The sequence below is a fragment of the Castor canadensis genome, chromosome 1 (genome assembly GCF_047511655.1).
Source record: "Castor canadensis chromosome 1, mCasCan1.hap1v2, whole genome shotgun sequence".
Lineage (NCBI taxonomy): Eukaryota > Metazoa > Chordata > Mammalia > Rodentia > Castoridae > Castor > Castor canadensis.
Window position 1 is genome coordinate 91,184,469 of NC_133386.1, and position 72,089 is coordinate 91,256,557.

General features: G+C 37.6%; 1 protein-coding gene across 1 annotated transcript; it reads right to left on the reverse strand.

Moving 5' to 3' along the window:
- Nucleotides 1-11,618: 11,618 nt before the first annotated feature.
- On the reverse strand, nt 11,619-42,259 carry Hmgn3 (high mobility group nucleosomal binding domain 3). Its single transcript, XM_020183860.2, has 6 exons — nt 41,960-42,259; nt 24,497-24,547; nt 17,773-17,802; nt 15,140-15,190; nt 14,119-14,232; nt 11,619-13,593 (listed from the first exon to the last, which is right to left on the reverse strand). Exons 1-6 carry the CDS (start codon nt 42,188-42,190, stop codon nt 13,555-13,557), a joined length of 516 nt encoding a protein of 171 aa, XP_020039449.2. The 5' UTR covers nt 42,191-42,259; the 3' UTR covers nt 11,619-13,554.
- Between the last annotated feature and the right edge of the window lie 29,830 nt (nt 42,260-72,089).

Genomic DNA, 72,089 nt, shown 5'->3' on the forward strand with positions numbered 1-72,089 from the left:
GTCCATCACTGTGTTCTGACTTCCCACTTCCTCAATGGAAATGAGACAACATCTCTCTCAAAAACATCTGTGAGGATCACATGAAATGTCGTGGATGTGAAAGCTCACTTGTAAAAGCTCACTTCTAAAAACTCGTATGAAAATACTTTGGTTTCAGTATATTTTGTGCACATGATAGGAGAGTTTATATTCCTTATTTGAAGCCAATGGATATTTGTGATTAAAAATTATTTTATGATATAGGTTGCATATCCCTTATCTGGAATGCTTGGGACCAGAAGTGTTTCAGATTTCAGGTTTGTTTTTTTTAATTCAGATTTTGGAACATAATATGGCATCTTGGGTACAGGACCCAGGTTAAGCATTCATTTATGCTTTTATATGCACCTTATACACATAGCCTGAAGGTGACTGTCCATAGTATTTTTAATAATTTTGTGCATCAAACAGTTCCACAGTGTGGAATTTTCCATGTGAGGCATTGTGTTGCACTCAAAAGGTTTTGGATTCTAACGCATTCTGGAGTTCAGATTTTGGGATTAGGGATGGAGAAACTGTATATATACATATTATACTATACAATTATTAAAAGTGACCATGATTTAAAAAAAAATCAAGTCCCAGAGAGAGAAAAACACATATTTGATAATTATGGAAATAAAATACCACAGAAAATAACCTGAAAATGTATGACTTTGAGGAGGCAGAGGCCTTAGGGGCAAGGGTATTGCAGGCAATTGTTATGTAATACTTGACTTTTAAAACATTTGACTTAAAAAAGTAAATGCAAATTAAAAAGTGAAAGTGGAGAAACTTAGCAAGTTTATTTGTGACCTCAAATCCTCTTTCAATCATGTCCCCCCAAAAAAGCACAGTCCTTCATTGCCTTGGGGCCTGACTTCACACCTAAACTCCTATCTGACTTCAGGTTGAGAAGTGCCTATGTTTCTAGAGCAATCGTTCTTAATGGGGGAGCAGTACTCTGTCCTCAAAAGGTGTTAGGGTCTTCTGTGGTGTTGTTACTAGTTGCTACAATGAAGAGTGGCATGGAGGGTCTGGGTTGATTACTGGTGTTTCCAGGGCAGGAACCACAGATACTGGACCTTCATTCAGTAACGGGCAGACACACACAAATATGGAATTGTCCTTTCGTTTTCATGAGTGTCTCACTGGACATCATGTAAGTGTTAAACAAAAAAAATCCTATTTATAGTATCTAAGCCTAGAACCTAAGTTAGTTTTAAAATGTACATGTTGAACATTCTGAAATTTTTTGTATTTAGTTTGGAACTTTAACACTTAATATACTTAATATGTACCATTAAAAAAAAAATCACATCTCCAACAGCAATGCCACTTGTAGTGCTTGAGTCTCCAGTACAACAGGAGTCACCACATCAGTGACTCCACGCATAAGTATAAATATACTTGTTCCTTATTTCAGAGTTTCAAGTGTAAGGGGTTATATTGATAGTCCACTAAATATATCTTATTTTCTTAAACCCAAATTAATTTCGTGCATCTAGCTATGCTATTATGTCTTCTTGTGAAGTCATGACCAAGCATTTAACAAACATAGCTATAAATTAATTTTTCTTTTAAGTTGGTACCACTTTGACATTTAAAGCAGTATGTTGAGTTTTTGAAATTGTGCCTGAAGGTAGAGTATATTATCCAAGAATTAAATTCCAAGATAGTAGTGAAGATGTTAATAAATATTTGTTATATAGGTAGATAGGTCTGTTAAGGTTGAGGACAGCTGTTGTAGAAGGCCTGGGCATTCCTCTTTGTAGTTCTTTATATTCCTCTTGTGATCATTTAATATCATTTTCAGTTTCAGTTATTTTCTGCCTCCCTTTTGAGCTGGAAAAGAGCTACTCAAAACTATCTTAAAATTTCTTCCCTTTTTTTAAGCCCAAGAAGTGTTAATGATGTAATATTTTATGCCCACCAGGTTCGGCATTTAAAAGCCTTTTTTGCGTGTATATATATATATATATATATATATATATATATATATATATATATAATTTCTCATGGCTCGAGTTTCAAAATCCATGTTTCCTGTGGAACCAGCCAGAGGATGGCAAGCAGCTTTTCTGCAGTCTTGTCATTGCAGTCTTTCTTGAGTGTCCCTAGTGGCTGCAGGACTGGCTCTGCTTTATGTATGATCTGCGAGGTTCCGTGTGCCTGCATCCTGGAGCTGGGTCCTGCATTCTGCTCCTCACCAAGCTAATTAGGCTAGTTAAGGGGCTATAAAGGCAGAAATCTGTTGGGAGTTTAGTCTCATTCTTTTTTTTGTTTTTTTTTTAGGAACTTGCAAGGAAGCTCCTGTCAGCTTTTGGAACGCGAACAGAATCTCAAAACCTTGGCATGAGAAACAGCTGAAGGTGCCAACCTTCCAGGCCAAAGATGCTAGTCACAAAGAGTCCCAATTCAACTTTTTCCCTTGAGGCAAACTTCAAAGTATGCAGGAATCAAAAACGCATATAACGAAAATAAACCGAGGATAACAACTTAGCTAGGACCTGCAGGAAACATTTCTCTCACTTTACCTCCAATCTGTCTGCCTCCAGAAGGGCCACAGTACTTAATTACCTGTAAGGAAGGCAGAACAGATTTTCTGATGCTCACTTGGTATTCCACGTGTACTCACTTTATTATATGTTTTTACTATTTTTATTTTACAGATACAGAAATATGTAAACACTGTTCCCTATTTTCCTTTACTGGATTTTTCTTCTTTGTGTTGTTTTGTGTCTTTATATAAGGTTTTAAGACAATATCTAACTATGCTTTAGAACCAAATTTTCTTTAATGATCAAAAAAAATCATGAAACAACCATTGCAGAGATCAGAACAAAAGCATAGTCTCAAAAAATGTATGGAATTGTGGCTTTTTCCCCCCTAAGTGAAATATGAGCAATGTAAAGACTTTCATAGAGGGGCATAAACTAAAGCTTTCTGGAGATTCATTTGGCCATTAGGCTCAATTTAGCAGAATAAAGCAGCAGTAAGGTTTTTAACCTCTTGGATTTCTCTCATTTTCATGTGCTCTTGGCATTGCCTAATTTTTTCGCCACTGGTGAATTGCTTACCTCCAGGCCTTCTGGGGATGGCAAGAGAAGAATGACATCCTCACAACCTGTGTGAGGCCACTGTTCACACATCAATACACATATTCAAAGAACAAACGTTCAACCATGGTGACTACTGTAGTGGGCCATTCACACTTTTTGCTTGCACCTATATAGTACCATTTTTCTGCAAGCTTTTGTGATGATTTGATTAAAATTTAATGCCTATTCAGCTAGTTGGTTTAAAAACCAGCAAAGTGCTTGCAAAGTCTTGAAACTTGCAGTCAGTTAAAATGAGAACTTTCTGGAGCATTTTGGATTTCTCAAAAGAAGACAGACGGGGTGATTATTAGCTAGATCTTACCTCATATTATTTCTTTAGGGTATTGAAATTTTTACCACCACTATTTTGGAATTCTGAAGCCCATGTCATTTAGATTTGGATTATTGTCAACTATCAATTAGTGGAGAGAAGTGTGGGGCTGCTTTCCCCTTTTAAGCATTTTTCCATGCCACTGCAATTTTACAGCTAGCTTGCCATTAACTGGCATGGTCAGAGAATGTGAAGGTCTGGTTACTTGGATAAAGGAAGGGTTAATGAGGAAGCCATTCTCTCAGAACTCTTGGACTTCTTTGTAAAATTAATTAGTCTCCTTAATGGCCTTAGAAAACAAAGTAGTCAGTAGTAAATGTCACTGAATCTGTTTCAGAGAACAAGATATTGCTAGGCTTCAGTGTCCTCATTCTAAAAGGGTACAGAACTGTAGTTAGAGAACCAGAAGGACAGGAATGAACCTATATTGCTCTGTGGACCTATCTATTATGGAATTCTTTTCTCTTATTTTCCCGATAGAAGTTTGGTTCCTTATCAACAAGATACACAGACTCTTAAGCAGCCTGTCAGGGTTTAAATTCTACTTTTACAATTTACTCACTGTATCATCATACAAGTTAGTCCTCTGTTACTAAGTTTCCTCATCTGTACAATATGTAAAATAGTAGAACTTCTCACAACTCATTAATACTCATGCTGTAAGTATTAAGATCACACTAAAGAGAATGTCTAACTTGGAGAATTAGCCAAACAGTAAACTCTGAAGGTACAATTCCCAAGACTGTTATCTTTTACTGCTTCTCAAAGTTCAAGGAGTTTCCAAACCCACTCCCAATTTTAATAATTCACTAGAAGGGTTCACAGAACTCACCTAAAGCCATTACACCATAGTTACCATTTATTAAAGTGGAAGCACATAAATTAGAACTAGCCAAAGGAAGAGACACAAAGAAGGGTCCAGGAGTATTAAAATCTAGAAGCTTCTGTTGTCATCAGGATCTTCTACTCTCCAGGTGTCACTATGTAGTTCCAAACTGGAATGTTCACCGGAGCTTACATGTGTAAGGTTTTTATTCAGATTTTAGTACACAGGCATGATCCGTTGATTGATTGTCCATGTAGTTGAACTCAGTTCATTCATAATCTCCCTCCTCACTCCTGAGGTTACACTGATATCACATGGCTCACAGGTGACCACGAGTCTCTGTGCAAGCATAAACTACCAGGTATGGACCTGGTATAGTCCTCTCTTTGGATCAAGCCAAATTCTTTATTATAGAGTTAGTACTCTCATAATATTTATGATTATTATTAGTCATCTTTCTTCTATAAGAAGATCGAAGAAAAACATTTCTTCACTTTTTTATTATGAAAATGTACAAATGTACAGAAAAGAATATTGAAGAAACATCTGCATACCCACTGCTGGACCCAACATTACCCACATTTATTTTATCTATTCAGATGAATATGTGTATACATCTGTGTGAATATATAACATATGCTATATACATGTGACATTTCTGCTAAATGATTTGCAGCTATTCCAACCATTCATCCCTAAAAATTTCTGTATGCATTTCTAAAGAATAACCAAAATACCATTTAGTATTCATACAAACTTAGAAGCTAACAATAATTCCCTAACATGTAATATCTAGGCCATGTTCTAATTAAAGAGCTCTCTTTATGAGTCAATTGAAGGATCTGGTTAGTTGCCATATTCCTTTTTGCTAGAAACCATGTTTATCTACCTTGTCTCTCCCTCATGGAAGACTCTTGGATGGCTTTTCTCTCTCTCTCTCTCTTTTTCTTTTTTGATGGCACTGGGGTTTGAGCTCAGGGCCTCACATTTGTTAGGCAGGTGCTCTTACTGCTTGAGCCACTCTGCCAGCCCTTTTTTGTGATGGGTATTTTTGAGTTAGGGTCTTGAGAGCTATTTGCTCAGGGATAGCTTCAAACTGTTATCCTCCTGATTGAGTAGCTAGGATTACAGGCATGAGCAACAGATACCTGGCATAGGATGGCTTCTTGTTTTTTGCTGAATCAAGTCCAGACACTGGTAGCCACTATTTGAGGCTTCTCCAATGTGGGTCTCATATACGTAGTCTCTACCTTCCCACATACATTTACTTAACATTTGTGAGTGATTACTATTTGCCAGGCATGGTACTGAGTGCTTTATGTTCACAATCTCAGTTCCCACTGCTTCCCACATGAACCTTCCACTCCAGTCACAGGGTCTCCATATCTGTCTGCATAAACTGTACATACTAATTTTCAGAGGAGCCATTCTGGTACAGCCCTCAGAGATCTGTTGGCTCAGTAGTTTTTGAATTGTACCCTGGCGATTCAGCCATGAGCTCTGCTACCTCCAGAGTGAGGTGATGGTCAAGAGGGTGGATAATAGTCACTCTCTGAAGCTCCCCTAATACTACCATTGGCATTCTGTTGCTTTAAGTTGTTTTAAAAGTCACTAATCAAATTAAGTGTGATTACAAAAGAAACGGAAACACAAACTTGTGAATGGATTTGCTCAGGGAGCCAATGCTTGGTTTGGGAAGAACCTACCCAGGGATATGTGAGTTCCCATACTCCCTGAGAGCCTTTGGAAAGGTAAGTTGTCTAAGAACTAGCTCCTCTGCTTCCTGGTCCATTGATAGCTCCTTAAAGGACCAGGAGCATCTACACTTTCTCCACAACTAAATCTCCTTCCAATTGTTTAAGGTAATTCCATTTTCTTGTCTCCAAGAGCCTTTTTAGCCTAAATTACAAACATTTAACACTTACTTTTGTGCCCTGAGAAATCTTTTATCCTCTTTTTTTGTATTTTAGCTTTGCTTCCCTTCAAAGTCAACGATACTTTGAAAGTTGGGAGGACAACTTGGATTTTTAATTTAGTCCATGTAAATATTTCAATAAGCATTCATCAAGTAATTACTGCGTACTAGGCACCAGCTATGTGCTTAGGAGAACATAGGGATGAATATTTAACTCCCTGCTTCCACTCAAGGCTCAAATTCCACTTGTGGAAAAAGGTAAGGTAACAATGTTCTGTACTATGGATGGAATAGGCACAAAGTATAAGCCAAGAAAGGTGCTGTGATAATGTAACAGAAAGGGAACTCACTGTGACACAGTGATCCATAAGGTTTTCCTTTGTTTTGTTAATCAGAAACAGTTGCTTGTTAAACACAGCTCATGGTGAGGAAAGCAGTTTTTAAAAGTATTATTAATTACCAATTTCTCACATTGAATTCAATCAGAGTGAAAGCGTATTTTAAAATTACCATATTCTGAATTAGTTCTTACTATTAGAAGATCTCACAAATCTCTAGAAGATCTCAAAAATTTCTCAGAAAAAAAATAGCAATCATTTTAGAATTCAAAGGAGACTCAGTGCTAAGAACAAAGCTATACCACATCATCACTAAGGTTAATCCAAGATTTGTTATTTAAACTCTGAGGCCACCTTCCTCCCACTCTCCACTCCCCTCAAAACTCTATTTTACCTGTTAGGTCATTCAAATTCCACTGGTCATTTGTGTGACAAACCAGAACCTTCCAGTCCAAAAAGACATCAGCCACAAGAAGAACTCATGGCTAATTATTTCTTGCAAGTACAACTAAACCTTAGTTATGCCAAACTCAAATTGTCATTTTTGGGAGGCCCTCTATGGCAACCAGAAGAACGATACTTTTTCTATTTAGTAAATTAACTTATTTAGTTTCTTGTAGGTATGTTTATGGCTAACATCTGTTACAGTCACTGAGATATAATCCTCAAAATAAAATCCATTAGAGGAATAGCATTAAGGTTCACTTTGGAAGAGGTTAGGATTCTGTATTGGTTTTTGTAAGTGTACATTTATTTGTGTTATTGTGTAATTAATATTGGCTTCCCCACTAGATAATGCTCCATAGAGCAAGGAAACTGACCTTCTCACAGTGTATCCTTAGTGCCTTGAAAAATGCCTGATATTTAGATGTTCAATATATTTTTGATGAATAGATGAACACAGAGATTGGGCCAAACCTGGAGTACAGAACTTATATATATATATATATATATATATGTATATATAATCAGGATAAACTCACAGAAGATACAGTAATAAATAACAAAATTTGAAAAGGGGGAAATTATAGTTTGAGTTATATGAAATTGCTGTTTTGCAGGTCCAAAAGGGAAGAGAAAATAGGTATTTCCTATTTTCAACCTAATATGATTGTTTTGAAAATTTCTGGCCCCATTTCCCAACTGTCTGAATTTGAGAGGCACCATATTTTGTAGAGATCTATGTTTTGGGACCACAAGCCGTGAGGATGGGTGAGAGAAACAAGGTGTTTCAAATAGGATGTGCAAGGCGTCCTCAGATTCTAACCGCTGCTGGGTTTGAATCAAATTGATTCATATGTCCCTAATCTAGCAGAAATGAGATCAGTAATTGGAAGTAATAGGGACATCCTACTTGACTCACCAATAAAAAGCACCTTCTAACCTTCAGAGCTGTTTTGTGATAATTTCTTAAACACTGACTTGAGCAACTCTATGCTTGGTCTTACCGTAGTGGGAATCAAAGCCACATGAGAGGGAGAAGACGAGCTCAGAAAGGGTTTTTCTCAGCTTCAGAGCTTATGACTTGGCTTCAAGGATCCCTTGAGACCCACTAATTGAAGTCCTGGTTTATTTATCTCTAAGGGAACATTCTCTGGTCAATTATTAGGTACTTTATGATCTAGTAAGAAAGGTATTAGAGATCATGGTGGAATTTTTCCAGAAAAGTGGAGAGCTAGATCAAAAGTAAATATTTGAGCTCATAGGCTGAGCATGTATTGTCATGAGAATATACCACAACCAACAGGGAGATGTTCTTAGGGTAATGTTCTTGATGTTAGGAAGGGTTCAGCTAAATACAAACTAAATGAGATCAAGGTGATTTAATGATTGTGTGAATTTGAAGGAATACCGGCTAGAACTGTAGTTTAATGCTTGGGCTACATCATCCAATTAGCTGAATTTAGAGATGGAGGTAGCTGTGGTAACAATGCTAACTAAGCCCGGCTCTTCTCTATCCACCAAAGACCATATTCAGATCAACAAGCATTTACTCGGTTTCCTCTGTGTGAGGCTCTAGAGGCACAAGGGAGAATGAGACAATGTTGCCTGCCGTCAAGGAGCTAGCATCTCACCTGCTCATTTTAATTAATAGTATTAATACTTCCTGGACACCCACTTTGAGCTGTATAACACTTAACACCCTTTGCAGAAAGTACTAAATTTAAGGATAGAAATACTAAGGTGTACAGGGACTTAGTGAACTATTCATGGTCATATAATCAGTGAGTAACAAAGATAAACTGAACCCAGGCAGTGTGGCTTCAGAGTTCAGCAGCTTAACTATTATGTCACATAGCCTTTTAAGAGAAGCACAGTTCTTCCTTTCACACTGTACAAGGGAGACCCACTGATCCAAAGCTGTCTGTGACAAACATATGTGATACATAATCATCAGAGCAAGCCTACACAGCCATTTCTGCTCCTCTAATTCCAGGTCAACTGACATGTATGGAAAACCTACTGTACTTTCCACCCTGCACTAGCTGGTTTCACAGTGACTGTCTCATTCAAACCTAACAGCTTTGTGGAGCAGGTATTATCTCTGTTTTAGAGATGAGAAAATTGAAGGGTAGAAGTTAAATGACCTATCTAGATCTACACAATTATTGAGAGATAGTGCTCAAATTTTAAACCCAAGTTCCCTGATGCCATCCTGTGCTTTCAGTAGCCTGTCATTTTTATGAAGAGTATAAGTCAATAGTTGTTAATATACTTTAAACTGTGCAAACACCATCAATTCCATTAATATTTCCAAGCCCCAAAGACATCCTGTACCTGTTAGCAGTCACTCCCCATTCCTTTCCCCCTGGCTCCCAGCTTCTAGTCTACTTTGTGTTTCTGTGGATTTGCATGTTCAGGATATTTCATATGATTGAAACAATTATGCCTTTTTTGTGCATAGCTTCTTTTACTTGGCATATTGTTTTTAAGGTTCATCTGTGTGGTAGCATGTATCAATATTTTATTTCTTTGTGTGGCTGACAATTACTCCATTGTATGGATTCACGTTTTGTTAATCTACTCCTTAACTGACAGATATGTAGCTCCCACTTGGGAGCTATTATGAAAAATGCTACTGTGAATACACATATACAAGTTTTTGTGTTAATCTGTGTTCTTCAGCTTTCTTGAGTATATGCCTAGGAATGGGAATGCTGGGTGACAATGTTTAACTTTTTGAGGAGCTGCCAAATTGTTTTCCAAAAAGGCTGCATGCACCATTTTACATTCCCAACAATGAATGAAGGCTAAGATTTCTCTATATCCTCCAACACTTGTTATATTCTTTTTATAATTGCCATCCCAGTGGGTGTAAACTGACCTAATTATGGTTTTGAACTGCATTTCCCTAATGACTAATGATGCTGACCACCTCTTCATGTGTTTACTGGCTATTATTGTTTTTGAGAAATGTTTGTTCACTGTCTTTTCAGTTATTCTGGAATCTAGAGTCATGTGACTTGAGAGTATTTTCTCCCATCCTGTAGGTTGTCTTCACCTTTTTTTTTTGGTGGTACTGGGATTTGAACTCAGGGCCTCACACTTGCTAGGAAGGTGCTCTACCATGTGAACCACTCCACCAGCCCAATGTCTTCACCTTCTTAAAAGCTTTTAATCTTACTGTCATCCAAGTTATCTTTTATTTGGCTTCTTGTGCTTTTAGTGCCATACCAAAGAAATCATTGCCCAATTCAACATCAGGAAGCTTTACACATAGGTATTACTTTTAAATTTGACTTTCAAAGACTTCTCCCACAAGGGTGAGATACACAATGCAGTTTTAAGTGATACAGAGCCTCTATCTGATATTGGAAAACTGGGTTTATTTTTACTGGGGGACAGGAACATGTTATTAAAATAATTAAAGAATTCACAAATTTTCTTCCAAATTGGTAATTTATATACAGGTAGTAAAATAAATTGTGGCTATTGTTATCTTAATCATTATAATTATTCTGAGATTTAAAAATCAATATTCTAAGTAAATAGAAAATAAAAGTTTAGAATTCACATTTAAGATAATAGCAAAGAAATATATTAACATGTGATAGCTAAGAGTTGAGATGGCTTCCCTAAGACTGACTAGTTGGAAACCTAAGGGATAGCACTTGTACCTCTAGTCAAGAGAAAAGTCCCCTAAAATCTGGGGACAAAAAGAAACCATTTGGAATGATTTTTGAGTCGACTGTGCTGTGTGTAGTTGAGTTGCACTACTTGTATAATGGTAAGTGGTCATGTACATGCTTACAATTCTTCCTGGAGACTGCCCAAGGATTCTAGTAGAGAACAGGTGGGCTTCAGAGCCATATAGCCCTGAAATTCCTAATTACAAGTTCTGTGGTAAGGTAATATGAACCAGAAGTCATGATACATTGGTCTAATAGTAAATAAACCATCTCATAAAATCTCAAACGTACATTTACGTCAGTTTGAAACAAGAAATGAAATGAAGTTTACAGGGCTACTATGATTTTCCAGTGGGTTAGCAGACAAATGTCTTTTCTAACATGTATAAACCTACCTAAGGGGTAGTAGTGTACAATGAGGGTGGAATTCCTATATCTTCCATGTGGTTGCAGGCATGTGTCCTTACCTTTGGCACTGTATTCATCAGGTCTTCTTCAGACTCTAGGGAGCTAATCTGAGATCCCGGCTCTACAGTATTCACATGTGTTGTCAATGTGACCAACAATCATTCCCATACACATAAACGGGCATATACCAATAACTCTTAGTCATTGTCTGTTTGAAATAAAAGTAATGGTGTCAAAGGTCATTATGATTCCTCAATAGAAAAAGACAAAATCAGAATTTGCAAAAGAAACTCAAATGACCATTAAACATCAGAAAAGTTCAAGAATCCTAGTAATGAAATAAATTTTAAAACAAGTGAAGCCTATTTTGCATTTATTAAATTGGCCAAAAAGAGAGAATTGGCAAAGCTGGAGGAGATGGCATTCATATGCTACTGATGGGAATGAAATTGGCACTTTTATTTTTGGCATAGTCAAAATGTCAGGTGTACATTCCCTTTGAGTTAGACATTCCATTTCTAGGAAATTACTTAGTTGAGCAGAAACATTAATAAAGCTTTGTGAAGAAGCATGTTTATTGTAGTTTCATTAGCAGCACTAAAATATTAGAAATACAGAAATTTCAATCTTCAACTATACTTCATTGTCAGAATAAATTCAAACATACTATGAGTCCTTAAAAATTTTGTGTATGTATGTGCACATGCATAGATATGTACTTACATATATAGAGAGAAAATGTTGTGCAGTAATTACCTCTAAGATATAGAAGTAGGAGAAAGATTTTGAATTCTTGCTTTTATATTGTAATTTGTCTGATAACTTAAAAATCACCTATATCACTTTTGCAGTTTCTTAAAAAAGTAAATTTATGGAGATTATAGTCCACTCAATTGGAAACTAGACAGTAATGTACTTTATTGTATATTAACAGCATATGGAACACATTTTTGTAAAGTGTTCACAGGATACCAGATATTTTTCTCTGACGTGAAAGTGGTTTTCAACATACCCAAAACTCATAAATAAAGGTACAGTTCATAATCAGAAGTCAAGGGAACTAGAGATGAGATTATAATGGATGTCATGTGGTTCATATCTGTAATAGGCTAATGGCAGAGTTGGGACAGTGACATAGATTAAATTGTTAGCACCCAAATAAGGGACATTGTTTTGTTGACAACCACAAAATGAAAACATCCAGGACCCAGAGGAACAACAGCCTCTTCTACAGGAGTCTGAGCAGTTCAGGCACTATGATCCATTTCAAAAGACCTGACTCTTCACCTAAGCAGAATGTTGAGAATTCAGCTTTCCTGGGGCGTTCAGTTACCAGACTTCTGGGGAATACAACAACAAACTGTATTTATAGAATTCCTCTGTTCCCAGAATTGCTATGTCCTTTCATAGACAGAAGGGCATTATTTAAAACTCAAAAGGTTCAAGCATGGATTTTCCCCTTCCAGTATTCATGCACTACTCACACTCCCATTTCGTAGCCTACAAAGGAGGACTAATAATATCTTTGCCAACTCCTTCTCAGGCTGGCACAAGGCTGCAGTGTGGCCACGTGGGGGGAAGAGCTTCCAAAGCTGTGAAGTCCTCAGTGGACAGGAAGGCACATTAGAACAAATGTGACTTAGTGCTATTTTGAAAGTGGGAGATTTTCAAAGATTAGCCCATGTTTATGGTTTTTTACTTGCTCTGGTTTAGTAGAACTTTATTTTTCAAGGACTTTAAAAACATTTGTAAAACATTGTATGCATATATGAATAAAAGAAATAAAAAAATAAAAATTTGTATTTTGATAAGTTATATTATTATATAAAGTAATCACTGCCAGCCACTTTTGTTATGAAGTGACTTAGATGTAATTCTTCCACACTAGTAGTCATAGATGTTTTATTAAAACATTAATAACATTAAAGGTCAGAAAATTAAGAAACAATTGTTTGACTAATGAATAGATTGTTGAAATTCTTTATATCATCTGCAATAAGATGAAACACTCCCTAAATGTAGCAAAGATACTAAGAGACAGGTATTTTGCAGACAAGAAAACCTTTTACTTTAAACCACAAATAGTCAGCAGGTGGCCACAACTATCCATATTTCATTAAAATCACATAAAACCTAGGTACAAAAGCACCACTGATTATTGCTCTAGAAAAGCTGCATGAAAAATTCAAATATCCACAATAAAAACAGCACAGTATACACAGGACTCAATTTTTAAAGCAGGTGTATGGAATGCTGAATCAATTTTACACACAGCTTCCAATATTAAATTGATATTTATTTTACTTGAGGATGACAGAAACTTCCAAAAAGCATGAATATGAGAAGGTAAAATGTCCATCTTTATATATATTGTATGCCAACTAGCAGAGTCCTAAAAAATTAGCATTTACAAAATACTTGGTAAAAATAGCTTTTAAAAGTTGTCCCAAGAGGTACATAAAATCAACCCCAAGTTTTCATGGCAATTCATTCTCCCTTGTTATCTACAGATTCAGTTTTCTGTGCCTGTGGGAAAAAAAGAAAAAAGAAAGATTTAGTTGCCATTAAAATGACTATAACCAAAGAAATGCCCACCCACCAACAAACACACTTTTGAACAATTTTTTGAACTCTACTGTACAGCCTACTTCAACTCTGGGTGGAAAACATACAAGGCAGGAATACACTATGCCAACACTCTGCCATGTTTACTGCTTTCTGTTTTTCCAACCACAGAAGCCTTACCTGCAAGCTCCCACTGCTCATAATAAAAAACACCACACAACTATCTGATGCTAGTCACTGCAAACATGCAGAATTTTCTACTGTACCCTTAACTTTCACTGTTTCAAGCTGCCCCTTTACTGACAGTGTGCTGGGTGGGGCACTTCTGGAGGCTGAGACATTAACAGTTGAGCGAGAGATGCGGATCTGCAATAACATTACAGGCGATAGAAAGAGACATTATGAACAGGCTACCAGGGGCTGAAGGATCCAGCAATTTCTTTTAAGACACTGATTCAATCAGTGGGAGGTATTTACAGCAAGTACCTCTTCAGCTTTAGTTTCACCATTTTCAGATGGTGCAGTACCTTCCTTTCCAGCTTCCTGCTTTTCCTCCTTCTTCCCTTTAGCACCTCTGCTAATCTTTGTCCCAGGTTCTTTCTAATAGAAGATCAAAGCACAGGGAAACAGAACATGTTAAACAGAGCAGTGTAAGCTACAATCAAGCAGCTTCCATCCAAACGCAAGGTGAACTATAACGATGACCACTATGGTGGAGATAAAGGGAACCCAGTTTTGCTGGGTTTCAACTGAGTTATACTGAATCTCTATAAAAATGTAACAGGCTGCTCCGAATGTCCACTTGACTGCCCTTGCTGTGTGGACTGCCTCTCTACTAGGGTGAGAAGTGGCCTGCCACAGAGAGGGCAACAGCAGGGCTTGGTGAAAGAAGAAACAAAAGTGGGGGGGAAGCAGGCCATGGGCAGCACTCTAGGAGCAAACATATGGCTTGAATGCAAGCAAGCATTTCAGTTCATCTAAAGCACTTGAAAATGACCGCCCAGGTAGAAATATTCCTAATCCTAAAACCAAGCCACAGAAGTGAGTTCTGCTGCTGAACTCACGTGCTACACACAATGCCCAACAATTCACAAGGGACCATGCTCTGAAGGGCTGAGCGCAGAAAAGCCACTTGGGGTAACTAAGGTACGTCAGCTTCCGCACCTACAAACTGGGATATTGGTAGTACCTCACTAGGGTTGATGTGAGGGTCACTCACAGAGAGCACAATGTGAACTGCATGTTCTCAGGCAGCTGCCAGCCCTACTTTCCACGCAGGTCTTCCCAGAGTAGCCCGCTCTGGTTTCCTGCACCTCATTGACCAGATGGAAAACACATTCCCGCTAACGCGTAATACTGTGCTTTATGTCTTTAAGACAGCCCCTAATAGTGGTGAGGGTTTTCTGATCAGTACACATGGCCTCTCCTGGGGTGATTTTTGGTTATGGAATCATAATTTACTTATGGTTTTAAAAGCCAGAGGTGAGAGGAGAGGAGCACCTCTTACCTTAGCAGATGTTTTTCTTGGTTTAGGCTCAGGTTTCGGTGGAGCAGGTTTCTGCAGAGATCAGTTAAATTATACAAACACTGCAAACAATAGTCATTGGCACCAAAAAGAACACAAAAGGACTATAAAAGACGACATCCGCTTTGACTATGGCTTTGTTCATTTTGAAGACTATCTCTTCCTATTTTTAGCAGTAGGCAATAGCATAAAGACCTTAGCATTTCATAACTGTTTTCATCCTGGGTTCCCAAGTGAATGGCAGGTGAGATCCAAAAGCCGACTCATTAGTCCCTGGTCCAGAATAGCTCCCCGGGAATAGGTTTAAGCTTCTATCTCTGATACCTCTGTACTTCCTTTTATCACAGCACAGCAGCAAGAAGAATGACTCAGACCCTTGGGCCAAATGACTCAGTGAATTCAGTTGCACTGGTCTTCCCAACAGTCCAGAAATCACAGTGCAGTCACAGTAAAGCCCGTCCGGCCAGGAAGACTGCTGCTTGTGAAGTAGTTCAAAACCACAGCCAAATCCTTCCCCCTCTGCTGTACACTTCAAGTTCTGTAAGCCAAGAGTTTTTCTACTTTCATCTTCTACAATGTCAGCTTAAGGTAAGAATCTATCCCACCCAGACACTGGGCTAGTTTGTCTCTAGAACTTTTTATTAAGAACACAATTATAGTGACAATATGTCTACTACTGGCTCCTAAAGTTTAACATTTGTCACAGATGTTAGCCAAAGAACCCTCTAGGAAATTATTTTTCTCCTGTTTTGTGTGGTCCTCCCCCGCTCCAGTGAGCAATGTTCAAAGCTCTGTGATCGTGATCCTCCCTTGACCCTGGCCAGCTTCCCAGGTGCCTGGGACCAGGTGGTACATAGGGGAATGACCAGTTTAAACAATGGTTCACTGAAGATATTTTAGGGCAAATATTCTCTCATCGAGCTAAGGAAAAAAATAAGTATGCATTTCTCCTGGCATTAGAAGAGTGTTTTTTAAATAGAAAACACTGCCCAGGGTCTCCCCTGTAGAGAAAAATGCATGTTCCTTCCCAATTTCTCTAATAGGTTCAAGGTTCATAGTGAATCTGGTCCTTTTCACCAAGGACATAAGGGAAAATGGGGACAGTTCAATTCCAGAAGATCGACTGTCAGAAATGACCTTTCAAATCAAGAAAGAATTGAGCTTGAAAAGGAATGTTTTTATTAATGTTATTAGCACCCTAAATTGGCAGTGCATTCCCCAAATACAACAGATTACATGACTACCAAATTTTCGTGATTTAAAAAAAAAATTGTGAAAAACTCTACTGTTTTAAGTAGCAGGGGAGAGGAGGAAAGCAGGTTAAGAAAGAGTAATCACGGGAGGGAATTTTACTGAAGTCCATTATGTATGTAAATATCACAATGGAACCCCTTAGTACAATTAGTTTACACTAATAAAAAGTTAAATAAAAAAATCTTGTCTCAAAGCAGAAAAATATTTTTCCAAGTTTTGACATATTAATGTATCAGTGTTTTCTCAATCTTTAGCAAATATCCTTTTATATTTTTTTTTGTGAGACAGATCTTTCACCTTGACCCAATATGCAGTATTTTGTGGGAACACGAAAGGAGGTTTTACAGTTTGTAATCCTGTTGGCCTTAGCCAAGGCTGTGCTGGTATCACAGGGAATGACCTGAACGGGGCTTATGGTGCTAGTTCCTGGCACTGGGGAAGAGCTTCTGTTAAATTTTTGTTTTCCTCTGACTTACAAGGGCTGTTCCCTTAACTGGATGAAGTTCACAACAGCTCTTAAGTTTTCCAGGTAACTGATATCGCCTCCTTACTGGACTCATGAGAAGCTTGTGAGTGGCCCTAACACCCACTTCTATGCACAGGCAGGGGCTGAGGACGAAATCTACACTTGTAGCTGCTGTAGTAACTACTCTTTGATCAAGATGTCAATGCCTTTCCCCCAAGCTTCTCAGTGGGCAACTTGGGGTGCAGGAATTTTAACCCAAATCCTCTTACTCAGGCTGATCGAGGCCTCCTGCATCAGAAGGGCAGCAAGGAGGAGCACAAGAGCAAGCAAGGAGCACACACAGGTGGTGAGGAAAGCCTACAGCACAACTGTGTCTGAGGCTTGGTCACACCTTCCCCTCCCAGCTTTCATTCTAATGTCGCCTCCTCCCTGAGCTGGGCCTATGAAGAAAGACTCCAAGTGACCAAGGAAAATTAGTTCCTTTACACAAGATGTTCCAGGTCTGAAATGGGCCTAAAAGTGTATGGATTTAGACAAGTTTAGAACATTCTGACACTGGAATAAAATGTTCTAAAGTATGAACTGTGGACAGAGAATCAGCATTCGGTCCTGAAATTTGCTTCTTCTACTTCTTTCGTTTCAGATCTGCCAGTAAACATCACAGGCTTTATATTCTTGGTGGTGGGTCAGGCCACTGTTTTTCACTGACACATCTGATCAAGTGAATTGCTTGGCAACAGGGATAAGATTTGCTAGAAATTGTGACCCCGGGTGATTTTCAAGAAGAAAACGAACTCAAGGGAAATGCCACCTTAATCTTCCTTTTGCTGCTGTGCTTTGGGCAAAGGGAACATGTATTTGTAAAAAGTAACACCAAAGGGGTTCTCACACTTACTGCAGACAATCTGGCAGACCGTCTTGTGGGCTACAAAAGGAATAGAAAAAAATTATGTTTTTTTGTAATTATACACAACTAGGTTTATTTAAAAATCATCCTTGATATATTTTATTTTGTCGAAAGAATACATAATGATGACTCCCATAACTTTCTTCAGGTTAGCATAGTGAAACACATCTCAAGTCCCCTGGATACTCCAAAGAAGGTGTTTCTAAAGACATGTAAACACATTGTTCAAGTGAGTGCACTCTCCCAATTAAGAGTGCAGAGAGTAAGAAAAGGAAAAGATAAGGAATTCTGGCTCCATCCTAAACCATAATCTCTTCTTTTTGTGATAAACTTGACAGCAGGAGCTCAAGTGCCTTAAAATGGAACTAAAGCATGTAAGTTAATAAAAGAGACTTATATAATTGCATAGAAACCAAAATAGCAGGAGTTCCCCATCTTTCAGCTATGTTGGAAAAAGAGAATGACTACAAATCTTACGTAGCTAACAAAAAAGACTTTTTCCTAGCCACTAGACCACCAGGGAGAACTTAGACATCTTTTTATTTGTAATAAAATAAATACTTATCTACTAAAAGCATGCACGTTCAACAATTTAACTAGAGTAAAAACGCTTACTAACCTTTTAATTGCAATTTTAGACAATTAAGATTAGAAACTGATAATGAATTTAGAGGTTAATATTTCTTAGGAAATCTTTTCTTCAAGCATGGTACAAGTTAGTAGCATATGAGACTGTAAAGAAAAAATTCAAATAACAGAACTGTCCTAGGCACTTCAGCAACAGCACACAGAACTTGTATTTTATTTACTATGCAGCAGAAGCTGCTTTCCCCAGGGATTTTACATTCCAAAACTACAACCGCCTTTCTTTACAAGTGTTCCAGAAATAAACACTCCATACTTTTTGCCTGTTTTATTAAATGCTCTGTCTCCAGTAGAGTAGTGCACTGCCTAACACACAGCAGCACATTCTCAAGAATATTTGCTGAATAAATGAATTCAAGTTTCCTCCCAATTCTTACTCCTTTATGCAGACTTTGCCTCATTATGATAGCTTAAATGTTTCAAATAACTTTTCTTAAGAAGGGGTCAGCAAAAGTAGTCACTGGGACCTGTGTCATAATTGTGAGGAATTGTGGAAATTCTTGAAGCCGTGTTTAGGTCATTCTAGGTCAGTAGGTCGGGCCAAACTGGAAGAAATATTTCTTGCCATCTCCATTTCTAAGAATTTTCTTGCTGAAAATGGCCAGAGAAGCTAAACTCATCTTTCTTTAAACTACAGAAAGAAATGAAGGGCCAGAGCCTCCATGAATAATTTTAACCTTAGGGTCCCGAGGAAAGATCACAGCTAGACTTAGGGCCAGCTAGCAAAATGTGCTGAGAATAGGAGACTGTGCCAGTTATGTAGCTGGCTGGAATACATTCATTGCACAGAGTAGAAGGATGTGCTGGTTGGCACACAGCTTGAGTCACAGCCGGTGGGTAAGTAGGGAAGGAGGGTGTGTACCAAATTCTCTACCCTCTTGCTATGATTATCACAGGTGCATTCATGACAATGTACCCACCACAAGTTCCCAGACATCAGGATTCAAATCCTGCAATGTGTTTTCCAGGATGGTCAACTAACCAACTGGATTTTACTGAAAGAAAAGGGAACATTATCACTTACATCTAGCAACAAGCAGGCATCCCGTGCTTCTACAACATGCTTTCTGAGTGTGGAGGAGTCAAGGAGCAGTTGCCAATTACCACACAGAGCTCAGTTTTGAAGTTTTTTGTGTGGTCTCAAGAACTACCCACATCATCTTGTAAGTACAGCAGGCAGAAAGACAACCTTTACAAGTAAAAATGGCAGCCTCGGTGCTAGAGAGAAGGGAATGACCTCATGTGAATACCTCCCTGCTTGGTTACCAGAGTATGTGCACCATGTTGCCTTTATTTCACTGTTCACCCTACCTATCTCCCATCTGTATCCCCTACTTTACAGGACCATCTTTCTCTTCAATTTTGGAAGCTCCAGTGCCTAGCAGGGACTTTCAATAAATCTTGAGATAAATAGAAGAGGTAGATACCACAAACCAGTAAATTACTCATTTACTCTCTAGTTTGGTCCTGCAAGGTGGCCAAACATGTCAGTCATTACTCATAACTACCTATCTGTCAACCAGATGTCCTTAGTAGAAATCTCATTGAAGCGAGGCAAAATTGTAAAAAAATTCCGAATTGTACTGCTCTTGCTTCTGTCCTTCCCTCTCCACGTGAACTCCCACACATATTGGATAGACAGGGTGATGTCAGAAAACCCTTTGGGATTTCCAGACAGACATTCCAATCAAAGCACTGCTCCACAGCCTCCAGGTGTTTGATCGAATGGACTTAATTCAACTCCAGGATAAGAGTTCCAAAATAAAAAGCTTAGGAAACTAATGCAAAAACCGTTTCCCTTTATAAGTTTTCTAAACCAGCCAGTCTCTAAAAAGCTTATCTTTTACTGTAAAAATCACTTTATGACTTCCTACTTAAAATTTACCAGCTTTTCTATGTCGTAAAAAAAGACTTTACTTAAAGTTTCCTTTCCAGTAACCACCATAAGAGATTTTCTTTTTCACTGCAAACAGTGTAGGCTGAGACTAACCTTTCACTGTCAGCAGTACTGATTATGCACCAAGCGCAAACGCCTTCCTGGAAAGTTCTATCAGCTTTCACAGCCTTAAAATCTATAAATGATTGGACTATATTTACTGGATATGAAATATGTTATTTTTCCTCTTTAAAACACTAGCATTTTAAAGTACTCATTTAAGACTCAGCCTGGTTGGGGAGGACTAAGGAAAAAAAAATATTAAGAATTTCTCTAGATTTGTCGAAGTGTGAAATCTCAAGGAAAGCAATCAAAAGAATGGCTGTCAGGGAACGGAGGAAGGCTTTAAGAATACCAAGCCATCGTGAGAGGTGCAGATATGATAAAGTGAGGGTTTGTCACTGTGGTTTATAGGTGCTGGGAATGTTACAATTATCCAATAAGCATTTATTGATTAATTGATCATCCTCTAGGCTGGAGGTAATTCTGATGCAAATTTCCAAAAAATTCACTCCGAAAAACATGGAATCTTACTTTAATGTCTTGGTTGCAAAAGCAGCATATATATACAACCTTACAAGGACAAAGTCCAGAGGGAGAGCTAGATTCAGGTAGAATCACTGTGCTTTGCTGAATATTGCATCAAACATATGGACAATTCCATTGGAATTTGGAAGTATTCTTTTTATGAGATGTCTTTTTTTGGTGGTATTAGGGGTTTGAGTTCAGGGCTTCAACACTTACTAGGCAGGAACTCTACTGCTTGAGCCACACCTCCAGACTTTTTGCTGGGGTTAGTTTGGAGATAGGGTCTACCTGCTGGCTTGGCTTGGACTGTGATCCTCCTATTTAGGCTTCCTGCCATCACTTGGATGCCATGCGCCTGCCACCACACCCAGTTTTTTTCTGTTGAGGTGGGGGCTTCACAAGCTTTTTGTCCAGGCTGGCCGGACACAGCGATCCTCCCCATTTCAACCTCCTGCATCTGGTAGCTTGCCACTATACCAAGCTATTGGTTGAGATGTGGTCTCCTGAATTTTTTTTTTTTTTTTTGCCCAGGCTGACCTTGAAATGTTATCCTTCTTATCTCAGCCTCCCAAATAGCTAGGATTACAGGCACGAACCACCAACACCAGGTATGAGACATCATTTAGCTTCTGAGCCTGACCATGGACTTCCAAGCAAAACTCAAAAGACAAGGTGCTTTTAATTCTTAAAAGAAATGAGAAGTTAGGTAGAAATTGCCTTCTTTTCAAAACTGGGAAGTAGAGAAAGATATACTTTGTTCCGTCTCAGGGAAACAATGGCGAAGACTAAGAGATGGAAACTAGATTACCAGATTTTTATGACTACAGAAAAGGCACATGTGGACAGAGGATAGTGGGCCAGGAGATTCAGACATCTTTCCTGGTTCTGCTATTTACAAGTTGTGACACATGGACAAATCATATTATGAGCAAAATAGGAATATATCTGCCTGTTATCAAAAACAGCAAACCTCTGACATGCACTATTCCCTTCCCTTGTTTTACTTCTCGTCTTTCTTTTTTTGCAATACTGGGGCTTGCACTTGTAGGCAGGTGCTCTACACTTAAGCCATGCCTGCGGCCTTCTTTTACTTAGTTACTTTTCAGATACTGATCTGCATTTTTGCCTAAGGCTGGTCTTGGCCCAAGATCCTCCTACTTATGTCTACCTATAGCTGCGACTACCAGCATGTGCCATCATGCCCAGAAGGGTACCATTAACTTTTCCCGGGCTGCCTGTAACCATGATTCTCCCGATATTCACCTCCCAAGTAGCTGGGATTACCACCATGAGCAATCATGACTGGCTCTCTTTATTTTTCTTTATAGCAAATACCCAATTATTTTATTTTACTGTCTCTTTCATGAAGGCAGGGATTTTTGCTTCTTTGTCATTGTAGGATCCATATGGCCTAGAGCAGTGCTTCATGCATTCCAAGTGCTCATATGGTTTTGTTAAGGAATGAACCTGGGATGTGGGGCTGGTAGTAGCTCAGTAGTAGAGCAAATGTTTAGCATGTACGAGGTCCTGGGAAGAGGAAGAAGGAGAGGGACAGGGAAGGGGAGGGGAAATGTGAGTAGGAGAAGGAGGAAGATGAGAAGGAGGAGGAGGAGGAGGAACAGAAGGAATGAATCTTAGGGTTATTGTATGGATCAGACAAAATAATCATCTGAACAGCTTTGCAGTCTGCTAAGAGTAAAGACCATGGTACATTGTTTTGCTCATTTATTGCCCAAGTTTCCTGAAGTGCTATACTTTGCAAGATGCCCTTCAAATACCACAGTAGTGGTGGAGGGTTATCAAAAGAGGAGCCCCTTTATAATCACTATATATTCACCATAGTCAAGGCCGTGCATACGCAATGACATAACTGGAAAATTCTGTCTGAACTGAATGTCAATGCAATGGGAAAAAAAAAAAATCGATCAATGTACTCTCTGACAGTTTTTACCACAAGCCACCAGCTAAGTGACTGACCCTTTCTACTTTTCAAACAACTGTGTTGATGTTCCTAAAGACATCATAGGTTTTAATCTGGCCTTGGCTTAAATGGCAAGTAAACAGTTTTGTCTAGGAAAGGTTTCGGTTAATAATATAAAATATATAGAAACAATATAAAATAAAATCTAATAAAAAAAAATATAAAGAATAAAAATTCTTTTGAGGCAACCTAAATATCCAGCAACAGAGGGAATAACGATAATGTGCTATATAAAAAAAGAATATGAAAAGAATAAAAATTCTTGGGCTTAAATAATATACACAAGGCATCTATATAAGCAAAAATAGACACACATACCTTTTATATATTGTAACCAGCTTGAATTGCTTTTAGTATACAGTAACTGGGAAGACATTTTGCTGTCACATATTTGCTGTGTTACAGTAGTTTCTAGGTTTCCTGACTGATCAATTTAAATGTCATTCCTCAAGGTGAAACCCAAACACTTTTTTTGGTGCCCAGATGTAAAAACATTAAGGTAGGTACACTTAGCCAACAGTCCTAAAAATCACTTTTGCCATTTTCCAAGAAAATGCAAGCACTCAACCATTTTTTTTTTTTTTGGGTTGGTTTTAGCATTTATGTGGTGACTTGATTGGGAGCACAAACTTTGTAATTATATAAAACTCTGAGACAAGTGGATGCTTGATACATGGATGGTAGGGACTGGCAATTTTATTTGTTTTACTTTTCAATTACTTCTTTTTGTTTCTGTTAATGATTTTCTACTTGGCAGAATGGACATTTCATGTAGGGGTGTTGGTTTCATGACAAACTCCTCTGAATTATTCACCACAATATGAATCACCCAATCAAAGACTCTGTAACTGGATATTGTTTTTCTCTCTCTTGTGACCCCTTTTAAGTTCAAGTGTAAGAGCTGCCACTGTAAAGCTCTGTGTAAAAGGGAATGGCTATCATCACAGACACAGATATATCTCATTTCTCACTTTTTAATCCATCTCCTTTTAGATATTCATAATATTACTACAAAATACTCAACACAAGCATCTCTTCCAAGTTCTTAGCCTTTCACAAGTTTCTGTATTTTAATACAAAGTGTCTTTGAATCAATGCCTGATTAGCTATCTCAAAACTGTAAGTTTTCCTAATTTAAAAAAGCTTTTATATTTTGACATATTGTATATCTTTTCATAGTTTTTTTTTTTTTACCTAAGACATAGATGAATCCTCTTAGCTGAATATTCAGAATCTAAAAAGTAATTTATAATTCATTCACTGGAGCAGAAAATTTATGAAACCAACAACCCTTCATTTTATTACTATGAAAGGCAGACTGTTCTCCTTGATGAATTTACCTATTATCTCACTCTTTGCCCAGAAGGAATTCTCAGTATCTGCTTTGACAGACAGCAGGACCAACAGGTAGAAATATAAACAACACAGTAATTAGGAAACACCCTATCATGTACCACATGAAACATACCTAGGCCAAAGAGACTGCACATAAACACTTATCTCTAGCTTATGTAGTCTCAGCTATCTTTTTTACAATAGTATCAATTCACATACAGAGGGTCAAATAATATTAAACATTTCAACTTAAAGAATTACATGGAGGAAGTCAAAGACACACTTACCTCCTGTTTAGTTACTTTGGATCCATCTTTGCCCTCTGTATTCTCTGGAGACTAGAAAGAAAATACTTTAGTGAACTGTATTGAAATTGAAAACCACACATTAGAAGATTAAAATATATAAAGCAATTTCAGATTGTTTGCAGGGAAAATTAAATTTATAAAAGGACATGTTTTTACACACACACACACACACGCACACACATGGAATTTAGCTGCATAATTGCTCCTTTTAAATTAGGAATGGGGAAAGAACTACTATGAGCCCTGTTGTCAACTGACAGGAACCCTAAGCAATTTTCATTTCTCTGTGATGAGTCCACTATCAGTGAAGGGACAGGGAATCAGGAGTCAGTGACAGGGGTGCCCCGTATCCACCTTCTTGTTCTTCTTGAGTGTTCAAGTCCTGGCAAAGCCCAGGACAACCACAAAAGCCTATTTTCATCCTGTGTTTGTTTTGATTTCTAACCCATTTCTTGATACGATGTGATATATTTATCATGGATTACTCTTTTTCCATAATCAGTTCCAGCATCTCTACTAAACTCCAAACCGTGCATGACAGGCAGGCTCGCTGCCACCCCCAGCTGATTTGTTTCCAGACTGTGATCTATCCCCTGGGGCAGCACCTGCCCACTCCTGTGACAGCTCAAACCTGACAGGGAACAAAGGCTTCATACAATGAGGGGGAAAAGATCTGTTGTGTTTTCCTTTTGTTTCAAAGAAAACTATACTTTAGATTGGCAAAACACTACAAATATCCCAACATATTTCTATTGGCTAAGAGTTAATAAGTAAGATTAAAACAAGTAAGCTAACTAAAAAATTAAACACATTTTGCAACTACATAAAACCGGAAGGTGGATACTCACTGTCTGTAGCACAAATAGGAAGCTGATATGAATGGAGCTTTCATTAGAAAAAATACAATCAGAAAACCAACATTTAGCACAACGTTTAGCTTAGCAAGATAAAAAAGCTATGTGGTAATGCCTCATTTAATAAAAGGAGAACAAAATTTACAGGCTCATAAAAGGCACTGTTGAGCGGGGCAGGTGACAATGTAAATTAGTATAATCTTCTCAGAGAAGGACCCGAAAGAGGCACAGAGAACTAAATGGATGATGAACTGGTAATTTCAATTTTGCAAAAATTATAATTTTTACAAATGCTTTGTAAAAATATGGTGCTATTTATATCATTTCTAATATGGAATAACTGGAAACAAAGAAAATCAAAGAAGTATTTAAACTATGTAGCACTGAGATGGGGTTAAAAATATGCTACCTGGATACAAGAAAAATACATAAAATAATGCTATATTTAATAACTTACATAATAAAATTGTAAACAAAGTGTAGGTACCAAGTATACACAGCATTTGGGAAAAAAAAAAACTTTTTAAGGCAAAGGTGTTCCTTGGTGCTGTCTGTCATCCACAGCTTATCAGTTCTCTTTCAACATCAGAACCTCCCATATCTATGAACTTATCTCCTTGTTTCCCAAATCTCCTCTTCCATGAAACCTTCCTTGTCCTGAGGGAAAACAGTTTTCTGTTTTCTGGTTCCCATTCATGAACAGGAATGCCTGATCACAGTTCTTGTGTCATTTCAGCTAGTTGAATTACAGACAGAAAAATCTCAACAAACGTGAGCACATGAAGACAATTCCTACTTGGATCATTTAGCTTTCACACTTCCATAGTTACAAACTCAACGCTTCTGGGTACACTAAACCCTCTGGTTGTCTAGAAATGCTCAGCTTTCATTCCTATCTGTCAGGTCACTCAGCAGACTTCAGTCTGCAGTACCCTCTACCTCTAATTGACAAGCAGTTAAGGAAGAAGCACACAGATATTGCTAGAAAAATAGATGTTAATGTCCAAAGCTTCATGTCTCAAGGGGTTGGGAGGAATAAGCACAAAAAAATAAAAAAAGGTGGGGGAACTAAAGGTTTGGATTATATGGATGATTCCAGTGGGCTGATGTGAAGAGTGAGGTGAGGCAGATGGGCTTCGGGGAATGCCAAGACAAACGGGTTCTTGCTCTACTCCCTGGGACAGAGTAGGCTTATACTACTTCTGTTTGAACTAAGAACCCTCAAGAGGGTGAAAACCATGACCAAACATAAGCGCCTCATGCACGTATCTGAGCTCCTGAAAGCTCCCAGTTGGCCTTGGTATTAATCTTGGAGCCTCCCAGGAGGCTGGGGATACCCAGGACAGCCAGATAGAGGGCAGAACAGGCTGAAGATGGGGCATCCCTGATAGCTGATGTGGTTTGTCAAGATGCACCAGGTTAACATTTTGCTTCACTGCCCAGGTTTATAGTCAGGGCATGTGGGTGGTGTGCAGTGTGGCTACACATGAGGGATAAAACAGGGAGAGTCTTTTTCCCCTTAGCAGATACAGACAAAATCCATTACCTGTTCTTTCCAAACGTAACTTAATTTTTTGTTGTTCATTTGCAGGGCCTTCTTAGGAAAGTGCCTATGTGGAGATAGCTCCTGTTTGCTCCCTCACCTTGTGTTAGCATGAGGCTTTCTTTACTAACACCTCTGCCACTTCTCCAGAAGGAAAACAAATGATTGTGCACATTTCAAAGCTTAAAAGCAAAACAATATGACTGTAGGTAACACTTATACACCCATATGATTTTTAAAAGAGTTACACCAAAAATCCAAGGACACAGAAAGCATGACAATAAAAGGATGCAAAAAAATATGCAGAGTATGCATGTAGCTCAATGGTAGAGCACTTACCTAGCAGGCACAGGCACAGGGGTTATATACATACTGGGCTACAATTAACTAAAAACTAGAAACAACCCAAATCTCTATCATCAGGAGGATAATTAAATGCCAATAATATAAGCAGGGAAAACAAATGAACTATGAATATGCATATCAACATGGGTAAATCTCATTGTAATGCTGGACAAAGAAAAAAGGCTATAGAGTGGCTGTAAGCAAAGTTTAAAAATACATATACACGATAAATCTATAAAGAAAAGCAAAGAGATGAGAAATAGGAAACCAACACACAGGTTGCCTCTGTGTGAGGAGTGGGAGGGTGATTTAACCAGGAGAAACAAACTTGCTGGTAATGTTATATTTCTTAAGCTGAGTGGCAACTCCATTGGCCTATTATTCTTATTTAAATCACACATATATATATATATATATATATATACATATATATATACTACATTTACATACATATATACATATGTATACATATGCATACATATATATATATACTATATTTGTACATATTTTAAATTAAAACAAGAGGTTCTGAACAAAATTGGCATGAAGAAAAACTAAATAGCTATTTTTTAAATTATAAATTCTGAAAATAAAAGCAGCTCACTGAAGTGCATCACTAGGTGGTGGACAGTAGAAGAAATGATCAACTGTCACAGACTACCGAGGAATTAGCCCAATATACAGCAAGAACAGGAAAATGATAAGCAATAGGAAAGAGAGCTTAGGAGGGAGGGGGTTAACTGAGAAGCACCATATCTGTCTAACAGACAGTTAAGAAGCAGAGCACAGAGGTTCCAGTACAAAAGCAAAGGCACAATGGCTAAGAAATTTTCCAAATTGAAGTCATGAGTTCTAGCTTGAAAGCCCCCATCAAGGAATAAACAAAACAAGAACAAAATACAAGACACACTGTAATAAAACTAAACATCAAGAAAAGTGAAGAAAATCTTAAAAAGTTATCAGTCAGTCAAGTGTGGTGGTGCATGTCTTTAATCCCAGCACTTAGGAGGCAAGAGGAAGATCACAAGTTCAAGGTCAGTCTGAGCTACATGGTGAGACCCTGTCTGAAAAAAAAAAAGTGATCAGAGTTAAAAGATGGACTATTTATGAAGAATGTCTTCCCCACTAGCAACCATAAATATGGAATACTGTTCAAGGAGTTAAGAAAAACTGTCAACCTAGCTGGGTGTGGTAGATTACGCCTTTAATCTCAGTGATTGACAGGAGGACAACAGGAAGCTCTCTCTTTGAGGACAGCCCAGGCAAAAAGTTAGCAAGATCCTCATCTCAGCCAACAATCTGGGTATGATGACACGTACCTGTGATCCCAGCTACATGTGAGGCCTTAGTTACACAGGTAGGAGGAATGCTGTACAACACTCTATTTGAAAAATAACTAAAACAAAAAGTAGTGGAGGCATGGCTTAAGTGGTAGAACACCTGCCTAGCAAGCTCAAGGCCCTGAGTTCAAACCTCAGGAACACCAAAAAATAAGTAAAAGGAAAAACTGTCAACTAATAATTCCACACCTAGCTATCATTCAAGAATGACAGCAAAATAAAGCCATTTCAGAATACAAATGTCAAGACTGTTCACCACCAACAAAACCTTTCAGCAAGGATCTATCACTAAAGGATCAAATTCAGCAATAAGAAAAATGGATCTAGATAGAAGACAAGCATGTAAGAAATGTAAAGATTATATCAGTAAATCTAATTATATTACCTATGGATAACAGTAGCTATTGTTTGTGTAAGTTTAAAAAATCTAGGTTAGTGCTGACCTATAGAAATATAACATGCAATTTATTTTCTAATAGCCAGATTAATAAAGCAAAAAGAAGGATATTTTATTCACCTGACTATATGTAAAATTAAATCACTTAACCATGTAATCAATATATAAGATAGTAATGTGATTTTTCACGAAGTTTTTTCATACTAAATTTTAAAAATCTGGTGTGTATTTTATACTTAAGGCATATCCCCATTCAAACAGGAAATTTTCATTGGGGATATATGATCTGAATTTAGAATTTATAAGACAGAGCAGTTTTACCCAGATTGTTCCAAACATTTAAATTTTTCCAGTAATGGAGTGTTATACAAATTTTTAAACTTAAGTTGTTACAATTAAACAAAATGAAGATTGATCTCTCCATTCTTTCTGGGTATTCATGCAGGTGGTGGCCAACATACTAGACAGCGGAGCTCCAGACAATAGCAACCATCAGAGAGGCAGGTGGGGTGAAAAAGTAAAAATTAAAGCATGCTAGGGTCCCAGTTTTGTTCTGGAGGACAACAGATACAGAGTAAGTTTTGACATAAGTTAAAGATTACCATTAAAAATGTTAAGAACAGAAACCACTAAGGCCAGAATGAAGCAAATTTTACCAATATAAGGCAGAGAAGTACACAGCAACAACAAAATGAGAAATAGAAAACACACAGAAAAAGTCCAAACATATCAGTTACACACACCTTGCATTTGTAGGGCACTCAAGTGAATTAAAAGGAACACAACTGTATTTCCCATATACCAGATCAGGAAACCAAGAAAAGAAACTTGAATTTTTTATCCTACAGAGAATTTGCTGTCAACAGGAAGTGCCGAGTTTCTATTCCTGTGGAGACCATCCTCCACAGGGGCACTGCGAGGTAAGGAGCCATTTTTTTCTTCCACCCTCAGGAAGGTCTCAGAGAAAAAGGGAAAATTCTCAGGCCCTTCAGCAGTTGCTTGAGAAGTGCTCTAGCTGGCATCTGCTGGGGGTTTGTGGCTGCAGAGGAAGATACTGAGGGTGTGGCAAGTGGGGAAGAATAAGGCTACTGCCCCTGCTGAGGTGACCCTGGGCCACACGTGAGACCAGGAGCGGTTAAGATCCTCAGCAGACTGCTGAACTTTTCTCATATGCAAGTTCCAAAAAACTCTTTCTTTGCTAAGTGCTGGCTCTCAGTTTCACTTCAAAGAGTCCAGGGGACACGCCTATTACTTCGTAACTTCAGTGAATTACACGGAAGCCTGTGGAGCACTTACAAAACTCAAGTGACCACTTGCCAGTGACCACAGAATGAATTCAGTCTCAGCCCCTGGGCTTTCTATGCCCAGGTGCTAAAGCAGGGAGTAGATATAATTGCAAACATCAACAATCACTTCTTTTAACTGAGAATGTATTATACTGAGGTGATTTTTTTCCCTCCAATTTGCTGACCAGTATTTTAAAATTATTATTTTTTATTATTCAAAATTTCTTTTAAAATTAATTTGCATTTACTGTTACAAATCCAAGGCTAGAGGAAAAAAAAATCATTCAAACACGGGTGAACTCATCAGTAGAGGAAAACCATTCTGGGACCATAAAATTCAAACAATTCACTAAAAGAAAGACAGAGATGTATCTGTCCTTAACTCTGTCACTCCTAAGCTAAATTTAACACATAACTACTTAATAATACAAGGTTAATTTTCCCCACAAATGAGGGTATTGTCTATGCAATTCTTACGAGGTTTTTTTTTTTTGAGATAATATAGTTCCCTTAAATTAAAATATTCCTATGATGCATGAAAACACACTGAACGTTTTATTCAGTCACAGGACTGTATGTTTAACATTATCACAACTGTTTTACATTCATCCTGCAGCTATGGGTTTGAGATCCTCCAATGCCGCATTATTTTAAATAATCCTTAGATATTCAAACTTGGAATTGAGAAGCCACAGTCAGTGTTAATTATCAAAACTATATCAGATTTCTTTGCTACCTCTTCCCCAGCTTGGCTTATCAATTTTTCAGCATGAAAATTCTATAAAGCCAAATTTGTTGATGAAGGTCATCGCAGGCAGGTAAGTCTTGCTAAATGTTAAGTTGTTCAAGATAAAAGTAACTACAAACTGTTTAAAAAAGGCTTTCAATGAACTGTAATAAACAAGAACTCTCTTCTGAGAGATACTTATAGGAGGAAAGTATCTCACCTGTAATCAAGTAAATAAAGATAACTAAAAATAAAGAAAACCATGTTCAAGTGCAATTTTGTTAATGTAAATATACATATTATTAAGTGGGAGAATTTGATATGAAAAAAATAACTTAAAATATTCTACACTTCTTTAGTCTGAGGAGATTCATCCACCTGGGTGACCTTTTACGCGTGTATGGTTTTATATGATAGGATCATGGAGAAAGAACCTGGCTGAATCAGAAGCCTGAATTCCAGTGTGACTCACTCTTGACTTTGAGCCTGAATTTCTTCACCAGTCAAACTAAGAGGATGAACATGAAGATCTCACTTGCCTGACTTAGCTGCCAATGTGCGTTTTATCACACTGCAGAAGTGTCATGGGTACAGTAAGGGATGCCAGGCACCAGGGCCTTGGGAAAGGATGAGGGAAAGGGTGTAGAGACACTTAAATCAAATGATTTAATTCTCATTTCTGAGGTTGGTAGAACAGTATCATATCTATTTTATAAATGAACTGAATTGAGAGGGTAAGTAGTAACTTGTTCAGGATGACTCATTTGACAATCTTGCTGGAATCTATTCAGGTAGGGTAAAAGTTCACACTCTTCACAGCACACCACTCAAGGTGGCTTATTAGCCTTCCTAATTTCAACACTGGCCACAGATCCTGATGTAGATAGTACAGTTTGGGAAACACCTTAATCTGTAGCCCTAGCCAAGGAGCACATGCTATACAATGAGTGTTTCCAATTGCCCCTTGTTTATGAGCCTCATGAAATCACAATAAACTACCCCATGAAAACATGTATGTTGAGATATAATTTTACTACTCTAGGCTGTGAAATGCTCATATATGTAGATCTATTTTTTATTTCACTATGAACACTAAAGACAAAATGGCAAATCATTCCTATTATTTTTATTTTTATTAGCATATAATACTTGTATGGTGGGGGGATTCATTGTGATATTTGCACATATGCTTACAATATATCTTAAGCAGATTCACCTCCTCCATCATTCTCCTTCATGCTCCCCCTTAGAACAATTTCAATAGGTTTCATTCTTCTGTTTTTATACATGAATACAAAATACATCCTTCATAGTCACACTTTCCTTATGCCCTCTCCCTCCCACTGATACTCACCCACCTCCCATAGAGCCATTTTACTCCGTCCTTCATTTTTTAAGTGTACATTGCAATTCCTATTATTTTTATAGCACTTTACATTTTTCAATGTGCTTTCAGATTGTTGTTGATTTCTCATCTATTTGACTCTCTCAGTACAGCTTATATAAACAGGTCAGTCTTAATATTCTCATTTTACAGATGAAGAATAGAGAGGTTCAAAGAGATCAAGTGGCCTTTTCCAGATAGAGAGGTAGTCTTTGAGCTCCTACACCAGAGCTCTCGGAGACCGTACCTGGTGGTTACTTTTTTTTCCTATTTGCCCAGCTATGAATTAACTTCTAATAAGCAGTAGACATAATTACAGTGTTCATTGTATTTTTGCAAAGTGAATGTGCTAACTGTGATACAATCTATAAGTGATCACTAAAAGGAGAATTTTAAGATTAAAAATTGTAATTGGGAGGTAAAATAAGCAATGCAAAGTAGACTGAAATAATGTAGTTTTAAAAAATGTACATATGGAATACATAAGGACCTTCAGAAAGTCTTTCCTTTTTCTTTTTTCTTACTTTTGAGACAGGGTCTCACTATGTAATTCAGGCTGGCCTTGAACTTGTAATCCTCCTGCCTCTACCTCCAGAGTCCTGGGATTATAGATACGTACCACCATGCCTGGCCAGAAGGAGTCTTTAAAGCTTCACATTTTGAGCACTTCAAGTCTTTGATCTCTCACATAAAAAAATGTCTAGTACTGTTAACGTCCCACAAAGCAAAAGTTAACTAATTCTGTCCAGAAGTATTAAAAACACAGCTTACACCTGAAAAAGAACTAAGAAAATCAACACCTATCAGGGGTCAAAATAATCAAGATACAATTTGAAAATAATATCAGCTTGTATATTTTTAAAATCAGTTTAATCAATTGGTAATTTGGAACATTTGTTTTATAAAAATTTATCCAGTCTAGGTCTAACAAATTTTCTTAGTTATTAAGTTTTTATTCTTATTTGATGAGTTCTAAAAACAAATGTACCTGCTCATTTGTAATGAAATGGTAGCTTAATATTTACACAGTTGATGAATATAATGTACAATATGTAAGCATATTTATATGTTCCTGACCAAAGCAGGAGTATTGCTGTTATTATATATAATAAATTATAGAAATAAAGAAATGTAAATAATGTATCTTGGATGTAGCAAATCCATCCATTCATAGCAGGATGTAAGAAAATATGAAGAGTCTTAGACTTTCAATATGCAAAGAAATTGATACTCGGGCCTGAAAATTGCGTGCATACTTTGTATATAACCTTATGGACCATTACTTATTGATATACCTGTAAGGTGTCATAACAATATTCTTTTCCTACCAAGCACAGGCCTGAACCCTAAGGCCAAGCCTTACGGCATGGCAAAAGAGAATGATGACTTGTTAGGTAACTTTCTATGACTGGTACCTAGAAGTGATGGCATCTGCCTATATCTTAATAAAGATAAAATTTTAAACAAATGAACGCTCACATATTTACATACTCTGATTCTTCCTCATTTCATTCTTTAGGCACCTTAATTTAAACAAAAATATGAGATCATTAGAAATAAACCAGTGGGAAGTATTGTGATGTAATGGATCTCAATAAATCCCAATATTCTACCCAATATGGGGGAAAGCCTGCAGGGTTCACTGGGTAAGATTCCAGGTTCTGGAGCCAGACCTTCAGGAAAGAAATTCCAGCTCACAAGAACCTTGGGGGAAATCTGTAAACCTCTTCGTGACTCAATGTCCTCATTGGAGATGAGAACATTGGAGATGAGAATTGGAGATGAGAAGAGTACACACCTTACAGAGTGGTTCGTGGTATTAAATTTACTAATGCAGTGTGAAAGAATAGTGCCTGATTTATAGAAAGTTCCCTAAATATTAGACAATCACAATAAACAACACTTACTTCTAAGTGTTATTGAGATAGCTGCACAGAACTATTGTATGAATAAAATAAAGAATATGAAATTACAGTACAATACTTACTGCATGTTTATTTCTAGTAACTTCCCACATTTTTACTTAACTAAGGTGCCTAACAAATTCCAAACACATAGCTCCAATCTGGTGTAAGCAGGAATTCAATGTTAGCTATTTAAGTTTGAATGATAATAATATATATGTTAATTAGTAATATAAATTCCTCTTAAAATATTAAATTTTGGAAACAGTTTTAAATGTAAAATCATTTTCTCTATTTCTCTTCTTCAGGATGTGCATATCATTGGCTTTATGTATGACTGAACATGTATTTACCTTGGTCACATATACATGGCTCTGTTTCAGGATGTATCTGTAAATATAAGACTACTAAATTCAATAAATACTGTCACCAACAACCACAAAGTGATTTGACTGAATTCTTCAAAAAAGACAGTGAAATGTACAATGAATAAGCAGCCAGCAAAAAAAGGAGTTCAACAGTTTGATTTTTAAATTACTCAGGAGACTAACATCATATTTCAATATACTAGGTACTGTGAAAGCAGACAGTTTAAATGGTATTTATTTCAGTCACCATTTTTAAATTGTACCCTGCAGGAAAGTGGGATATTTAACTTTGGTATAAACAAAACAGTGCTGATTTTGTTTTTGAGGGGTGGGGGATAAAGGAAAAGAGGATGACTTAACTAATTTGCCAAGGGAATTTTAATTTCAAAGTTGTAGAGATATTTTTAAACATTTTTTTCCCTGTGAGAAAAGTCAACAATGTAAAAATGTACAAGATTAAAGCTTATGTTCTTCCAAAACAGTGCGGTTGTTGAATGTCTACTCCCATAACTGCAGCTAATGAGACATTCAAGGTGGGATCTGCTTGCTCCCTATCCACTGCCTGTGCCATCTGTCCTCCTACAAGAAGGAAGCTTGAGGTTTATTGCATTGTGGTTCTCTTAATAATTAAAAATATCATCATCACAATAATGAGCATCCTTTGACTGTTCTGTCTATACCAGACACTGTGCTAAGTACTTTGCATTCACAATTTCATTTCCTTCCCACAAATCAATGAGGTAGAACATACGTTATTATTCTGCTTTTACAGATGAGGAAACTGAGTTTGAGAATTAGGAACATAGACATTTAGAAAGAGGTTAAGTAAACTGCCATAACCATATAGCAAACAGTGAATGCTAGAACCATACTGGACTTTTTCTCAAAGAAGTATATTAGATATTTAAACTTATTACTTTCATTCATCTGTTTGTTCAACAAATATTTACAGCACCTGTGCTAGGTTCTGTGGGGAATAAAAGATCAGAACCACGGAAGACTTCACGGTCAACTCAAATTAGATAGGTTACAAAACAAAGTTAATTAAAAAACAAATAATTAGTCAAATGACTTGTGCCAATTTAGGAACACAGAGCCAGACAACAACCTTTAAAAAATAAGAGTCGTTAAGAGCTATAACTCTCAACTCTTTTAACCTAACAACTTGTTTGCCAATGTGTCTTTTCTGAACATTGAGTTTGGCCAAATCTTTGAATGCTTAGAGCTCACCGCTTTCCTTGTGATTCATTATCACTTCTTGCCATGAATTATAAATACTGTGTATGTGTCTTGCCCACCCTGTTAGACTGAAAGTTCCTTGATGCCAAAGGCGTTACCTCATTCACTCTAAAAGGGTTGAAAAAACAATACTTGTTCACTTAATTTCCTATGGTGATGGTATCTTACATAAAAGTGATACACAATGCATGCTTATTCAACATGAAGGGAATGAATATATAAAACATAGAGCCCTGCCATTTTTGAGCTTTCACTCAAATATATGTTTCATATCAAAATTTAACTCAATTAAGTTCATTTATGGATGTCAGGCCCTTTCATATTCAGAATGGGAGACTCAATATTTCTAAGAAGACAATTCTCAAATTGATTTATGGATTTAATTCAATCCCTATCAAAATCATAGCAGGCTTTTTTTGGGCAGATATTTAGAAGCTGATTGTAAAATTTATATGGAAACACATAAGATGTAACAGACAAAACAATTCTGGAAAATGAGAACCAATTGTAGGACTGATGCTATCATATTTAAAATTTTACTATAAAACCACAGTAAGCAAAATAATGTAGCATTGGTACAAAGACAGACTTACAGATAATGGAACAGAATTGACAGAGATAAAACTTTACATTTATAAGGGACTAAGTTTTGAGAAAGGTGCATAGGCAATTTAGCAGGACAAAAAAATGATCTCATCAACAAATGGTGCTGAGATAATTGGGTATTCAAATGCAAAAAAATCCCACAGAATTGAAACCCTTATTCCATATACAAAATTAGCTCAAAATGGATCATAGAGCTAAATACAACAGCTAAAATGAAAAAATTTCTAGGAGAAAGACTCTATGACCTTGGATTCGGCAAAAGTTTATCAAGTGTGCCACTAAATGAATTTCATCAAAATTAAAAACTTTTGTTAAAAAAAATGCCATTAAAAAAAAATTTTTAGCCTGTAATTCCAGCTACTCAGGAGGCAGAGGCAGGAAGATCTTAAATTCAAGGCCAGCTGGGGCAAAGTTAGCAAGAAACAAAATACCTCAAAAACAAAAACAAAAGAGCTGGGGATGTAGTCAAGTGGTAGAGTGCTTACCTAGCAAGTACAAGGACCCAGGGTTCCATCCTCACCACACACACACACAAGTTAAAGCCAAAGACTAGAAGAAAATATCTACAAATCGTATGTGGGATGAAGCATTTTATCTTGAATATAGGAGCAGCTGGTACAATACAATAAGCCAAACAATGCAATTTAAAAACAGGCAAAAGTATCAAACAGACATTTCATTTAAAATATACAATACACTAGTTAACACATGAAAAGATGCTCATCAGCATTAAAGAAAAATAAATTGTTTTTCTGCAGTACTGGTATGGGCTCAGGGCCTAATCACTTGCTAGGCAGGTAGTCTACCACTTGGGCTATGCCTCCAGCCCTAAATTAAAATCTATTAAAATGCCTATAAACAAAAAACAAACTAGCAAAAACAAAAAAACCTTCATAATACTAACAATACTAGGTATGAGCAAGAAGGAAATCCCATGAACTTTGGAAAACTGGAAGTTTAACTACAGACTTTCAACCCATTCATCAGTTCTACTCTTAAGAATCTTAAGAGAAACGAGAACATTTATCTGTGCAATGATTTATATACAAATATTCACAGCAGAATTATTTATAATAACCAAAAGTCGGAACAATCTAAATTTCCATCTACTTTTTAAAAAGATGAACAAAAAGCAGTACATCCATACAACAGAATATTATTGGACAATAAAAAAGAATGAAGTAGTGAGTGATACATGCTACCACATGCAAAGACCTCAAAAATATCATGCTGAATGATCGGAATCAAACACAAAAGACTACATGCTGTATAGTTTCTTTTACATTCCCAGAAAAGGCAAATCTAGGGAGGAAAAACAAGTAGAACAGTGGTGATGGGCTGAGTGGGAGTAGAGATTGGAAGTAGACAACCTGAGGGACTTTTTTGAGGTTATGGGAATGCTGTGAAACTGGATTATGAGAATGGCTGCACAACTCTGTAATTTACTCAATATCATGAGCTGTGCTGTATACTTTGAATGGATGAATGGACTTTATGGTAAGTAGATCATCTTGAATAAATCTTTTTTTTTTTTTAAACAGGAAATTTAACTCCCCTCCACACTGCTTGACAGTGCTAAGTGTCTGTATTCCTCAACACTGGCATAGTTCAAACTCCTCTGAATAATGAACTCACACTTAAACAATGAAGGGCAGGAATGTAAAGCAGGTCCTGTTGGGGGGAGGGTACTGTATAAGGAGGGGGAGGGTGAACGGTGAGGTAAAGGAGGATGAATATGGCCAAGGTACTTCATACATGTGCATGCAGACATAACACTGAAAACTGTCAATATCATTTTAAGTAAGGGAGAGGGAGATGAGAGAGAATGATGGTGGGGATGAACCTAAACAAGTGACATTCCAAATATCACAATGAAACCCTCTGTACAACTCTTATATGCTAATAAAACTATTTTAAAAATAACAAATATTTTAGCGATAACTGGTACAAATATTTTCTCAGTTTTTCATGCATTTAAAAATTTTAACTGTTTTTTATTGACCATTTTGAAATACTCACTTTCAGGTAGCCAATTTTATGTATGTCTTTATTTACAGTGTCTGTCTTTGGTGTTCTAACAGGTGATACTCACTAGGAGAATAAATGATCTCATTAGGTTATTTCTGGTGTGATATATTAGGCACAATGTGTTTGCTGTCATTAATCATGCTGAGACTGTGATTCTAGGCCCCGCTGGCTGGTGCTTCTTTGTAGAACATCGTATCATCACATAGCGACATGACTACTGCAGGTGTTTGTGGATGTTTGACCAGAAAAGTCCAGAACGCAGTCACTCATTGGTTCTACCACCACGTATTCATGAATGTTATCTTTCTCCTGCTATTCACTCACTCACTACCCATTATTGTAATACAGGAAACTCAACTTTATTTAAATCTTACAAACTCAGAAAGAGATTGCACTGTTTTGCTTCAAAAAATCATAGCTGTTATTAAAAATTTCAGTTTAATGTAGCTATAACTATAATATACAAATAATACACATATAATTTACAAAGAAGTGTCATAAGAACATTTTATATTAATAAATTATATTATGGCTTTGAAGTTGTACTAAAGCCTCATCAAATTAAGATATAATCAGAAGTGGGGGGGAGAGGGAGGGGGCAGAGTGGGTGGTAAGGGAGGGGGTGGGGGCAGGGGAGAGAAATGACCCAAGCCTTGTATGCACATATGAATAATAAAACAATAAAAAAAAAAGATATAATCAGAAGATTCATTCAAATGTCTGATAACAGAAAATGACTGATTTTTCAATTTCTGTATTTGATTTGTGCCTGCTACTGTTATATACCACTGAATTAAATACAAGCTCCAAAAGAGTAAACTCTGTGTCCCTCCAGCATTACAACAATGCAAGGATTCTAGATGTTTTCACCGGCCTTATTAGTACTTCCTGCTTTGCAGAACAATTTAGAAGTTCATTAAATAACATGTCTTGATTTCTAGGAAAAGATGATACAAAGTGCTAAGATGGCAAAAATGTATGTTGGGGGCATTTAAAAAGCCAGTTATAATGTAGATAGAACAGGCCATTCTTTGGTCTGTTCTTTAGCATTTACATACTAGAGTAGTATGTAAATTCTTTGGCAATAACTCCACTTTGGTCTCCCTGCCCCAAGAGCTGCGCATGAATTGTCTCCAGTTCTTTTTTTCCTGTCTTGACAGGCTTTATCTGACACCAGTGGTTTCTAATGTAAATGCCAGTGAACTCTAGGATTGTATGAGGCAGCTTTAAGGTTTGACTGATAGACAGGATGGCCAGCACAGCCATGTTTAATCTATGGCTGTCCCTGCCCAGTTACCACCCAGGTCTCTGGGCTCCAGGTGTAAATGAAATGCCTTCTTATTAATCCAGGAGAGATTTTTTTCATCTCTGAAGAACACACATGTTTTTTGAAGAATCACACACAGGTGGCTATACACAGATTAGCCTGTAGTCCCAGGACTCTTGGCTAGCTCGTTCACCAGCGTTCCCTGTCTCAGGGAACCATAATCAAAAGTTACTATTCCTATCTCCTTGGAAGGGAGGTGGCCAGAGACAGAAAGGTAAGAGTGATGGTCTAACCAACTGTGGCCAGTGAACAAGGAAAAGTTCTTCTAAGTCAGGGTCCATTACACATAAGGTGTGCACATCTAACCTGCTGTTTATCTAAACAATTGTTAATAATTCCTAGGAAAAGAGCTGGCCCCAACTCACTCCCTAACTCATTTCTTGATAATTATTTGCTTTGATTCTACTAGAATGTCCAATACATCATTAACCCTCAGATAAAACGATGAAAATAGTGGTAACATCGTTTAGTAACATCATGCCAGTACAAGAGCATTAAAAAAACAATACTGCCATCAAATTAAGTTTAAAAAATGAATCTCCTCTATCAGCACTCTTAAAATACCATCCATCTTCTTAGCTAGATGGACTTCTAGAAACCCTTTTGGATGTCCTAAATTCTTTCTGTCCCGCCCATTTTCAAAGGAAGAAAATGAGTAAATAATGGTTGTAAGGACTCCCGGGACTTACAGTACCTGATTCAGTCCTAGCTAGTAGCTCATGGTTGGTGAGATGTTGGGCAATTTATGTCTTTTAGGCCCCGTTCAGTGGGGATAAGAAGTGCTCAACCCATTCTAAGGACTAGATGAGATAATGTAAATCAAATCCTTGTCCAGCAAGAAACACAAAGTAAATGCACAATAAACCTAAGACTTTTTTTAAACGATTTTAATTATTATGTTTTTTAATAAAGTGGAGAAAATGTTTGCACCACATTCTTAGCGATGACCTATAAGGTAAAGCTTCTGAATTTTCAAACTTGAATATTTTTAAATAATGTAGCCATACACAGGAATCAGTCCATTCTCTTTGACAAAGTAGGATATTATCTGAAATTTTGCTTCAAATTTAATACCCACCCTGATAGAGTTGGGATACCCAGGGGCAGGTGGTAGGAAGGCGCAAAGCATTTTCTTAGGAACCAGCCCGCACACGCGCGTGGGAGGCTTTCGCCCTCCCTAATGGGACAATGACAGGTCACAGCCGGACCCTGGGGAAGCTGTGTGACCCCATGCGCGGTTCCTGGTTTCCGGAGCTTGCGCGGAAGAGGACACAGCCCACAAGCAGCGGAGGAAGACTGAAAGGCCGGGTTCCCTCAACGCGGGCAGCGAGGGGTGCGAGGGCGAGCAGACCCCGCCCCTTCTCCCCAGTCGCGGGAGCGGACCTGCCGGCCCCTGACCTTGGCCTGGCCGCACCGGGCGGCGCGGGCGCGGGCGCGGTCCCGGCTCCCACGCTGCCCGCTGCCCGCTCCGCGCCGAGCGGTGATTGACACTGGAGTTGGAACGTACAGGTCCGCGCGGAGCACAGCAGGGGCTGGGCGCTCTCTAAACATGGCTTTCTCTCTCCCTTAGCCTCGGAGCCACCGCGGCGCACCAGCCGTGGGCACGGCCCACAGGGGGTCAACCCCAGCATCCGTAGATTTCTTATTTATTTCCTCTTTCCCTATGCGCGTAGTTTTTCTCCTCTGGCTGCCTTCCCTCCACGCTAATCAGAACCTGGAGTTTGCAAAGAGGAAACTCCTCCCGCAACCGGGAATGGAAAACCGCCTTGGCTTCTTGTTGGTGGAAACCATTCCGGCGAGAATGAGTTCTTAAAGGGGAAAGTCGAGTCTCAGGAGAGAAAGTAACACTCAGATCGATGCGGAGGGACGAAGGGAGGGAGGAGAGAGAGAGAGAGAGAGAGAGAGAGGGGGGAGGGAGGAGGAGAGAGAGAGAGCGAAGAAGGAAGGTCTGCAACAGGCATCTGAAAACAAGCACGGGCCACCAAAGGTTCCCAATGCCGAATTACTACCGCGCGCATTTTGCGCGCCCATCACAATGACGGGATGTGGCAGCGCAATGGAAGGCCTAGGAAAATCTTTTTAGGTAAGACTTACCTTTCTCTTCGGCATAATGACTATGGTGTTGCAGGAAAAAAAGTAAAGCAACGGGCTGGACTGCAGGCACCACCGCTGGAGTCTCCCTCTGCCGCTGCAGCTGCTCACGCGCAGGGCACCGCGTAGCCCGGCCTCCGACCCGCACCTCGCCGGCTCCCTCCCGGGGCCCTCCACTCGCTCGCCTCCCTGTCCCCCAATGAGGAGCCCCGCCAGCTGGATGCGAGGCCCCATTGGTTGAGGTAACGTTCTAAATTCCACGAGGCCACGCCCTCCTCCGTTCGCAGGGTAAGCTGTTGTAGTTTCCACTTCACTGAAAAATCTGCCTGGCGACTGAGCATGCCCAGTTCAACTAGTAGCCTTCAGGCCACAAAATCCTGGGGTTTCTTTGTTTTATACTCATTTTTTGGATTGTATCAATTAGAACAGTGTATACCGTCATAGGAAGGAAGAAAGAGTAAGGCTATACATGTTAACTTTATAATGTAAATATGTGCACAGCAGATATTTGATACATTTCTTACTCATAATAGCTTGTAATGAGTGTTTTCTGATGGAAGTCTGTTCTGGAAGAGTCTGGGTTCCCCCCTCTACAAATCTGGGGACGACAGTTGTTAAAATGCTTAGCTCTAATTTTTTAAAATCTGTGATTACAAATGACAAATTCAGCCAACTTCAAACTATTTTTAAAAATGAATAGAATATGTTTGTTATGGAAATCATGGAAAATGAACAAAGAACAGATTATTTTACATTTGAAATATGTATATATAAACACCTGTTATGCCACATTTTATGCATAGTTTAGTGTTTCTCAAAGTTTTGCAAGGCTTTGAACAGGCACTGCAAAAACACGTCTGAAAATTAATTTGGAAGTTTGTTGTGTGGGCTCTTTAAATCCATTCATGTAAAACATTTAAAGAAATAATTCAGATGCAATAAACATTCAAAAATATTAACTATTATATCTATTAAATTCCCTCCCATAGCAGGAATTTTTCTTCCTTCGTTTTTTCTTGTTTTCTTAATAAAATCTATTCAATCTTTAAAAAACAAAAAAGCTTCTGAATTTATTTTATAAGACCAGTTTTACCCCGAGACTGAAGCAAGCTAGATGGGGAGTCAGGAAATTATATTATTTTTAATAAGTATTAAAAGGGCCAAAGACATTGGAAGGAAGAAGTAAAAACTAAAAAGCCAGGGTTAGCTCTTCTCCCATCTCCTTTTAGATGTTAAGTCGAAAGAACAGAGAGACTTAAAAGGGCATTTTTGAGACATTAACAAGCTGCAAGGGTCTTTGGATTAGTAGAGGGACAGAAGGAATGAAAGGCATGTCTGGCAAAGGGAAAAGTTCTAAAATTCACCTATGTTCCTCTGTTTTGGGTAGGCCCAAATAATATCTCCATGTTTTAGCATCCATCTTTGCCACCCAGATCCAGTGTCTTAATGATGAGAGGTTGCTAGACATGACACATAGGTCCCCCCAGCTCCAAATGTATGAGTGTAGAGATAGGAACTGCCATTTTGAGTCTTTACTCCCATTTCCTGCATGGGAAACAGGAAATGTTTCTGTCATTTTTTCTCATTTCTCCCTACTTTCATTCTGTTAGCTTAAATTTCTTTTCAAATTAACTATCACTTTCACTACATTTTCAAATCTTGTCCGAATTTTTCTCTTGCAGGGCACAAAAAATGAGGTAAATAGCAGCCCTAAAATTTCTAGTAACAATACCAACATCAGTGAAAGAGTTTGAAAGAAAAGAGTTAAAAGGCCAATATGCCTCATAAACATACACATGAAAGTAGTGAACAAGATTTTAGTAAATCAAACTCAACAACATTTGAGAGAATGATACATGACCAGTGGAATTTCCCTTAAGAACACAGTTGGTTTAACCTCTATAAAGCAAACAGTGTAATCACCACGTTAATGAAATAAAGAAAAAAAAATATCAACAGATGCAGGAAAAGTACTAGTGAATAGGTAAGCAAATTGTGATGGACACACAGAATGGAAAAACTATTCAGCAATACAAAGAAATGAAATATACCAACATGTATGAATAAAAACAAAATTCTACGTGAAAGCAATCAAATACAAAAAACCATACTGATTGATTGTGTTCATATAAAATTACAGAAAAGGCAAAATTAGTTTCAGAATCATCTTAGAAGGCAAAGTTCACATGATAGGAAAATATAATGAAGCCTTACATTGCAAATATGACCAAATCCACTGGATTTCAAATTAGTGTCTGTTTCTGTTGAACCTGATCCCAATTGTCTTTGATAGATATCTTACTCTCAGGCATTCAGTGGATGACAACATACTCCAGAGAACTAAGGTAAAAATCAATCCACTAATTTAGAGCTTCACAAAAACAGAGATTAATAATTTTAGCAGTAAAAAAAAAATTCATCTTTGGAACGAAGAATTAATTTGTCCAGTGCTTGATAGTTTTGTTTTGTTTTTTAAGCCATGGAGGATATTTTTAATAAGATGTTTGAGAAAGATACTGGGTAGTGCTTGAAATCTGGGGGGTTTTTTTTGGTTTTTGGTTTTTGGTTTTTTTGGTGGGACTGGAGTTTGAACTCAGGGCTTTACACTTGCAGAGCAGGTGCTCTTCTGCTTGAGCCACACCTCCAGTCCTGAGTTATTTTTCTTTAGGGAGATTTAAAGACGTTGGACAGGGCAAAGGTGAATTTTTCCTTTCTGTGATGTGAAGTGATTAACAAAGTTGACTTCATTAGTTTATATTTTTCAAGATAAAATGCTGAATTAACAACAGCAAACAAAATTGTGATTATTTTTACTATACATAATGAACAGTTTCAATGAAGCTCCATAGGTGTATAAAGAAAGTTGATTATGAGAAGCCCTTATTTCAGTCTCCTAGTTCATCATACAAGTGCTGAAAATAACAATGTTGCTTGAAAAACAGCAGTGGTTATCTCCCTTTTGATGTGGATTGAACCTGTCTGAATAGACTAGAGAGCAGTGTGTTTTCCCTTGTACCTTTAGTAGTCTTCAAGATCTGAGAAAATCAGCTCTGACCTCTGTTGGCAGCACTTGAAGTAAGAGGAGTATGCAAACGATTTGATAGGTAGTTAGAATTCCAGGTTAAATTAAGAGATAAAAACACCTGAGCATGCCACACACAAGATACTGAGGAGGTAAACCTGGTATGAAATAAATACTCTTGGATTTTAGTATATTCGACTGAGCATTTGTACTGCTTTGAGTATCAACCTCCAAGACAGTAAAAGCTTCTCAATAGGTTGCAGAAACTACATTCTTCTGAGGAACAAAGAAGGAAAAACTAGTGAACAAACTTCTTTTCCATCTCCAGCTCCTTTCTCCTTTCCTACTTCAAATTGCTGATCCTACATCTACTCCAGCCTTTTTCAAACAGCAAGGCAAAACCATCTGCAAGTCAGGCACTGGTGGCTCATATATGTAATCCTAGCTACTCAGGATCAGTAGGATCGTGGTTCGAGGCCAATCTGGACAAAGAGTTCCAGAGACCCTCTATCAAAAATACCCAACAGAAAACAGGGCTGACAGAGTGGTTCAAGTTGTACAGTATTCAACTTGTACAGTTCAAGTATGAGGCCCTGAGTTCAAACCCCAGTACTGCAAAAAAAAAAAAAAACCCAAAAGCAACAACAAAAAACCCCACTTATTTGCAGTGTCATGACTATCATCACAGAAAAGAATGAGAGAAAGAAAGGAATAGAGAAAGAGAAATAGAAAGGGAAGGGAAAAGAAAAGAAAGGAAAGCACACAGAGATATGAGAGTGCATTTCACTAAAGACAAGTAGTATTTTATTAGTGATATTTTCCATACATGTATACATAAGCACCCATGTGATATATATGTACATGTACTGGGTTGTGATGTGAAATGTATTTTTCCTATTGGTCATGGTGAAAAATGTTAAAGTGACTGCAGAGTGCTAATGAATCTGTGGATCTTTGGGCTCCTACAATTTATTCCTCTGTGAGTTTAATCTTCAAATCTTGAAAGAAAGTTTGAAAAGAAAGGATCACTTTGCAAATCACCCTCTTCATCTGCTCTTCCTTCCTCTTTTGAAATAAGCACTTTTGAGCTTCCTTAAGCTTTTACTCTAAATAATGGCAAATTGCTAGAGAAGTGTATATTGTTGCTTCTGATAGCTTTGTAATTCCAGTTCTTCAGTAAATAGGCCAAAGAATTCCAAGATGAACTTGGGAGTGTACAAAAGGACATGAAAAACAGCAAACGAAAGTTGGTAAAATTATGCTGGTAGAGTGGTTCAAGTGGTAGAGCATTTGCTTGGCAAGTGTGAGACTGTGAGTTCAAACTCCAGTACCACCAAAACAAAGAAACAAAAATAATACTCTATTTTGCTTGTATCGACAAACATTCATGAAGTTGGGGTCAGGTGTGCTGGGCACTCAGATGGAGATGCACAACAGCCTTGTTACTTCTTTTCTCTGTTATTCTCTTCTTTTACCTTGTTTCTTATCTTCTTTATTCTTTAAAGCCTTCTTTACTATTCTTTAAAACTTTGCTTTTTTTTTATTCTTTAAAGTCTCTTTCCTTAGACTCACACTGTCCCATGTTTTTCTTAATCTCTGTTAAAGTCTTGGTTCTCAGACTTACACTGTCCCATGTTCTCTCTGAAAGTCTTTGCCTTCAGGCTTGCTCTGTCCCATGTTCGCTTTTAAAGTCTTGTTCCTTAAACTCTCAGACACACAAACAACCAGCAGCAGCAGTGTCATTCTCACAAGCAGCCCACCAATCCAAAAAACCCTGTCCTCCTTCAGCAAGTCTTTCATATACAGTGGTAAACAAGGAGGTGGAGTAAGAGTTCTTGGGGAGGGGCATGACATTGTAACAAGAGAAACCTGCCTTCCTACTTCTCTGAATGTAAACAACTTAGGAAAAGCAGCTGTGCTGCATTTTGCCTTCACCCTCTTCTGCGACTGGGGCTGTGCCAAATTCAACCTGTAGATCATGGAGCACGACTGTGCTTATGTCAAGTTCTCATAGGCTTCCCATAATCCACTCCCCACAACAAGAAACCAACTGTAGTTAGATTTTGGTGATGCATATCTGCAAAATTCTGATGATTTTTTAACACTCTTCAAAGCAGGAGCAAAATTCTGTGGGCACAACTCCCCCCATAGCCCTCACCTTGTGCTCCATCTCTCATTCTAGGTTTGCTGGCACTGGTTGCTTATTTCACATTCTCTTCTTTATTTACAGTGATTAAAAACTGTACACATAAAAAAGTACTTCCTCCATCTTCTCAGGCATCACTCATTGAGTTCCCACAAGACTAAAGTAATTCCCTGACCCTACATCTTCAAAGGGACTTAAACCAAAGTCCTGCAAACCACGCCCTTTCATAGCATTATTAGTCAATGATTGTACAAGCATACCTTGTAACTACTAACAGCAAGAGGAGATAGGGCACTCTGTGTCCTTCCAACAGGAACCCAATTTTTGTTTTCTCAGACTTCAATCAAATTTAATCTGTGTGTAGATTCTTTACTCCAAGTGTGTTTTATACAGCTTTCCCATCCCCTAGTCTTTTTAGGTTCAATCTCTGTAATATTTACCTTTCCTTCTTCTTGCCGCTGCTGCCTACATTCACAGCAGTGTAATTAATTTATTTTTTGTAGCCCACAAACGACTATTTGGGGATGAATTAGGCATGCTCAGTAGCTAGAACCAAGGGGTTAGGCTACATTTGTTTAGCCATTCCTTTCTGCCAGATTGCTAGAAAGTCCAATACCAAAAGCCAACCAAGTTCAACGAGGCAAAAATTAACATAAGGAAATCCCCAAGGTTCATGGTAAGGACACAGCAAGGTAAGGATGACAGGGAAAAAGTCACAAGGTGCCAAAGACCAGTTGAGAGTTATAGCAGAGCTCTGAGCTGTGTTACACATTCCTGTAGCCTATTGTCATTGCCAGCCCACTCTCAAACAGGACCGCACCCTGCCCTCTAAACTGGTGATCTTGGCTACCCATTTCTGTCCTCTGCATTTCTTCAAATCTCAGAATCCCTGGGAATTTGAAGAGGAATCCAATAGCCTCATCTCTGTCACTTCACATGGTCCTGCCTTTCAAAGCAGATCATACCATTTCCTTTTTGTTCCTTTTTGGCAGTACTGAAGTTTGAACTCAGGGCCTCAAGGGCTTGCTAGCAAGCACAATGCAATTTGAGTGACACCCCACACCCAGCCCTTTTTTTCCTGTAGTTATTTTTCAGATAGGGTCTCAAGTTTTTGTCATGGGCTGGCCTCAGACTGCAATCCTCTACCCATGCCTCCTATATAGCTAGGATTATAAGCATACTCCACCATTGCCTGGCTTATTTGTTGAGATGGAGTCTAACTAACTTTTTTGCCTGGCTGGCCTTGACCCACCATCCTCCTGATCTCTGCTTTCTGAGTAAGAGACACCATGCCTAGCCTATTTCCCTTTTCTTTTGATGGAAGCAAAAAAGAAAAAAGAAAAAAAAAAATCCAGATTTAGTGATATGAGAACAAAATAAATCATTATGGCAACTATCATAATTCAATTAGAAATAATTTTGGGTTTGCTTTGTTAATAACTGCTCTAATTCTGAAACACTAGGTAAGAGTTAATAGAGGTAATAAAAAAAATTTGCCAGGTCAATATAAATGCTAGCCAAAAAGCTATAACTTTTTACTCAGCACTGAGAAAGTAGCCTGAAAATATGCCATAGTCTCAAGGTTGCTTTTAAGCATGGCATTTGTTTTTGTTTTTAAAACATGAGAGCATGCTATTCCCACAGAATTCTCTCATCTCTTCTTCCCTTTTCATTCCATTTCTCACTTCTGCTCACCAGAATCTGAAGCAAGTTTTTTTTAAACAATTTGATTTACCTTTGTCAATTTTAAAAGTTTTAACCAATTTTAAAGTAAATGCTTATCAGAAGTCTTGGATTTGCAGTCACAGGTGTGAATTGAAATCCCAAGTCATTAAACTATGATCACATAAGTTGAACATTGAATTCCTTGTAAAATGAAGAAAAGAATGTTTATCCCAGGCAGACACTGTTAGTTACCTGCCCAATATCCACGCTACACTTCTTCTTTACCAACAGAATTCTAATTTGGCAATGGTTTTGACCAAAACAAAACAAAGACTTTAGTTCCCCAGCTCCCATGCAGATAGGGGTTGCTAAGTGATAAGCTCTGTGCTAATGAGATGTATGTAAAAGTCAGGAGGAGGCAATGTAACTGCCAGCCTCTTGCAATTGTTCTTCTCTTCCTTCCATCTTGGAAGTTGCTAACAATGTCTGCAAATAGAAGAGCTGTCTTATACCCACATAGATGAGGGCCTCAGGTTAAGGATGAAGGAGCAGAAAGACAGGTATCCGAGTCTGTCCTGTCCTGGATTGCCCAGCTTCAGACCACTTCTTATATATGGGAAATGAACACTCTGATTGATCAAGGTGCTGTAGGTGGGTGTCCGTGGAGGACAACTGAGTGTAATCCCTAAATGATACAATGCTTCATAGGACTGGTGTGAAATTGAGGACAGCCCACTACTGAAATATGGAATGCACATCTGTTTAAAACATGGTATTTCACATATTTTGTTTGTAGCAAATGTATTTCTCCTTAGGTTATAAAAAAGAGCACGGGAAATGTTTAACTTTTTCTGAATCCTTGAAGATCCAATTATAAACAGTTAAATTGACTCTCTTAAAATTACTTTAAAGTAGGCAGGGATAAAAATGACAAAAACTTATATTGTTTCCATAGAATGCAGTAACCTACAATGTGACCTGTTGCTATGTTTTAAGGGATGGAAATGGTGGATTGCTGCTGAACTTCAGATGCTGGAGTCTCCACTGCAGGTGGGGTTTGGGGTGTGATTTGCATTTGGCTAGCTAGACACACTAACATGAGATTTAGAAAGTGGAGATGCATTTTGGCTACATCTGCTGTGTGTGCTGCTTCCTGTTTTCCTACGCCACCAGCAAAGATTCCAGGCACTAGCTTTGTGTGCTTTGAGAGGCCCCCTACATCCATTCAGCAGGCAGAGACTGTAACAGGCATGCTCTGGAACTGACAGTGGAAATGGATTCCTGATAGAAAACAGAGTTCCAATAATTAGTGGATTCCTGATTAAAGAATAGGCATGGCTCCTTGGATGGCCTGGTTCTGGGTGTGGCTTTGAGAGACTTTTTTGCAATCTAAAGTCTGTTTCTTTAGTTCCCCCAATTATCCCATAAGCCAATAAATCCTTGAATCTCTTCTCTTTACCTTGGGTTGAGTAAGTGCTATCCTTTTCAATGGAATCCAGAGATACAGAGCTTCGATTAGAGCTGCTTAGCAAATATCTCCAGCTTTGAGGGATGCACTGCCTTGCCTTCGAAGCTATGACTATGGAAGCAGATACTGAGATGCAGACTGTGTGAGCCCTTGGGTGGCCATGGTGAGTGCAGTCTTTGAGGAGCCCTCCAATGGATACAGAGCACAAGGTAAAATAAACCTTTGGTATAAGTCACTGAGATTTGAGGAAATTTGTTACCACAGGATTATCCATTCTATCCTGAAATGGTGCAGAACTTAGAATTTAAGAGTGGGGTAATTCCTTAATAATAAAATAAGCCCTAAAATATGTGGCTTTCACTTACCGGCTGGTCACAGGGAATCGGGAACCTATTAATGAAGATTGGAGACATGGAAATCCATGTATTCAAGTAGTGAAACAGTGAACTGTTTGTCTGCAGTAAATTGGAAAGCAAATACCTAACTCTAAGAAGAGACTGAAAAAGATTATTATTATTATTATTATTTATTGGTTGCTACTAGCTGCATTTGACAAGATATAAGAAACAGATGAATGTTCAGAGAAGAATTGGTTAATTTATAAGGATAAATGAAAGAGACTACAATGTCTATAAATTCAGCTGCCTTTCAACCCAAAAAATAAAAAAGTTACTGCTTTGAGCAGCAAAGGCCTATTAAAACTCAACTTGCAAGCAAAAATACCGTTTTTTAATCTTTTACAAAATCGGAGAACAGCGGGTGGAACAGATCCCAACCGGGGATGGGTAGGTGTCAGTGGGAGGGGGAATATGGTGCAAAGCGTACACATGTATGTAAATGGGAAAATGATAACTGTTGAAACTATTCCAAAAATGGGGGGATGGGGGAATAAAGGAGAATGGTGGAGTGGGTGAATTCAAGTATGATATATTTGATATCTTGTAAGAACCTTTGTAAATGCCACAATGTACCCTCAACCCAGCAGAACAATAAAAAAAAAAAAAGATTTAAAAAAAAACACCCTCAACTTTCAGCAAAGACCAGATCGCTGGGCAAGGATTGGGATGTGGTGCCCTGCTGTTCCTTTCAACTGGACCAAGTGAAAAGGACTTACACCAGTTCTCACTGGTGGGCTCAGAGACGGTACCATTGAATGTGGCGTGTGGGGAGGACAGAAATTGAGAACAGAGAGGCATCCGGGCAGGAGAACACAAAAATATGACAAAGAAATGTGTCTAGAAAGGAGTAAGTAAGGAGTCAACCAAGTTTAAGTTTGCAAGACAGTTTTGCTACTAGTATAGGCTACAATCTATATTTAACGTGACTGTGCCTCCCCGGGATTTAAAATAACCTTTGGCCTCCCCACCGTCTGTTAGTAGAAAGGAAGGAGTCTGGGAAAGCTGTTCAGCCTCCAAGGGAGACAAATTCTTTAATGTCTACCTCAGACAAGGCCAAAGTACAACCTTCCCAAGGGAGAATCCAGGAGTCTTGGAAATCAACAGACAAAAAGTAACCATCCTCCTCTCTGGAAAACCCACATGGATACTATTCAGGGAACAGTCCCAATCTTAAGGGTAGGAGTCTAAAATTTCCATCCAGTATTGGAATTGTTACAGGCCAATATCTGCCCTATGTTGCCCATTCTTCCTGTTCCTAAAGTGAGTGTTTATTGAGGTTATCCTGACACTGTTCCACCACTGAATGTGTGTGTGTGTGTGAGAGAGAGATTGTTTAGAGATGGCAGCAAGAGAAGATAAACATGACCTGTTGTGGATGCTACTTGTGCATCTCACCCAGCCATCCTTGGCTTTGAAGCCAATGCCATCATTAGGACTTGAGTTTCTTTCCGAGAAAAGAGTGAGTGCATTTTGTATGCAGAAAGGAGAGGGAAAGAAATACTCCTACCTAAAAGAGAAGTCTGTGATATTCATTAGTTCCTAAATATTTCTGATCTATACTTTCATAAAAGATTGTACTTTTCTCTTTTTAAAGTTAGGCATACTATGTAATTTTCTGTGCCTAATTAAATGTGAACAGAGGTGATACATGAGGGTTTTTTTTAGCATAACTTATTTTTTATTATGGTGAAAAAATGCATAACATGAAATTTATCACTTTGACCCTTTTTAGGTGTACTGTTCAGTAGTGTCAAGTGTATTACAGTGTTGTAAAACAGATCTCCAGAGCTTTTTCATCTTGTAAAACTGAAACTGTATCCCATCAAATAGCTCTTTCTCCCCACCCCCCTCAGCCCCTGGTAACCACCATTCTGTCCACCTTGGTACAACCTTCTGTCTTTATAAATTTTACTATTCTAGGGCCCTTATATAAGTGGAATCATATACTATTTGTCTTTTTTTGACTGACTTACTTTACTTAACATAATGTTCTCAAGGTATATCATATTGTAGCATGTCACGGGATTCCCTTCCTGTTTAAAGCTGAATCATACTCCATTTTATGAATTTGCTACACTTACCCACTCATCCAGCAATAGGCTTTCGGAGTACTACTGCCCCTTGATTATTGTGAATGGTGCAGCTATAACTGAAGAACCAACATATGATTCACCACACTTCCTTTTTCCTGCTGCCATGAGCAAGGAAGCACCTGCTAAGATAAGCATTTTTCAGTCTGGGTCCCTGAATTATTAAAATGATTAGAGCTTCCTGCTCAGACTTTGAAGGTGAAGAAAGAAGATCATGAGCCAAGGAATGCAGGTGGCCCTTAGAAACTGAGAGAGGCAAGGGAACAACGGATTTTCCCCTGGCATCTCCAGAAATGGATGCATCCTAACCAATATGTTAATTTGAGCCCAATGAGATCCATGTTGTTCTAAGATATACATGTAGAGTGAGTGAGAGATAAGCCTGTGTGTTTTAAGTCACTGAAATTTTACAGTCCTTTTTTATCAGTGAAAACTGATAAGGTTTTTGTTTTAAATTTAAACTTTGACACTTCTCAAGTTTGTAGAGAATTTACCAGAGACTCCCATAACAAGGAAGGCTGTTGTATTTGAGCCCTATATTTCCCTTGGGCCCCCATCTGACCCAGATACACCTTCTGAGTTTTTTTGGGTTGTTTTCCTGTGTGTGTGTGTGTGTGTGTGGCCACTACCATACCCATATCTTCTCCTTTAATTGGTTGAAGCCTAGAGAACCCCCAAATCTCCTTCCTAATCCATTCATCTTGTTTTCTGTACTTTGGATTGTCAGCCTTACTGTGCTCTCTGTACTTGACAGGATTGGATTTGACTCTGCATCAAAACTCTTAGAGTAAGAAGATAGAGGTTAATTTTTTCCTTCACATTAAAACAGTGTTAATGGTGGTCCCACAACCAACTGGAACAGTCTCCCCTCTTACTGCTCTGTCACCCTCATTATGTACCTTCTGTATCATGGTCAAAGTGCCAGACCCAACTTCATTTCTTATATGTGCTTTTTGGCCACCACAAAAGGTAAAAATGAAAGAAATATCCTCTGTCTTAAGGCAACTTCCAGAAGGTACACATATCACTTCTAATTACCTCCAATCAAACACCTCAAAGGAAGCTGGGAACCTGGTCTTCAGAGTGGGCATTAGTGTATTTAAAGAAAGAGAAAAGTTATTGAAGTATAACTAGCTATGGTAGGCAGAATAATTATTCTCTCAAAGATTAACATCCTATTCCCAGAACATTCAAATGAAAAAAAGAATTTTACAGATATGATTAAGGTAATGATCCTGAGATGGGAAGATTTTCCTGGTTTATCCAGGTGGTCCAATCTAGTCACATGAGGTCTGGTAGCTGTTGTTGTGCGACTGGTCTTGATATGTAACCTAGGCTGACTTTGATCCTTCTGTCTGTGCCTCAATGTTGGGTTACAGGCATGCACCACCACACCTGGCTCACATGGGTTCCTAAAAGCAGAACATTTTTCCTGTCTGTGTACAGAGGGGAGCTATATTTACAAAAAGAGGCTCAGAAAGATTCCATGTGTTACGGACACAACACACGATTGCTGACTTTGAAGAAGGTGAAAGGAGACCATGAGCCAAGGAATGCAGGTGGCCTTTAGCAACAGAGAGAGGCAAGGGAACAGATTTTTCCCCTGGGATCTCTAGGAAGGAATGCAGCTCAGCCAACACCATAATTTGAGCCTACTGAGCTCCATGTTGAACTTCTGACCTACATAAGTAAAGATAATGAATTTTTGCTGTTTTAAGATGATTTATTATGGCAGCAATAGAAAATAAATAAGCTAGCAGTCTCAGCCACAGTGGCCCTACCCTTTGGCTACCCAGATATCTTTTACACATGTTACAGACTCACCTTCTATCCAAGAGAGAAAGTCCTTGAATCCCATCCATCTGTTCTGTTCCAGTTAGTGTATGACTCAAAGTCCAGAATCTCCAGGAAACGTCAAGTCTTTGCCATCAGGTCTAGGTGTGAACAAGTTGTCAACTTCCTAAACACTTAATCCACTGCAGCGAGGTAGAAAAGACTCATTTGCTAGCACTAACTCCCCTGATTGGTGGACATCTAGCAGGTTCATCTGGCAGCTTTGACGGCAGGTTCTCCTCATGAGGTGGATTGCCCACACCCACTTCCCAAAGAATTTCCTGTTTGAAATTCTTCCTTGTCCTACATCCTCCAGGGACAATTTAACAAGGGTATTGAAGAGTTCATCTTGTTTAGAAACTGCCAGACTTTTAATATTGTACTTCTTCCTGGTATGAGTTTGAGCACCCAAGGATTGCTTGGAAATTGAAAACAGTTTTGAATTTTCCAAGTTCTTGATTTTTTTGGCAATACACTTCCTACAAACATTGGTATGTTTCCAATTTATTTACTTTCAGTCAGTGTTACTTAAAATTAACAATAGCCAGACCTTGTCTAGACATAATTTTTTTAATGGTACAGATGGGACTCATTCTACCTATTTTGTATTTTGTTTTTGAGATAGAGTCTCTTGAACTTTGCCTGGGCTGGCCTTGAATTTGTGATCTTTCTGCCTCTGCCTCCCAAGAAACTGGGATTACAGATGTATACCACCATGCCCAGTTTGTCTAGGCTTATTTATTTATTTATTTATTTTTGTGGGGTTTTCACTCTAGGCTTCACACTTGCTAGGCAGGTGCTGTACCACTTGATCCACTCTGCCAGCCCCTAGACATAATTTTAAAGATGGGATTCTTTTAAATGCTGGCCTCTATACTCTTTCTGTCTCTCCCTTTCCCAAAAGCTGATGAAGGCACAAATGCCTTTAACTCTCCAAAACTCTGAGCTAAATAAACATCTTCTTCATTATAATTTGTGTCAGATATTTCATAATAGTGAGGAAAAGGTAATTAACACTGTTAAAGATCTGCCACAGAATAACACAACTCACCAGTTTTCCAGGTTGTTTATATTTCCCTGTCCATACACTGCTGGTACAAGAGCCCCTCACTTCAGGGAAATTGTCACCAGTCAGAACATACTATGTCAGAATGATACATGTTCCAACTTGCTCTAGGTGACACAGGCTCACCCCAGAGGAACTATAGAAACTAGAGTTCTTCCCTAGATCTTTGATCTAGTCCAACATTTTACAACTCTTTCTGGACCAAAGAGAAAAGGGTCTAACAGGACTTCATATTTGCTTTTGACCCTAAAGGGAAACCATAAGAAGTTTTAGTTTGAATGTAAGGATCAACTGGCTTTATATAAGAGTTTCAGTCCCCAAATCTGAGAATCAGCATAAACTTAAATTTCTGGCCTTTTTACTCTTTCTTTCTTTCTTTCTTTCTTTCTTTCTTTCTTTCTTTCTTTCTTTCTTGCTTGCTTTCTTTCTTTCTTTCTTTCTTTCTTGCTTTCTTTCTTCTCACTCTCTCTATTTTGAATAGTACTAGGGTTTGAACTTTGGGCTTTGTGCTTGCTCTGGTTATTGTGAAGATAGGGTCTCACATTTTGCCCACGATAACCTGGACTGTGAGCCTCCTATTTTAAGCTTCCCATTGTTTCTGGGATGACAGACACACACCACTGAACCAGGTATTGGTTATAATAGACTTTCACTAACTTTTTTGCACCATCTGGCCTCAAAATGTGATTCTCTTGATCTCAGCCTCCCAAGTAGCTAGGTTTGCAGGTGTGAGCCATTAGAATCTGGTATTCCGGCCCTTTTCCAAAAAGTTCACTTTGGCTACTTTCCCCCGTATGGAGACCCCCTTCAAAGTAAATTGCCTAGTTGGTCAGTGATTTTAGACTAAAGAAGTAATTGCTACCTCAGATAATTTACCCCCCTCCTTCCTTATCAAACATAAAATCCCTGTATCTTGCTGCTTTCCCACCTATCAGAATGTCCATACTAAAATAAATGGCATTCTGCTCCAGTTAGGATGAAGAAGCTTGAGATGGACAGCCACTCTCACTCTTAACCAGAAAAAAAATTGCATGAACTAAGGACGTAATATTTGCTCAATGTAAAAAAAGACTAAGGAAACTAAATTCAACCAAGGGGACAAATTCTAGAAATTTATGCAAATACATGACAAAGATGGCAATGTAATCAATGTTTTAAAAAAGTCACCCCAAAGCATTATTTTCCAGCTAAAACAAAACTATTAAAAATTAAGTTAATTTCTCAAAAATTAATTTTAATAAACTTAACTTTAGACTTTCTTGACACTAGTTTAGTTGCTAGATAATTGTTGACATATTTCTTTTTATCACTTGACATAACTAATAATGAATGAAATATTTTTCTTGAGTTAAATAATAAAATGTAAGGTATTTTTATTTAATTCTCATAGTCCAACTCATACACAAAAGCTTGGGGAACATCCACAAGGCCAAAAGCAATTCATGGCTGTGCAAAGGCCATTTCTTGAAATACAACTTCAAGATCTAGCAAACAAGCAAGAGAAAGTTCAATTCACAGCTATCTATGCACCGTAGTTTTGGAGCATTGATCTGACACACATTTTGTGTTTCTTCCATGAATTTAATGTCAATACTGCGCATGTGAGATCAACCCCACCCCAAAGCCCAAAGAGAGGAATTAAATACTGAGCGATGAGCTCTTATCAAGGATGGTTGAGCTTTGGACGGCCATGTACTACTATAATATCAAGTTACTTTTATGTCTCCCAAGAAATGGTTCTGGCCCCATTTGGTGCCCCTGTTGAGAATGCATATTTTAAGTGATTAAAATAATTGATAGGAAATATGCATTAAATTAATAATTTCAATATTTACAAGAAATGTATATTTCCCTTGAATTGTATAACTTAATTTTTTGCCTTCTTACATGTAATTTTGTAAGTACGATGGATAACTCCTATCCCTTTCTCTCCTCTGTTCCTCCTCAGCTTTCCTAATTTGATTATAGAAGTCTGTGACCCAGTGTTCATTTAATAGACATTCATTTTGGAACATGCTTTTCCTAGGGACTTCAGGAATCATTGTGGGCTATGGTGGCCAGTCTGGGATCCTTAAATAATTACAAAAGTAATAATGAGGTCTTCTGAGCTATTTTCAATATTTCAAAAGGCCTAGACAAAATCATATTCTTGCTGGGCTTTTTCCCTAATGGCCTCAGTAATATAGGTCTTTGTTCCATAAAAAACGGTACATTAATTTGTTGCTTCATTACCTGATGAAAACTAGAAACTGACATGTCCTTCTAGCTGGGTCAGCCACCCTGCCCTCTGCCTCCCACAGTGGTCCTCTTTTGTTCCCCAGTACTTCTAATCCCCCTTAGAGATTTGTCAGAATTTTTAGTGAGACAATTATTTCTCCATAGTAAATTTTTCTGAACACAATATTTTGCATAAAGTTCATATTAGCATATTTGTGTTAGCAGAAGAGCTTAGTGGTGAAAATGTTTCAACTTTTCTAGTTTAACATTCTGTGGAGGACTAGAGAGGTGAAATGCATTTTCCAAGGTCATGCAACTTGGTAGCAAAGGAAGCAGGATTTACTTTTTAATGCTGTCCTCAGCATAGACAGCATGAAACACTTGTGCTATAAGTGGCATGAAAATCATTTTCCATGGGTTGAAGTTAGTGGCAGTCTTCACACCTTGAGGCTTGTGAGACGACTTCTGTCTGCTTGCTTATATGCCACAATATTGTCTTCAGGTCCAAAACACAGCAGAAGGCTGGGAAGTAAAATGCTGGTGCGGCATTTTTGACAGACCCCTAAAGTAAGCTTATGTTTTCTGTGCCCAGTGTATTGTGTCCTGTGACAATCGTGATTCATAATGATGTCCCTAAGGCACTGCAGGCTCCCAGGATGTGATCTGAAGTGTCAAAGAGTAATTACATGAAGACTAGTTTTTTCATTCACTACATGTAATAGCATTCTATGTGGCAACTCTCAGTCAAACACAATTTGTTTAATCGGACTGTATGATTTCTGGAATACAATTGAAAGAAAAGTCAATGTCCAGTGATGTTACTCATTATTATCATTCATACTTCTTATAATAGTTTTACTTTTGCTGACTGTTATGGTCTGTCTCTCACCAGTGTTTTATTTCTTTGAACTACTCGAAATCTTTAAAACACAATTAATTAATTAATTATGCATTTGTTTAATAAGTTCACCGGGCACCTAAAATGTGTCAACTTGCACTAGATATTGTGAAGACAATGATGAGAAAGAAAACTATAAAGTTTAGAGCCTATAAAACTCATAGCATGAGCCAGGTGCTAGTGGCTCACACCTGTAATCCTAGCCACTCAGGAGGCAGAGATTAGGATTGTGGTTTGAAGTCAGCCCCAGGCAAATAGTTCATGAGACCCTATCTTGAAAATACCCAACACAAAAAAGGGCTGGTGATATGGCTCAAGCAGTAAAGAGCATGAGGCCCTGAGTTGAAACCCCAGTACTACCAAAAAAGAAAACCTCCAAAAAATAAAAACAAAAACAAAAAGTCATAGCATGGCCTAACAAAGTGGTGTATGCTGGTAATTCCAGCACCTGGGAAAAGGAAGCAGGAAGATTATGAGTTTGAGGCCAGCATGAGCAGCTTAATAAGATCCTATCTCAAAAAACAATAAGTACATAAGTAAATAAATAAATAAAACTTGTAATGCAAATAATATTGGGTTACAACTGTGACAAATGCTACTGAAGGAAGGATATAGCTGTATCATAGCTTATTAAAGGCAGATTTGATGAAACCAGGTATAACAATAAAAGATTCCTTGAGAAAGGAATGATGAAGAAAACGTCTGAAGAAATAGCTTCCAAATAAACAAACGAGATTAAGAAGTTTCTAAGCAGAAGAACAGTATATATAAAGTCCCTGTGGCATGAATATGGTTCAATGACATGAAAGTCACAGAGAGTTGGAAGATGTTATAGCAGGTGACACCAGAGCTATGGCTAGGGAAGGCAAAATTTGTCAGCAGTGTTACACATGCTGGTTCTGTTCTGAGAGCAGCTGAAAGCATTGGAGGAGGCTGGCAATCAGGTTTATGTTTCGAGAAATCATTGACAGCATTGTGAACAGATTAGAGAAGCGAGAAGGAGGTACTAAGACCTATAGAAGATTTCATTAGGAATAGGAGTAATAATAGTAATAATAATACTACTTGCTTAAACCATGAACTCTGACAAGGAGTGAAGATCACAGCCAACAGACCAAAAAAAAATGGTTCATGGGGGGCAAAAAAGTTCTTAGCCATTGGGATAGTTTGTGGCCCTCCAAAGCTCAATAATGACTGATAAAATCGTATTCCTTAGTTTTTAACAACCTCTTGTTCTTGTTCTTGTTCTCCTTCTTCTTGTGGTGTGGGAATCAACGCAGGCATTCATGCATGCTAGGCAAGTGTTCTCCCACAAGCTATACTCTTATCAAAGTCACACGCAGGCCACTGCCTGAGCATGGCTATGTGGCATGCTGTTGAGCGTGCTATAGTTGCTGCTTATGTTTGGTCCTTATTGGGCTTTGAGAATTAAAATAGCTTATATTTTAATAATCATTTGACAAAAAGGTAACTAACATATTAATTTTGTCAAATGCGAAAAAATGCCCACAATATCTTAGTGAATATCTTGCTGTTAAATTAGTTAGAGGATATTGTCATATCAAGCAAAAGTCAAAAGTTCACTAAAAACCCAGCAGATAAAACCAGAAAAGAACCACTCCAAGAACTAACACCAATACTCTTCAAATTTTTCCATGAAATATAAAGGGAAGGAACACTACTAAACTCATTCTATGAAACCAATATTATACTCATTCCAAAACTGGACAAGGACATATCATAAAAAGAGAATTATAGGCTAAGTGGCTCAAGCAGTAAAAGCACCTGCCTAACAAATGTGAGACCCTGAGTTCAAACCCCAATATCTCCAAAAAAAGAGAAGTATAGACCAATCTTTTTAATGAACATAGATGCAAAATTTCTCAATAAAATACTTACAAACCAAATTCAGCAATACATTAAAATCTCCTAGATCTAATAAACACTTTTGGAAACATAGCATGATATAAAATCAACATAAAAAATCAGTTGCTTTTCACACAAAGATGTGTGTGCATGTGTGTGCACGTGCATGCGTGCACACCATGGACTACTACTCAGCCATAAAGAAAATTGAACTATGTCATATGCAAGAAAATGGATAGAACTGGAGATCATCCAGTTCTGATAAGTGAGATAAGTCAAGCTCAGATGGCCAAATAACTCATGTTCTTAATCACTTGTGGTACCTAGACCTAAAATGATGATGATGATAATGGGACATGAATGTAAATGGGGGACTATCAGGGAAACCAGCAGGAGGTGGGAGGGGGAAAGGAAAGGCTACTGAGGGGTGAAGATGACTGAAGTATGTTGCATATGTACACATAAAGGTAGCATAATGAAACCCACAAAACACTTTGGGGAAGGGGGGAGAAGAAGAAGAGGAATGGAATATGATGGAGGGGGTGAACTGATCCAAAGTACATTGTACACATATATAGAATTATCACAATGAAATCCCTTCATAGCTTACATGTATGCTAACTCAAAAATAAAACAAAATTTAAAACACAGAAATTAATTTTTCAATAGTTTTACTTTTGAGAAACAGGAAAATGCAATTTGTATGACTTGAAATTTTTATGAGTGAATTTTAAATATTATTATTTACGTATATAATTTAATACAATTTATGTAAGCACATAAATTATATTCAAAATTACTCAGCATAAAGTTTTAAAATTAAGTTAAATGTCTTAAAAAATTTTTTTTTGTGTATTTTTTTGGCAGTACCGGTGTTTGAACTCAGGCTTTCACACTGGTAGCCAGGTGTGGTACTGTTTGTGCTGCCTCCAGACCTCTTTTGGCCTGGTTATTTTGGAGATAGGGTCTGCTTTTTCCTCAGGCTAGCCTGCACCCAGTCATCCGAGTTCATGCTTCACGCCCAGCTGTTTTCTGTTGAGATGAGGGCTCGTCAACTTCTTTTGACTGGGCTGGCCTGGATATCTTCCTTCCTGATCTCAGCCTCCCAGGAAGCTAGGATTACAGATGTGAGCTACTGGCACCCGGCTGGTAGTTTTTACTTTTAACTTGAAATTTAGTTTATCGTTCTTAATACTGCATTGAATTAAAAAAAAAGTTTAATGTTTATTCTTTTTTATGTGTAAGTTACAGTTACACACTATCTTCATGATATTAATATTTCATAGATGGGAAATGATGAAAAAAGCGTCTGAAAAGGCTTGGTAGGGAGCAAAGAGGAAGAAGAGTGATGGAAGCAGAAATGCAGAGCATAGGCCAATCTCGGGCACTTTGGGGAGGTAAAGCAGTAGGACTTGGTAAAGAAAGGGATTTGGGAGATAAGGTGGGAGAAGGTGTTGAATATAACTCCTAAATCTGGCTCAACACAACATCATAACAATATAGATGATTCTCCTATCCACTGAGACAGCAAAACCCTGGAAGAACACCAAGAATTTATTTGGGCTTTTTTTTTTTTTTTCAGAGTGTGCAATTGTGTTTTCGTGTGCACACACTTAATGAAAGGATCTTGGACATACTGACTTTTAGTTACCTGTGGTAGGCAGAATAATGACCTCATCAAAATGCCTTCATCCAGGGTTGAGGCTGTAGCTCAGTGGTAGATGGCTTGCCTAGCATGCACAAAGCCTTGGGTTCAATTCTCTGCACTTAATAAATCTAAAAGGTCTACATCCAATCTGTAGAACCTGTGAACAAATTATTTTTCACAGCAAAGAGGAAGGTTATAGGTGGAATTAACTTTGTTAGTCAGGTGACCTTAAGCTATTAATGGTAATAACCAGAAGAACTACTAGAAAAAGATAAATACTACAAGATAATTAAAATAATACACTAGAAATATCTATCTGATAAACAAGGCAGTGGTAGAGGAATTGAGGGAAAATGCATGGTATAAAAACAAATAGCAAAATCACAGCTGTAAATCTTATTTTATCAATAATTATTTTAAATGTGTAAATAGGTTAAATTCTCCAGTTAAAAGACAGATTGGTGATATAGTTTTTAAAATGTCATCTCAGGGCTGATAGTGCAGCTCTTTGGCAGAGCATTTGCCCCAAATTGTCATCTGGTTCTGTTGCTGCCTACAAGAGAGTTTATTTAGATTCAAAGCCCAGATCAGTTAAAAAATAAAAGAATGAAAAAGAGATACCTGTGAACAGTAACCTGTACTGAAAAGAAAGCTGTACTGGCTATAAAATGGTCTCTAAGACAAAAATTGCTATTGGAGGCAAAAATGGACACTGTAGCATGATAAAAGTTCAATTCACCAGAAAGGATACAACAAATATAAATGTTTATGTACCAAACAGAGGTTTTGTGTATAGGAAGCAAAAACTGACAAAATTGAACAAAGAAATGCATACTTCAACAATATTTAAGGACTTTATTACCAAAAAATAATTAATAGACAAGTAGAAAAAGATCATTGACATTCTGAGCCAACTAGAACCAACACTATATACTAACTAACCCAAAGGAAATGTACCGAACACTCCACCCAATGACAGCAGTACACACATTTTTCTCAAGTGTTCATGGAACATTCACCAGGAGAGTCCATATGTTAAGCCATTAAACAAGTTTCTAAGTTTAAAAGGATTGAAATCATATAATGTCCTTTGACCACAACGAAATGAAATTTAAAATTAAAAGCAGAAGGAAGTTTAGAAAACTCACACATTGTGGAAATTAAACAACATACATCTAACGAACTGGTTATTCAAAGAAGAAACCACAGGAAATTAAAAAATATTTGGGGATGAATGAAAGTGAAAACATAAAATACCAAAACTTACAGGATATAATGAAAGCAATGATCAGAGGGGAATTTATAGCTTTAAACACTACTATATTTTTAAAAAGAAGAAATATTTCCAATAATCAATGCACATTTCCACCTCAGAAACAAAAATAAAGAGCAAACTGAACCAAAATCAAGCAGAAATAAGAAGTAATAAAGATTAGAGCTGAAATAAACAAAACAGAGAATAGAAAAGTAAAGCATAAGAGCAATAAAATGAAAAATTGGTCTTTTGAAGACAGTAACAAAAGATTGATAAAAAGTTAACTAGACTTACTGTCAAAGAAGACTCAAATTACTAAAATCAGTAAAGAAGTAGGGTGTACATTACTACCAACCTACCAACCTTACAAAAACAACAAGGATTTTAATGAAATACCATAAATAATGTTATACAACAAATGAGATCACCCAGATAAAATGGATAGATTCTTAAAAAGATACAACCAACCAACAGTGACTCAAGAAGAAATAGAAAATACAAATTTTCTTATAATTTCCTTATAGAAAATAAGAAAGTTAAATCAGTAACCAAAAACTTCTCATCAAAGAAAAACACAGAATTAGATGACTTCACTGGTGAATTCAACCAAATATCCAAAGACGAATTGGCACCAATCCTTCACAAACTCTTCTAAAAAGTAAATGAGAAGGGAATACTTCATTCTAAGAAGCCACTATTACCCTAATAAAAGTCAGACAAAATCACCACAAGAAAGGAAAAAAACTACATACCAACATCCCTTATGAATCTTTAATAAAATTCTATTAAACAGAATCTAGCTACATATATCATGGATTATATAACATGAACAAGAGTTATTCCAGGAATCCAAAGTTGGTTTAACATACAAAAATGAATCATTGTAAGTTGATTAAAAATTGAACTAGACTAATCTTAATAAAAAGAAATCGGGATCCTCATACACTACTGAGGCATTGTAAAATTGCTCAATCTCCAGAAAAATAGTTTGACAAGTTCCTGAAGAGTGTTACACATAGTGTTTCTATGTGATTCAATCCTAGGTCCACATACATATCCTCATAAAAAATTTATACATGAATGTTCATAGCAACATTATTCACTATAGCTGAAAAGTGAAAACAGTCCATACGTCAATCAACTCATGAATGGATAAACAAAATATATCCTTTCAACAGAAGGTTATTCAGCAATAAAAAGGAATGAAATACTGATACATGCTATCATGTTGATGAACTTCAAAAGCAATAGGTTAAGTAAAAAAGGCCAGTCACAAAACACCACTTACATTATTTCATTATATGAAATGACCAAATGAGTAAATCTGTACCAGTGGAAGTAGAATCATGTTTGCTGAGGACAAAAATGGGGAGTGACTGCTAAGAGGTTTAGGGTGTTTTAAAGGATGATGAAAACATTCTAGAATTATATACTGGTGATGCTTCTGCAACTTCGTAAATATACTAACAACCACTGAATTTTACTCTTTAAAATGATGACTTTTATTGTATGCAAGTTACATACTAAATTATTTTAAAAAGTGAAGAGGGAGAGAGAAAGGAGTAGAGGAAGTGATGCAATGGGACATGTTCCAAGAAATGCACATGACTTCCAGAAGCTGCAGAGAGCAGGGAAGCAGATTTTCCTCTTGAGCCTCCAGAAAGAGAACCAGTCCTACCATTATGTTGATTTTATTCCATTGAGGTCCAAATTTTACCTTAAGCATTACAAGATAATAAATTTAAGTTTTTTAAAAGTGTACATTTGTAATTTGTTGTAGGAGCAATAGAAAACTGATGCAGTACCTTTGAGACATTCAAGTGGAAATGTGCATTCTGAAGTTCAATGTGAGAGTCTGGTGCTCAGAAGAGACAATAGGCTAGAAAAGTATAGTAATTTCTAGGGTCTATTCCAAATAATTTATACATGTGTATGAGAATTAATGCATTAGCTGATAGGCCTTTGAGGCTAGTTGTTACTTTTTATTTACATTTTTTATATAAAGAAACCAGGACATAGAGAGGTTCAATAACTTCCTTAAGGCATAGTATGAAGTGGTAGAGCTATGACTCAAATGTATGAAGCCTGGCTTCAGAGTGTGTGGGGGGTAACTTCTGACAAATAATTAAATCTGTGAATTCTTATCACCTGGAGCTACCTGAAAAACACCTGTTAGCACCTGAGCACGTGGGTAACATGTGCAAGAGTTCTTTTGGTGGAATGATGGGACTTAGAAGCCAGATTGTGTTGGTGAGTAAATTACTCCAAGTGTAGCCAGCCCTTCTGCAACATGTGGCTGTGAGAGGGAGAGAATGAAAACTCACTATCAGTGAAATGAGAGATGTCAGTTTTTTCCAATGGAAGTCTTAAAGATGTGTAAAAACTATTAGGAAATTCTGAAGGAGGAAGTGAATCTACAAAAATGAGGAAGAATAGATATATAAGAATTCCGAGAAAAAGGGGAAAAGAAGGGTCCATCACATTGTGGAGAGATTTGCCTTACATAAACAAAGGGATATTTCCTTTATTATGTAGAATGGAGTGAAGAGGTTGGGTTTATGGTGACATATTTGGAACCAGGAAGGTGAGGGAGTCTCTGATAACTTCTGGGTTTTTTTCTCTCATAGGAGGTAGGAGTTGAGTCACCCTCCTAATGTGGGGGAGATAGGTGGTAGGTGATAGGTGAAATTAGTGGTTGTGACAATGGCAACCACAATACAGCAGCAGAAATTTGAGGTGAGTAGAGAAGGCTTGAGTAATTAGTTTGGAGAAGGGGAGAATAAATTGACAAGAGTAGTGTTCTTGTCAGCCTCCAGGGCCCATGTAAGGATCTTTTTGGCTCACTATTAACACCCTAATTTGCTTATAATTTTTACATATGTCTGAGATTTCTCCTCACTTCCAACAATATTGTAAGATTCTTTTTCTGATTTATTTTCAAGGTAAAGGATAGTGTTGAGAAATCTTTAAGCTTAACTTGGATTTGCTTAACTAGGGTATTTGATTAATTAGAATACCCCAGTTTCCAATATTTCTAGATAAAAGAAGTTTACTATAACATGTAAATGGCAAATAAATTAGTCATCTCCCCCAAATTCTGATTTTAACGAAAGGTTATACAGTATTTTAAGGCTTAAAAGGAAAAAAAAAAAAAAAAACCCAGAAAAGACATTATGCCACAACAACTAGGAAATAAAAAGGCTTCAGCCTTTTCATTTCGAATTTGAGGTTAATAAACCTTATTTTGTAAGTTTATTGGTCCATTACCAATGGAATAAATGTTTAAACAGGAGAGTTGAATAGTGAGAAAGTGAGTTTTTTTTTTTTTTCTTGAGAAAGCAGACAGTGAAATAAGACACAAGGGATGACTCTGGGCAAAGATAAGAAGATTCCTGCCAAACTCCTTCCTTGCCTGTTACAGTCCACAAATATGTGTGTGGTTGCAATTGAGGTTCTCTGAGACCCTGTTCTGTTCCAGAGGCTGATAAAAAAATGTGACCATTTAGCTACAAATGGAAATCTCAGAGCATGTGAAGCATAGCAACCAGGAGAGAATCCCAAGGAAATCACCTGGCAACAATCAGAAATTTAAAAACAAAGCAACTCAGTAACCAAAACATAACCCAGACAAACTATGGAGCCAAGGAAAGAAGGAAACATTCGCAGCAGAGCGGAGATGCTCTGTGTTGGGTACAATTCAGCAGTATCACAGGATTTGTACTTTTTCACTCATATTCAGGATGCATACTGCATACCATTCTTTTGCTAGGAATTGGCTGTTCCAAGTTGAGTAAAAAATAGTCCCTCTCATCAATGAACTAATGATAATAATAAATATTTTAAAACCCCAGTAGTCCAGTGTGATAAATGCTAGGATAAGACACCTCCCAAGTGTCATGGGAGAACTGGAGTTAGAAAATTTGGGTTGTAGCTTCAATTTGTGATATCTTTGGGACATTCAAGTAGAATTACTCATTTAGCAGGTAAATTTATAGGCCTTGAGGCTGGAGCACACAATCTGGAGGAGAATGGTGACACAGGTATAGAAATTTGTACAGAAGGGTTTGAAAAAAGTTATGAGGGTAACATAAAGATGAGTACAGAGCTCCAGGGAGCATTGGTATTTAAAGGAGAAATAAGGAAAGTGAAAGATGGGAGGAGGAAGAGGTTAAACCAGAAATGGAAGGAGAGAAGAGCACAAAAAGTGCTCAATGCTGCACAGCACTCCAAAGTATAAACAGAATTTGGAAAGCAGGAGATCATGGGTGACATTCATCATACCAGCTTAGAAGCAGTGTTGAGAGGAAGTCTTAAAAATTGAGGAAGAAGGGAGAGAAAATGTCAACATTTTATTGTGGTACAAAGAAAATCTAGCAAGCTTCACATTTCAATGGGACACTTTGATGAAGGCTTGCAAGGAGCTATTCTGATAACCATCTAGGCTCTATTTGTCTCTGAGCACTTTTCCCTTATTCAAATGAGAGTCCTGTGGTCAAGACTTGAGAAGCCAGCAGAGAGTGTGAAGTGAACTGACACTTTGAGCAGTTATTACCTGCAGTTTCTTTAGGTACATAATTTCATTTAATTCCCACAAAACCTTTTCTTAGTTAATTTATTTATCCCAATATATTAGTCTCTTTCTGCTACTATAATAAAATATCTGCATCAAACTAAATTTATGAAGAAAGAGATTTGTTTAGCTCATTGTCTGGGAACTCAAGGACATGGCACTAGCATCAGCTCATCTGGTAAGGACCTCATGGCTAATGGCATAACATTGGCAGGGGTATGTGTAGGAGGAGCTGGTCACTTTGCCAGACAGGAAGCTGCAGAGCAACTGGTGTCCCATAATCCCTTCCGAGGGCAAATCACTGATGATCTAAGGATTTCCTACTTGGCTCCACCTCTTAAAGATCAATAGCAACTGCCAGTACTGCCATCCGAGGAACTAAACTTCCAACACATGAACCTTTGGGGAAGAAGCTTTCCAAACTCTAGTACCCACCTTGTCCTATAAGCAACATCACAGGAACATCACCTACGTCAGAACTACCTGCTTTCAGTGTTTCTGGCTCATTGTCTATCTGATACCTCTTCTGCTACTTTAAGGGGACCCTCAGACTTCAACCTTTGTTAAATTTTTTTCCTCATCATACGTGGAAAAGACAATGTGGCATCTACTTAAAACTTTTGTCCAATCCTTTGACTTTCCTCCAACCAGGAAAATGTATTCTGAGCAATGAGTTTAAATTATTCAGCAGCAGCACACACTCCATTTTATAAGAGGGTGAACTGTAAGCAACTGCCTTTTTCTGGGCGGTCACAAAAATCGAGTGTCAGCAAGTCCATGTAGGCTATGGACTGAATGTTTGTGTTCCCCCCAAATTCATAGGTTGAAGCCCTACTCCCCCCAAATGTGATGTTAATTATAAGTTGGGACCTTTTGGAGGTTAATTAGGATAAATTAGGTCATGGGGGTGGTATGAGGTGGGTGGATTCCTCATGAACGGAATTAGTGCCCTGATTGGAGTTGTAAGATAACTTGCCTTTCTTCTCCACTTTTTGCCTCTGGAGGTTGCAATGAAAAGTTGGCAGCATGCAACCAAGAAGACGGACATGCCAGGATCCAATCATACCAATCACCCTGATCTCATACTTCAGCCTTCAGAACTGTAAGAAATAAATTTCTGTTCTTTATAAAAGCCACTCAGACTATGGTAATTTGCTATAGCAGCCTAAGCTGATTAAGACAAGCTTCATGGAAAAAAATGACAGGAATAATGACTCTTCATGTTTTTCTCTTACTTAATGTTTATGCAGTTTTTGTATATTTTATCTCTGTTTTAAAACTTATGTTATTTATATATTAATATGGTCAGGCTACTATTTTAATATCTAGGGGACATATTAACTTTCATAGAATAGGACCTGAAAATGGTTAATTGAGGAACTTGCTTAAAGCTATCATTTAGAAATCTATGAAGCTGAGTTTTTATAGCATAGGTTTTGAAATAAGAAACTAGCAAGATTTGTTCTTCTTAATCCACATGTGGCAACTCCAGGCACTTTAATCAGGTTTATGTGTTGTTGAATAATGTTACCTTATACAAATTCATATTTGGGAATAAACCTCAACCCATTTCAATTTCCTAAGCAACATATGCACAAAATGTGTATTTACTTTAAATATCAAAAGTTATGTGCTCACATGGACAAAAAATATTAAGATTTAATCACATAGGTCAAATGCCTACTTTGTATTTGGTTTAGGAATTTATTTAAATACAGTCTTATTTCCTAGAGGCTTAAACTTTTAGATCAGATGTTACATGCTAAAAATCAAACTGTTGGATTTTAAAAGTTCACCAAACAACACTTACGGAATGCTAATACCATCTTCATATGACTCTGTAGTAGAATAAAAGTACCTTGAAGTAGAAGGTCATTGAATTAAAATCCAGTCACTTTATTCTTGAAGAGTATATGACACAGGTACTGTCAAGCCACTTCCAGCATATGAGATTTGGGGACAAACCAGAGTACCTGTCTTCTCTTTTTATTTACCCTAATGCTGGGGACTGAATCCAGGGTCTCATGCATACCAATAGACCTTCTCTTGCAAGCAAAATCACATCAGCATCTCTTACATTAGAGCTACCTGGATTTTTTTTACTTCAAGTTTTCCTTTTCTTTGGAGGAGTTTTAATTCTCCAGCAATATTATTTGAATTTTTATTAGCATAAATTAATTAGGGGGTTTCATTATGATTTTTACATACATACATATAATGTACTTTGATCAAATTCACTCCATCTATGCTACTCTTTCTAATCTTCCTTTGTCTTAACACTCCCATTTTAACAGTTTTTGGTGGGCTTATTTATCCTATTTTCATACATGTATATGTATATATATAAATAATATAATTTGATCATACTCCCTCCCTATCATCCAGTTCCCCCACTGATATCTCCTCTTGATGGATTGTTCCCTTTATCAATAGGAAGTACTTTCTTTGTCTCTTTTGACTAATTTTGTTTTGAAGTCTTCTTTGTCAGGTATGTTTGGAGTCATGCTTGTTTTCAGGCTCCATTTGCTTGGAAAATCTTTTTCCATCCTTTCACTTTTAAGCTTATGTTTGTCTTTGTCAATGAGGTGAATTGTTTTCTTGTTTTTTAATCCAATCCACCAGACTGTGTCTTTTGATAGGAGAATTGGGTGCATCAGCATTCAGAGTTATTATTGAAAAATATGCAGTAATTCCTGCCATTTTGTTGGTTTTGAAATGCTCAGTTCTTTCTAATCCTCATTTGCTTGTCTACCCTTCTAGTAAAATTTATTCTTTGTCGTATTTTCCAGGTTGTGTTTATCTTCCTCTTCTATGTGTAGGATTCTTTTAAGAATCTTCTGTAATGCTGGCTTATTGGAAATGAATTTCTTTAGTTTTTGTTTATCATGGAAGGTTTTTACTTTTCTTTCAATTGTAAAAGATAGCTTTGCTGGGTATAGTAATCTAGGTTGGCAGTAATTTTTTTTCAGAGCTTGGAATACATCATTGCATGTTCTCCTTGCTTTTAGAGTTTCTGTTATTATGATGGGTTTGCCTTCATATGTGACTTGGCACTTCTTACAGATTTCAGTATTCTTTACCTTATTTTGTATATTTAATATTCTAACTATAATATATCTCAGAGTGGTCCTTTTCTGGTCCTTTCTGTTGGGTGTCCTAAAAGCCCCCTGCATCTGTATGGCTTTCTCTTTATCAAGATTTGGGAAAATTTCTCCTATTATTTTACTGAATATGTTTTCTATCCTTTTAGTTTACAACTCTTCTCCTTCTTCTGTTTCCATAATTCATAGGTTTTGTCTATTAATAGTGTCCTAGAGATCTTGAGTGTTCTATTCATACTTCTTTATATTTTAATTTGTCTTTATTTGACTATTCTAATATATCTGTCTTGTCCTTAAGCCCTGATACTCCGTCCTCAATTTAATCTAGTCTACTTGAAAGGCTTTCAGCTGAGTTTTTAATTTAATTTATTGAGATCTTCATTTCCAGAATTTTAGTTTGACTTTTTTTTTCAGGATTTCTGTATTTTTATTGAATTCTTCTTTCATATCCTACATTGTCTTTCAGCTGCTTCTTTATCTTCTCTTGGAATTAATTCAGTTGCTTGTTCATTTTGTCATTCAGTTGTTTATACATATCCTCTTTGATTTCAGTGGTCACTTTTATAATCATTCTTTTGAGTTCTTTGAGTTTCATCCTCTTCAATATCCTTAGTATCTGTTACTGTGGAGTTATTGACTTTTAGAGGTGCCATGTTGCTTTTTTTTTTTTTTATTTCTTATGTTTCTTCATTGGGATTTATTGGTTGGAAGTTGTAATCATTGTAGTCTGTCAGTTGAACTGTTCTTAATGATCAGGCAGCACCACATACATAGTGATAGAGTTGTGGTGTAGTTTTTCACCACTGGACTGGAGGGTAGCTCAGTAGCCAAGCTTTTGCCTATGTGCTCAGAGCACTAGGCCAGATAGAGGAAAACTCACTAAAGTATCT

What these genes read in the sequence shown, in the direction of transcription:
- Hmgn3 (XM_020183860.2), bottom strand. Translation starts at nt 42,190, where the DNA reads ATGGGGCCTCGCATCCAGCTGGCGGGGCTCCTCATTGGGGGACAGGGA. An exon ending in TCATTATGCCGAAGAGAAAG is followed by an intron (nt 24,548 to 41,959) that starts GTAAGTCTTACC and finishes TTTTCTTTCTAG; the next exon opens with TCTCCAGAGAATACAGAGGG. An exon ending in GGTCTGCCAGATTGTCTGCA is followed by an intron (nt 15,191 to 17,772) that starts GTAAGTGTGAGA and finishes TGATCTCTGCAG; the next exon opens with AAACCTGCTCCACCGAAACC.